Raw genomic sequence first — 72,089 nt, 5'->3', positions numbered from 1 at the left:
AATGTATCTTTCTACGCATTGCTTTACCCTGAAGCCATTGTTCTTGCTACTCAATCCCCTCATTTAGCCTGACACGTTGACTGAGTTCATATCTTCTCAAACAGTGAGAGTATTCTGAAATGACTTGACTAATGGAGCTCAAGCTTGGTTTTATTGACAACCCATAGGAAACCAGCAGACAGAATGGGGGGGGGGCACGAAAGTGGGTAAGATCTGTAGGGAGTTAAGGGAGAAAGATATGTTCAAAATATTTTTACCAAAAACAAAGTTTAATTAAAAACCACTGATGTAACTTCATAAGGTTAATTTATACAAATGCCAAGTTGGGGAGAACTGGCAAATTTATTCAAACATAAAATGAACTTTTCTGTTGTGATACCATATCTGTGGAGGGTTTACTAACCTGCTAATATAGCTGAGAAGGATAAAGAAATATTTATCAGGCATGAAGTTTGTTTTGTTTTGTTTGATTTTGAATTAAGGTGTTACTGTATAGTTTCAGTTCTCTTGAAACTTACTATGCAGTCCAATCTGGCTTTCACGTGTTCCTCTTGCCTCTGAATTCTCTGACTTTCCATGTTCCATGTTCTGATTTTCCAATGTCAATAAGTGTTATTGTCTGTTTTTGTAGGCATCACCATGGGTGAGAAATGGGATATTTTAATCTTTTTCATTCACATCTCTTTAATTATTAAGAGATCAAATATATATTTGTGTAGATAAGTAATATACAGATTTTCCTCTCAGAAATATTTGGTTAAATGTGAATTTTCCCTTGGGGAAATTTTTTTGATTGAAGACTCCTAACGTCTCTTTATAGATTATAAGTAAGACATGTAGTGCAGTTACAGTCTCTTGTACTGTAAATTATATTTGACTTTCTTTTACAGTATTCTGTATACCATGACAGTTTTAAATTTTGATGACTTACATTTTTTTTTTGCTTTGGTCATTTGTGGTTGGAATCATAACTATGAAAGCCCTATATAATTGAGGGACATGGAAATCCATGCCTATTTTTGTCTAAAAGTTCATAGTCTTGCTTTTCCATTGAACATCTTAAATGCCAATTTGAATTTACTTTTAAATATGACTGAAGGTAATGAAAATGAAAATGTCTGCATGTAGATACCTGCCTTAAGATAAACATCATATTTTAAAAAGAAAAATAGTACCTTTTACCTTTTGACAGAGCCACAATACCCCAATCAGACAATAATAGTAAATGTTCTGCTAAAATCCTTTGCTTGAGCAATAAAGCAAAAGCAAACTTAAAGAGATAAAGATGAAAAACAAACAAAATGTCAATATTCACAGAAGACAGTGTGGTATCACACATAGAAAACATAGACTGGAGGAGAACTTCAGGGTCAAGAGATATAGGAACCCCAATCCTTTTGTTTTTATTGGATTTTTAAAATTTACATTTTAAATGTTATCCCCTTTTCCAGTTCCTCTCCCCTGGAAATATCCTATCCCATCCCCTCTTCCCCTACTTCTATGAGGATGTTCCCCCTCTCACTCACTCACTCTTGCTTCCCTGTCCTGGCATTCCCCTACACTGGAGCATCAAGTCTTCACAGGACCAAGGGCCTCTTCTCCCATTGATGTGAGACAAGGCCATCCCCTGCTACATATGTGGCTGGAGCCAAAAGTCTGTCTATGTGTACTCTTTGCTTGGTTTAGTCCCCAGGAACTCTAGGGGTCTGGTTGGTTGATATTGTTGTTCTTTCTATGGGGTTGCAAATCCCTTCAGTTCCTTCAGTCCTCTCTCTAACGCCTCCATTGGGGAGCCTGTGCTCAGTTCACTGATTGGCTGCAAGCATCTGCCTCTGTATTTGTCAGGCCCTGGCAGAACCTCTCAGGAGATAGCTATATCAGGCTCCTGTCAGCATTCACTTTTTGGCATCCACAATAGTGTCTGTGTTTGCTGACTGTATATGGGATGGATTCCCAGGTGGGGCAGTCTCTGGGTGGACTTTCCTTCCGTCTCTGTTCCACATTTTGTCTCCATACTTCCTCCCATGAGTATTTTTTTTCCTTCTAAGAAGGACTGATGCAACCATATCTTAGTCTTCCTTTTTCTTGAGCTTCATGTGGTATGTGAATTATATATTGGGTACTCTGATCTTTGGGGCTAAAATCCAGGGAGTGCATACTATGTGTGTTCTTTTGTGGTTGGGTTAACTCACTCAAGATGATCTTTTCAAGTTCCATCCATTTGCCTAAGAATTTTATGAATTCATTGTTTTCACTAGCTGAGTAGCACTCCATTGTGTAAATGCACCAAATTTTCTGTATCCATTCCTTTGTTGAAAGACGTCAGGATTCTCTCCACCTACTGGATATTATAAATAAGGCTGCTGTGAACATAATGGAGCATGTGTCCTTTTTATATGTTGGAGAATGTTTTGGGCATATGCCCTGGAGTGGTATAGCTGCACCCTCAGGTGATACTATGTCCAATTTTCTGAGGAACTGGCAGACTGATTTCAAGAATGGTTGTACCAGCTTGCAATCTCACCAATAATGGAGGAGTGTTTCTCTTTCTCTACATCCTCGCCAGAATCTGCTGTCACGTGAATTTTTAATCTTAGTCATTTTGACTGGTATGGGGTGGAATCTCAGGATTGTTATGATTTGCATTTCCCTGATGACTAAGGATACTGAAAAAAAAATTAGGTGCTTTGTGGCCATTCAGTATTCCTCCATTGAGAATTCTTTGTTTAGCTCTGTACTCTACAGAACAGTAATGATAAAAACTGTATGGTATTGATACAGAAGCAGGCAGAAAAATCAAAGGAATAGAATTGAAGACCCAGAAATGAACCCACACACCTGTAGTCACTTCATCTTTGACAAAAGAGTGAAAACCATCCAGTTAAAAACAAAGAGCATTTTCAACAAAATTTCAAAAATTTCAAAATGCCAGCACTCAGAACTGAATCTTAGTAGTAATTTTTTGATGATAGGATAATTCTAAAATTTAAATGGAATTGTAAAGTTCCAAAGATAAATTGAAGGATATGCTTGAGACATTCTTGACAATATATGAAGATATCAAAATCCCAAATATTTGGAATTTTATACTTAAGAAAAAACATTGAAAAATGATGTAGCATTATTGAATGGGCCCCATTAGCACATATATTTGAATGCTTAGTCATCGGGAAATGCAACTCCTTGACAGGATTAGAAGGTGTGGCCTTGTTGGAGGAAGTGTGTCACTTGGGTGGGCTTTGAGGTTTCTTTTTTTAAAAAATTATTAGATATTTTCTTCATTTACATTTCAAATAATATTCCCTTTCCTAGTTTCTGCTCCAAAAGTCCCCATACCTTCCCCCTGCCCTGCTCCCCAACCCACCCACTCCTGCCTCCTGGCCCTGGCATTTCCCTGTACTGGGGGACACATGCTCCACTATGTTCATAGCAGCCTAATTTATAATAGCCAGAAGCTGGAAAGAGCCCAAATGTCCCTCATCAGAGGAATGGATACAGAAAATGTGGTTCATTTACACAATGGAATACTACTCAGCTATTAATAACAATGAATTTATGAAATACTTTGGCAAATGGATGTATCTGGAGGATATCATCCTGAGTGAGGTAATTCAAGCACAAATGCACTCACTGATAAGTAGATGTTACCCCAGAAACATAGATTACCCAAGATACAATTTGCAAACTCAAGAAGAGGGTAGACCAAAGTGTGGATACTTCATTCCTTCTTAGAATTGGGAACAAAATACCCATGGAAGGAGTTACAGAGACAATGTTTGGAGCTGAGGAGGAAGGAAGAACCATCCAGAGACTGCCCCACCAGCGGATCCATCCCATATACAACCACCAAACCCAGACACTGTTGCATATGCCAGCAAGATTTTGCTGACAGGACCCTGATATAGCTGTCTCCTGTGAGGCTATGCCAGTGCCTGACAAATACAGAAGTGGATGTTCAGTCATCTATTGGATGGAACACAGGGGCCCCAATGGAGGAGCTAGAGAAAGTACCCAAGGAGCTGAAGGGTTCTGCAATCCTATAGGAGGAACAAAAATATGAACTTACCAGTCTCCCCCCCACCCCCGACCTCCCGGCCACCCAGAGCTTGTGTCTCTAGTGGCTTTGAGGTTTCAAAAGCTTGTGTTATGTCTAATTCTTTCTTTTTGCTTGTTGATAAGGGTGTAGCTTTCATCTCCTTTTCCAGCAACAGTCCTGTCTACTGTCATGATCCTTGCCATGATGATAATGGACTAAGCCTCTTAAAGTGTAAATAAGTCCCATGTAAAATTCTTTCTCTATATCTGAGGAAATGCTAAACTGATTTCCAGAGTGGTTGTGCCAGCTTGCAATTCCACTAGCAATGGAGGAGTCTTCCTCTTTCTCCACGTCCTTGCCAGCATCTGCTGTCATCTGTGATTTTGATCTTAGCCATTCTGACTGGTGTGAGGTGGAATCTCAGGGTTGTGTTGATTTGCATTTCCATGATGACTAAGGATGTTGAACATTATTTTTCGGTGCTTCTTAGCCATTTGGTATTCCTCAGCTGAGAATTCTTTTTTTTAGCTCTCTACCACATTTTTTTTAAGTTAATGCTTTAAAAAAAATTTTTATTAGATACTTTCTTCATTTACATTACAAATGCTATCCCAATAGTCCCCTATACTTTCCCCACCCTCCTCCCCTACCTACTCACTCCCACTTTTTGACCCTGGCATTCCCCTGTACTGGGGCATATAAAGTTTGCTAGACCAAGGGGCCTCTCTTCCTAATAATGGCCAACTAGGCCATCTTTTGCTACATATGCAGCTAGAGACACAAGCTCCGGGAGTACTGGTTAGTTCATATTGTTGTTCCACCTATTGGGTTGCAGACCCTTTCATCTCTTCGGTACTTTCTCTAGCTCCTACATTGTGGGCCCTGTGTTCCATCCTATAGATGGCTGTGAACATCCACTTCTGTATTTGCCAGGCACTGGCATAGACTCACAGGAGACAGCTATATCAGGGTCCTTTCAACAAAATCTTACTGGCATATGCAATAGTGTCTGCATTTGGTGGCTGATTATGGGATGGATCCCTGGGTGGGGCAGTCTCTGTATGGTCCATCCTTTCGTTTTAGCTCCAAACTTTGTCTCTGCAACTCCTTCCATGGACACTTTATTTCCTATTCTAGGGAGGAATGAAGTATCCATGCGTTGGTCTACTTTCTTGATTTTCTTGTGCTTTGGAAGTTGTATCTTGGGTATTCTATATGTCTGGGGTAATAACCACTTATCAGTGAATGCATATCAAGTGATTTATTTTGTGGTTGGGTTACCTCACTCAGGATGATATTCTCCACACACATCCATTGGCCCAAGAATTTCATAAATTCATTGTTTTTAACATCTGAGTAGTACTCTATTGTGTAAATGTACCACATTTTTTGTATCCATTCCTCTGATGAGGGACATCTGGGTTCTTTCCAGCTTCTGGCTATTATAAATAAGGCTGCTATGAACATAGTGGAGCATGTGTCCTTATGACCAATTGGGACATCTTCTGGATATATGCCCAGGAGAGGTATTGCTGGATCTATTGGTAATACTATGCTCCGGTTGTGGTGGTGCATGACAGTAGGATTTGCTGAAGGAGGCAGAGACAAGAGGATCACAAGTTTGAGGCCAGCGTGGGCTACACAACCTACCCTATTTTTAATAGTTTATTTGATTCTCTGTGGTCTAACTTCTTGATTTCTTTGTATATAATGGATAACCATCTCTCTGATTTAGGATTGGTAAAGATCTTTTCCCAATCTGTTGGTTGCCTTTTTGTCTAATTGACAGTGTTCTTTGCTTTACAGAAGCTTTGCAATTTTATGAGATCCTATTTGTTGATTATTGATTTTTCCAGCACAAGCCATTGCTGTTCTGTTCAGGAATTTTTTCCCTGTGCTCATATCTTTGAGGCTTTTTCCTATTTCATCCTCTATAAGTTTTAATATCTCTGGTTTTATGTGGAGTTCCTTGATCTACTTAGACTTGAGTTTTGTACAAGGAGATAAGAATGGATCAATTCGCATTCTTCTACATGATAACCACCAGTTGAGCCAGCACCATTTATTGAAAATGCTGTCTATTTTCAACTGGATGGTTTTAGCTCCTTTGTCAAAGTTCAAGTGACCATAGGTGTGTGGGTTCATTTCTGTGTCTTCAATTCTATTCCATTAATCTACCTGTACGTTGTTGTACCAGTACTATGCAGTTTTTATCACAATTGTTCTGTAGTACAGCTTGAGGTCAGGCATGGTGATTCCACCAGAGGTTCTTTTATTGTTGAGAATATTTTTTGCTATCCTAGTTTTTTATTATTCCAGATGAATTTGCAAATTGCTGTACACTGGGTCATCCAGCACCCTCAGGCCTAAGGGCATCTCCTCTCACTGATGTTGAACAAGGCCATCTTCTGCCACACATGCAGTTGGATCCATGGGTACCTCCATGTGTACTCTGTGGTTGGTGGTCCAGTCCTTGGGATCTCTGGGGTATCTGGCCAGTTGATACTGTTGCTCCCTCCATGGGGCTGCAAACCCCCTTAGCTCCTTCAATTCCTTCTCCAACTCCTCCATCAGGGACCCTGCACTCAATCCAATTGTAGGCTGTGAGCATCTGCCTCCGTATTTGTCAGGATCTAGTAGAGTCTCCAGGAGACAGCCATATCAGGATTCCATCAATAAGCAGTTCCAGGCCTCTACAATAGCTTCAGTGGACACCCTCACATGGACTCCAGATAGACTATAGGTTTGCATACTAAAAGAAAATTAGAATATGCTGAAAAATCAGCAAAATGGGCTATATTTAAAATAAATCTGCTCATCATATAGTACCACCGTGGAAAGTAATTCACATGAGGAGAGAAGAGTTGACATATACAGAGAAGCATGGTTTTGTGATAAAGGATTCATCTCCATGTCTGTCTATTATTGTCTTAATTTCCATTTCATTTTTCCTTTCCTTTCCTTTCCTTTCCTTTCCTTTCCTTTCCTTTCCTTTCCTTTCCTTTCCTTTCCTTTCCTTTCCTTTCCTTTCCTTTCCTTTCCTTTCCTTCCCTCCCCTCCCCTCCCCTCTCCTCTCCTCTCCTCTCCTCTCCTCCCCTCCCCTTTCTTTTCCTTTCCTTTCCTTTCTCTTCCCTTCCCTTCCCTTCCCTTCCCTTCCCTTCCCTTCCCTTCCCTTCCCTTCCCTTCCCTTCCCTTCCCTTCCTTTCCTTTTCTCCCCTCCCCTCCCCTCCCCTCCCCTCCCCTTCCCCTTTCTCTTCTCTTCTCTTCTCTTCTCTTCTTTTCTTTTCTTTTTTGGATATTTTCATTATTTAAATTTCAAATGTTATCCCCTTTCCCGGTTTCCCCCTTCCTGGAAGCCCCCTATCCCATCCTCCCTCCACCTACTTCTATGAGGCTGTTCCTCCACTCACCCACCCACACCCACCTCCCTGCCCTTGATTCCCCTACACTGAGGCATCTATGGAGCCTTCATAGGAACAAGGACCTCTCGTTCCATTGATGCTTGACAAGGCCATTATCTGCCACATATGCAGCTGAAGCCACGAGTACTCCTTGGTTGATAGCTTAAATAGCCATACAAATGGTCAAAGAAAGAGCACAACCTTAAGTGCCGAAAGCACAGGAGGTAGATGAGTCTTTGATACATTTTGGTTTTGTAGGGGTGTAATTTTGACCTTCTTCAGAAAACTGGTAGTTGCCTCTAGCATTGAATATATACATTCTTGTGTCCCAGTGAAACATGTCTTAGAAAAACTTAATGGAAATTTATATACCTGGGTGTGATCTAGAGATCTGTGGAACCCTAGAGAGCAAGCCTAGATCAAAAATGGGGTCAAGGCTTGTCCAAACCCAAGGAAATCTCATTCTGAGATCAGTAGGAGTAACATCTCTTTCCCCTCTTTATTCTAGGCCTATGTGCCCCAGTTCTCATATTCCTGTGCCCCATGTTTACCCCAAAGCAGGAGGTCAAGTAACCCAGTAGCCAGGCTAAACTTCCTCTCCCTTATAACCATGTCTGACAGCACCTGAAAGTCCTCATTGTGCACTGAGGCAACACCAGCACCCTGGCCCCAGTTAATAATGTACACTCACCTAAAAGACCTACTCTTCCCCCAAATATTTAAGAACCCCTTGTTCATCTGATTAAACAAGCTGTCTCCCTGAACCTGCCTCCTGACAGTCTGCTTTCACTCAGCTCATCACTCTCTGTGGTCTCTTCTGCTCCTTGTCTTCCTGCCTTCCTTCTCCTCCCAGGATCCACCAGCTGTAGTTGTGGGCTGACTATGCTGCTACCAGCAAGGAAGTGGAGCCTCCTTGGCTCCTGTGTATAACCATCCCATCAAAAAATGCTCAGATCAGAATCATCTCCGGTGTTTTAACCCTAGCAAAGGGTGACTAGACCAGAGAGCAACTTACTCATTTATTCATTTGTTTATTTATTAATATGCCAAGGAGGAATTCATCTCTTGAAGACATCTATATACCAGAGTTTGATTCTTTTTTAACTGCAAAAATCATCAAAACAATATTTTTAGTATTTGCCAATGTTCAATATTAAAATAACGGTAATTTTCATTGAACAAATTGCTGTCTCTAGTATTAGTAATAAATTACTTGTGTTGCTTAGAGATATAGAGCTAAGTTCACAATGACCATGTTACACTAATTATTATTACAAGATAATATGTCAGTTGATACAATAACTTGTTGTAAAGATGTTGGTTCATACAATTGGTTATTCAAGGATATTCAAGGTTCTTTTAAAACAAAATAAAATACAAACAATATAAAGTACACGTGGCAAAAACAATAAACAAGATATTTTTATTCATTTGTAAAAAATAAATGTGCTGAATTGAGAAGAGGACCTGTTGTCAACCATCACTGGATGAATGTACACTGAGCACAGAGGTGCGTTAGTAAGATGTCTCAAGAGGAGAATATCTTCCCAAAATGGGTTCTGAACTAAGTGACTTTCATTATAAAGTATAATTTTATGTCTTCTCATGCTGTATAACATTGGGTGCTACCACATGATTTGACAGACTATGTCATCAGTCATTTTCATCTGTGAAGAAATCTTTTAAACTTTCATGGCAGTTCTACCTGAGGAGCATATATCTTCACTTTTAACATTTCAGCCAACTGCTACATTATTACATTCACAGGTGTTGTCTATACATATATATGACCAAGTTACTGAGTGTAAACAATAGATTATATCTGCACAATTTTCTTTTCAAAAATTCTCCTGTTTTTAAGAAAACACCTAAAAATAACTCAAAGATAGTTGACTTCCATTGGTGAAAGCTGATTTGCTACTGTAAAATTTAGAGTGATGCTAAATATATCTAGGCACTGTGGGAGAAAGAATATTTTGAAAAATGAAGCAAGTTCTATTTATTTCTCCCCCAAATATTCAGATTAGCTACATATAATTTATATATGTATTCAAATAAACACTATCATGTATTTTTAATATTTATATAGAAAAGAGATATCTTTTTACATAATACTTATACAGTTTGTGCTGAGTAGTATCTTTACCTGGTCCAAAGCAGACTACTCGCTACTTTTTTTTTTTAAAGTCTTAACTTATCAGATTAATTTCTTTTAATTACTAAGTGCTCCTTTGTAGCTAATCATAATAATAATCATCATGTGTAGATTTTGGTATTTCAGAATTATGAGATTAAAATTCTGTGCTTTGTAACAGAATAAAATATAGATACGCACAAATTTAACATATCATTGCAGATGATTTTGAACTCCTTAATTGTGGATCCATGGATCATGTTGATAATGTACTATAATACCAGGCTAGAAATTATCTGCTGGAAAACAAATATATTAAATATTTTAGATAATTAAATAATATTAGCAATACTTCTGGCTTTCAATACTATTAGGCTTGCTAACTTACATGATAATTTCAGTTCATTCATTCAAGTTTTGGAGTAGTCTCACATCTCATTACACTCAGAGAGCACAAAGTACTGCAAGCACTAATCATTGAAAGTTTTGGAGATCCTCGCAGTTACTGCTGAATGTTTTACCTTTATTAAGTAAGTCAAACAGCTCAATCCTTTGAAATATAAGCATAACTTAGTTCCTTACAATAGATTGAAAAAATGTAGTTTTTTTACATTTTGAATTATGTAAGCTGTCACAATAGTCTTGACTCTAGTTTATTTACTTCTGTATTAAGAAGCTTTATGATTTCAAGCCATTTTTAAGTCAAAGCAGTCAGTGAAAGTCACAATCTTCTAGCATTCATAGTGATGACAATAAAATGAAAATGAATAAAATAGAATACTACGGCATGATTATGAAGTAAGAGAGTTCTTTCCTTCTTTCACTATTCTTTAAACATAATAGGTCACCAGTATCCTAGACTGCTCTGTGTACTGCTTAAGATGTGTGGCTCAAAGCAAGAACCGATTTCTAGATGTCTGTTTTTTATTGTTTCATTTGTTTCCTAGTTTTTGAGACAAGGTTTCGCTGTGGCCAAGATTGGCCTTAAATTCAGTAGTCTCCTGCATTTACTTGATAGTATACTACAATACAAGGTTACAAATTGTCTGCCAGAATTACACCACCATGCCAAGAACATAGTTTTAGGACCCAATATATTTAAGGAGATAGAGACTTGTCACATATACTAGGCCTGTATACATTTAGTAGTAAAAAATTAATATACCATGCATGTATACATTTAGTATTAATTAATTAATAAAACTTTCATTAGGATCTTAACAGTGTTGATTTTCTATATTATAGAAGCGAAAAGTAAATGCTGCTATTAATAGAATTAAAAGAATTATTCATATATTTTTGCCCCCTCCCCCAACATATATATCAGCCAAACAATACCTCTACCTATTCAGGAAATAATCAATGTATCAATATGCATACTATGGGAACACCTATTGATACAACTGTTAAAAAACAACACAACAGTTTCTCTCTGGAAACTTTCCTAGAATAATGCCAGGAAAGTGCAGAATAGCAACAACAAAATTTTTGTGGTGTGTGTGTGTGTGTCTGTGTGTTTGAAATCATGTTTATTGAAGCTACCTAAAGGAACATGGACAACTCCAACACAGATGTTACACCAAAAGACCATCCAATATGGGAAACCACATACAAAAGCTAGAACCATGGAGCATACTGTATAGGGACCTAAGAAATGAGTGCCTCATTTCCTTAGCTGTCTTACTGCTCATATGAGCATAGAGTGAAGGGCCTTTTTGAATCATGTGTATTTCAGAGACTTCTGGAGACATGGGAGTTATTTACCTCCTAAGTCTTTAATTGAAAACATTTTTTCTCAATATATCCTGATTATGATTCCCCTTCCTCTGCTCATCTTTCTTACTTTCCACCTCTCATCCTATCTGGGTCAACTGCCTTTCTGTTTCTCATTAGAAAAAACAACAGGCTTCTAAGAGATAAAAATATAATATGATATAATGTAACATATTCCACATAAAACCAGAGACAGTGAAACTTATAGAGAAGAAAGTGGGGAAAAGCCTCGATATATGGGCACAGGGGAAAAATTCCTGAGTAGAACAGCAATGGCTTGTGCTGTAAGATCGGGAATTGACAAATGGGACCTCATAAAATTGCAGAGCTTCTGTAAGGCAAAAGACACCATCAATAAGACAAAAAGGCCACCATCAGACTGGGAAAGGATCTTTACCTATCCTAAATCAGATAGGGGACTAATATCTAATATATATAAAGAACTGAAGAAGGTAGACTCCAGAAAATCAGATAACCCCATTAAAAAATGGGGCTCAGAGCTAAACAAAATTCTCACCTGAGGAATACCAAATGGCTGAGAAGCACCTGAAAAAATGTTCAGCATTCTTAATCATCAGGGAAATGCAAATCAAAACAGCACTGAGATTCCATCTCACACCAGTCAGAATGGCTAAGATCAAAAATTCAGGTGACAGCAGATGCTGGCGAGGATGTGGAGAAAGATTAACAGCCATCCATTGTTGGTGGGATTGCAAGCTTGTACAATCACTCTGGAAATCAGTCTGGCAGTTGCTCAAAAAATTGGACATAGTACTACCGGAGGATTTCACAATACCTCTCCTGGGCATATATCCAAAAGATGTTCTAACTGGTAAGAATGACACATGCTCCACTATGTTCATACCAGCCTTATTTATAATAGCCAGAAGCTGGAAAGAACCCAGATGTCCCTCACCAGAGGAATGGATACAGAAAATGTGGTACATTTACACAATGGAATACTACTCAGCTATTAAAAAGAATGAATTTATGAAATTCCTAGGCAAATGGATTGACCTGAAGGGCATCATCCTGAGTGAGGTAACCCAATCACAAAAGAACTCACATGATATATACTCACTGATAAGTGGATATTAGCTCAGAAACTTAGAATACCCAAGATAGAAGATACAAAGCACATGAAACTCAAGAAGAACGAAGACCAAAGTGTGGACACTTTGCCCCTCCTTAGAATTGGGATCAAAACACCCATGGAAGGAGTTACAGAGACAAAATTTGGAGCTGAGACAAAAGGATGGACCATCTAGAGACTACCATATTCGGGGATCCATCCCATAATCAGCCGCCAAACGCAGACACCATTGCATACACTAGCAACATTTTGCTGAAAGGACCCTCATATAGCTGTCTCTTGTGAGACTATGCTGGGGCCTAGCAAACACAGAAGTGGATGCTCACAGTCAGCTATTGGATGGATCACAGGGCCCTTAATGAAGGAGCTAGAGAAAGTATCCAAGGAACTAAAGGGATCTGCAACCCTATAGGTGGAACAAGAATATGAACTAATCAGTACCCCCTGGAGCTCGTGTCTATAACCGGCCAGCCATCAGTGGAAAGAGAGGCCCATTGGTCGTGCAAACTTTATATGCCTCAGTACAGGGCAACGCCAGGGCCAAGAAGTGGGAGTGGGTGGATAGGGCAGTGGGGTGGAGGGTATGGGGGACTTTTGGGACAGCATTGGAAACGGAAATGAGGAAAATACCTAATAATTTTTTTTTAAAGCAAACACAATGAAATTAAAAAGCAGGAAAAAAGGCCAAGGGAAAGTACAAGATGCAGAGGCCTACTCCTTCACACATGCTCAGGAATCCATAAACACACTAAGCTGGAAGACATAATACATAAGCAAACACTTGGTGTAGTCCTGTGCAGGGTCAGTGTGTGCTGCCCCAGTACCTGTGAGCTGAGAGGTCATGAGTTCATATAAGCTTTAGATGATATTGATTAACAAGGCCTTGTTCTCCTCTCCTTCTGTCTGTCTGTCCGTGTGTCTCTCTCTCTTTGTGTGTGTGTGTGTGTGTGTGTGTGTGTGTGTGTGTTTGTGTTCTTCATCCACTCTGCCTCTTACATCCTTTCTTCCTTCTCTTCTTCAGGGTTTCCTGATCATGGAGACTCTTATCTGTGACTTTAACAGAATGTCATTAGGAGCCATTTTATATCTTTTCTTTTTTAGAATAATAGTATTTGTTTTAACCTTAAATTTCTTGACTATTTAGTTTCAGGTTCTTGGTCACCAAACATGGCAGGTATAAGTAAAATTTACACTAAAAAGAGAAAATGTGTATTAGGTTTTACTTTTTCCATATTTTTGGTAATCAATAATTCTAGACTGTATTATACAAAGAGTCTGCGCTTGTCATAGATTCTTAAGCCTTTCTGGTACTCTCACTTTGAGTGACAGTGTGAAATGAAAAATTAGCATCACTGTTTGCATTCTAAAACTGGATCCTACACAAATCAATAGTTAACCAAATTAATAAAATAAATAGAAAACATAAGTGTCAATATTCTACAGGACATGGAGTATCAACTTTTTGAAATGAGAACAAATAATTCTAATAAGCTATTTCAAACTCCTGCTTGAAATAACAGTCTAATTTTTACATGAAGATAGGAGAGTGTGGACAGGGTTCTTGAAGTCACTTTTACAATGCTTCTTTCAAAGTATACTAGTGACAGACACAAAGTAGTGAACACTCCATGGTGGGTAGCAGGTGTTAGGTGGTAGAGAACAACTCTTAGATTTTAGATCTCCTTTGTAAACTTACTGCAAACACAATGTCTGATCTAGACCAGGGAGTTAATATGTTTTATTAAAAAATAAATATTATCTTTCATGATAAATGGCTCACATTTGCACATACTTTCCTTTTTTTTTTTTTTGATTGTAAATATTTGGGCCCGTTTCAAACCACCGAAGTGATTCCAAAATCATATTATTCCTTGTAAATATAACTCTAAGCCCATGGCATATTTAATCCTAATATTTAGCTATACCTCTTAATATCCAATTACGTCATAAACATTTTATTGATCAAGGTCTAATTTGCTATATACATTATCAGTAATATCTATCTTTAGGTAGGTTTATTTTTCTTTTAGAGATAATGCGGAATTGCTGACAGCATAACAGGAGAATTTTGAGTTTCAGCTTTATTATACTCAATGTGAAATATTTAACCCAATACTCTCTTGCTTCATATCCTCGGAGCTCTAGATTCACATTCTTTTATTAAATGACTAATTGATTGTAATTCACACTGTGTAGTTCACATAAAATGAGGTCTTGATACCTGAGTATTACACTAGCTTTGGACATATGATTGAAAAGAAATGAGATGCTGCTTTTGGTGACAAAGCTCTTTTCTATAGCAAGATCATTCACTAATACTGCATCGTTCAAATATCCAAGGAGTGAATGCCATGTCTATAAACTTTCTACTTTCTGATGATTTCTATGTCCACAGTTTATTGGCAGATTGTTTACCAATAATTGGTGTTTTGGGGGAAAAATCTGTCTCTAAAACTTTGTTTGGAATAGTGTCCATTAAAATTGTTTGACAAGAGTAGATCTAAAGAGACTGTGATTCTTTTCAATTTAGTTTTAAATGTAATTCTGTCATTCACAAACAGAAGTTTCTATGATTGAGAAAGTATAGCCTGAAATATTGGATTCAAGTAGACCACATGGGTGGAAAGTTGAGAAACAATGTCATAAAGAAAAAGTATTTGGACACTCCAGAGATCATTCATCAAATGGGGAAAAAAGGGAAAGTTCACAAAAGTTAATTATTAAAAATAAATCAAATCTAGAACAAATGAATTTTAATGACAATCCTCAAAGCCTGGTTAATTTGCTAATCATGATTCTAAAGCAAGAGAGTGTATGTGTGTGGTAGAATGTGGAGTGCATGGGCTGAAATCAAGCACTTTGTTCAACTCTCAGCTCTGTTACTAAGTGGTGGGATACTTCATTGCCCTCAATCTGTTTTCCTATGTAAAAACGAAGCCTAAGTGATTGCGAAATGTACCTGAATTGCTAATATATATGTATATATTAGCAAAGTATTTTATAGGGACTGTACCGAAAAGAGCATACAGTACAAGAGCAATGTTGGTTCCAATTGTTTTCATGAGTGGAATACAAGTCTCTAACTCTAAGGTCAACAAATCAGATCATCATTTAATTAAATCAGGCCTGTGTGCTAAACTCCCTGGAGAAGATCTTCATCTTGAGAAATCTTTGTAGATCTGATAGTGCATCCAGGTTATAATATGAACATCTCTAACAGAGATTTTGATATGTGCATGATAAATATGTGTATGTTTTATTTCTGGTCTATTTCCCAGTTTCATTGTGCTTTCAATCTTTTCCACTTTGTCTGTGCCTCCAGGAAACAGAGACTCTGAAGGTAGCATTAGCCTCCATGCTTTCTTAGACATTAGAAAACCTTGCAGGATGCCTGATCAAAACCATAATGTATCCAGTATTATTTATGACTCTGTACTGCTCCTAGCAAGATTATTACAGTTAGCTTTGTTCCTTGAATGGGTCTCTATCCAATAAATACCTCATGGCACTTTCTGTTTTTAAGTTCTTGTGCTCATGTCCCTTTCTGTGCCTTAAGAAATGGGAATAGCTATTATGCAACTGATCTGAGTTTCGGTATACTAGCCATGTGACTTATCCTGATTTGCAGTTTATAAATAGAGCTTTATAAATAGTCTCTTGGGATTATCTTACTTGAGTGTGCCGCCTACATCCTATTTATTTCGCTCCTGGATGATCTTTTTTCTTTATGGGAAAAAAAAAGGTACTCTGAAATGTTTTGTTAATAGAAAGAGGGTAGGGGAATAAAAGTGTAAAGCTTAGCTTTCAAATAAATGCTCTCCTTATGCTAAAATTACTTTATCTGAGCAGCTGAGGGCCAGGATAACATGTTAAAGTTGAGCACTGTGGATGTTTGAAAATGGGATATTATTCTATTGTATAAAAATGAAGCAAAGATTTCTGAATTTTAACTAGATACAAATATCAAGTCATGAAGATGAGTATGGTAGGGTTTTGTGGGTTTGTTTTTTGTTTCTTTATAAGCCTCATAGGCATTTCAACTAAGGAGAGCTCATTCACAGAGGAACAGAGTTCAGGCAGGAGTAAGAGGAGCTAAAGGGAACTGCAACCCTATAGGTGGAACAACATTATGAACTAACCAGTACCCCGGAGCTCTTGACTCTAGCTGCATATGTATCAAAAGATGGCCTAGTCAGCCATCACTGGAAAGAGAGGCCCATTGGACTTGCAAACTTTATATGCCCCAGTACAGGGGAATGCCAGGGCTAAAAAGGGGGAGTGGGTGGGTAGGGGAGTGGGGGGTATGGTATGGGGGACTTTTGGGATAGCATTGGAAGTGTAAATGAGGAAAATACCTAATAAAATTTTTAAAAAAAGAAAAGAAAACATTTTTTTTTAAAAGAATGAAAGCACTGGAGGTTTGATAAGTAAGAAGAGATTAGAAAGATGAGGTCACTCTGTGTTAGCAAAGTGTTGGCCAAAGGGACATACCAGATTCCAGTTAGGTAAAACTTGTCAGCTCTAAATGGTAGTAGCTAACATAAATCGAGAGACTACTCTTTGTTGAAAATGGGCAGTCAAAGCAGAAGAATCCGCATCAAGTAAACAAGAGCATTTTCAAATGTGCATCTAATTTATAAAGCCAATTTTGTAGACTATAGACACAAACTGTATCACATGTGTCAATAAACAAATCTACTGATATTTTCCTCATATGACCTATATGGCACTTTATGTATCTTTAAAAATGCCTATCTTAAACCCTCCAGTTTGCAATTATTTCAATTTGCTGCTCTGAAATGATTCGTGTGGCACACATACCGTACATGTCCTAGCTATGTAAATGAGATCTAACCCAAATATTTTCATTTTCTCCTGTTCTATGTCCCATCTGTTTCCACCTTTGGAGGGGAAATTCTCATTCATGGAATTTATGTAATTCAAGGTGTACAATAACTTACAATATTTATGAAGATGTCATTTGAAAGACAGGGTGCCATTGCAGCTTCTGATATTGAAAAACAGTCACCTCTTTCACTGCATGTTTTATATTTTAATTGAGTTCAAATTACAGATATTTTAAAGGCATCATGCTCTTTGAGTTTATCATTGTGTTTACCATTTCAAAACCTATTTCAGTCTCCATGATGAGTACTACATCCACTAAAATGTCTTTAGAAGCTTTTCAGGAATTAGGCTCATATACCTGTGCACATCTGTTTTCCTTTCCTTTTTTCTACTCGGCTGTATAATATTTTTTTAATTACTGCAAGGATTCAATTTTAGTATGTAGCAGTATTTTCCCACTTTCTTCATGTGTAGAGACTTCAGAAAATAACCCATGAGGTGATGAACAAAAAGTGACATTTATTGTACACATTTTCCCATCATATTCCCAGGACAGATTTCCTGTTGGTGGATTTTTGTGCTAAGGCATATGAGTATTTACATCTCTTCACAATTTTCACTTTACTTAACATTCAGCACCTGTAGTTGACACCTTTGTACTCAAAGTTTGAGACGGTAAGTCTCAGAAACTGCTAGATATGGTTTTTAGCAAACTGTAGATCTCTGCTAGTCACAGATGCTCACACATTCTACCGTCCAAATTTCCTTGCTTCATGGATTGACTCTCCTCAAGTACATACATATTCATTATTTCCTTGCTTTTATTTCTTTTGTGTTTACATCAATTAGATAAAGCAGACTTTTTATCCTTAGTTTTAATATACTTGAATAACAAAAATAATGTTTGACGACTCTTCAGACCTGAGCTCATCAACACATGCAACTTTAAACATCAAAAGTGAAATCTGGAACATTGTGGCCAGAGTAGCTTTGATGCTATCATATAAAAGGCCTTGGAGGCAGGCTAGCATAGTTGACAAGCCATTTGGACCTATTTATAGAGCTGACTTCTTTTGCAATGTCAACTGTAACCTTACACTTATTTTAAGCCTCAGTATCTCAGATATCAGCCTCTACCAGCTGTACAGTTTACTCTTATTTGATAAATCAGAGAGACCAATGGAGCCCGCTGAAGAACCTGGTCAGATTAGCAAAGATAACTTTTTAGAAGTTCCTAATCTGTCTGATTCTGTGTGTGAGGATGAAGAAGTTAAGGCGACCTTCAAGCCTGGCTTCTCCCCTCAGCCAAGCAGACGCGGGTCAGGATCTTCGGAAGACATGTATCTGGACACTCCAACCTCAGCTTCCCGGAGAGTTTCCTTTGCTGACAGCCTGGGATTCAGCCTTGTGTCTGTTAAAGAATTTGATTGCTGGGAACTACCCAGTGTTTCAACTGATTTTGACTTAAGTGGGGATGTTTTCCACACAGATGAATATGTTTTATCTCCACTGTTTGACTTGCCTTCTTCAAAAGAAAAGCTTATGGAACAACTCCAAGTCCAGAAAGCCGTGCTGGAGTCCGCTGAACACCTTCCCGGGTCAAGCATGAAGGGCATTATTCGAGTCCTGAACATTTCTTTTGAGAAGTTAGTGTATGTGCGCATGTCTTTGGATGACTGGCAGACACATTATGACATTTTAGCAGAATATGTTCCTAACTCGTGCGACGGTGAGACTGACCAATTCTCTTTTAAGATTTCATTGGTTCCACCTTATCAAAAAGAGGGCGGTAAAGTGGAGTTTTGTATACGCTATGAAACTTCTGCTGGCACATTTTGGTCAAATAATAATGGCACAAATTATATATTGGTTTGTCAAAAGAAGAGGAAGGAGCCAGAGCCTGTAAAGCCATTGGAAGAAGCACCTAGCAGACAAATAAAAGGCTGCTTAAAGGTAAAATCACGGTGAGTCCACGTTTTGCATTCTCTAATGTTTATAAAATGTTAATTTGCATGTTACAAGAAATAATAAATCTAAAAATGTGTTTCTTGTACATAAAAACAACTGTGTGTCACATGTAGCAGGTCAATACTGCTTAGGCAATACCATTCTCATATTCTTAATTAAGGAAAATTCGTGTGTAATACAGTAGTGGGTGGTAGGCATACTATTTGCTTTCAAACCCTGAATTATAGATGCTTCACTTATGAAATTATTTTATTTAGAATACATTTATTTGTAATGTTTGTCAAATGCCCATGCTTCACCCTGAAACATACTTAATCTATATAAAATTGTACTTCAATGTGTACCTGGTGCTCAGAAGTTTGTAGATTTTTTATAACTGCAATGAACATTTTAATTGCTTAATGGGCTATATAAAGACATTTGGCGTAATCTATACCAGATTAAATCATAACAAAAACTAATTTATGAACTAACAAGAAGACAATTGTGAGTGAAGTATACATTGCACATAAAACTTCATAATTATATAATTGTAACATTATGGAACACAAATTAGTATAATTTATTAAAAGTAAGTGGAGCAGAATAATAAAAAATGACCCAGATAGTAAGAACGATATTCAGCTATACTGATGAGAGTTTTGGGACATGACCCCTCATTAGTAACCCGGCTTGTCTGTTAATGTCGAAATATAGAAGTAGCCTTCAGCTCACTCTGTAGTACAGAGCTGGCTAATTTCCATGACAGTAGGTCAGCAGATAGAACACCCAGGAACAGTTAGATCCCTGTCTGCTCTTCCCTGCATCCCAAAGGAACAGCCCCCCTTGCTCTTCTAGCCACTGGTAAACTTTGATTATTCTCTGAGTGATAGTCCTAAGTATCCCCAAACAATTTAATAACTTCACCAGAAACATTTTCATATGTTGAAGACGAAACTATATATGTATAAAGAAAAAACACTCAGAGTCCAAGTACTAAATAGAAACTTTCAGAAATTACTTTGAGAAGATATTAATAATTTTATGTTTTAATGGATAAAGAATTAAGTAGTAATTACCAGACTTGTTGATCCAGTGGATTCATGAACTAAGCTAATATAGGTTAAATCAATTAAAATATAAAAAATAGTACACTTTTAATTTTATATTGATGTCATTTGAAAGAAGCATAGTCTACTTTGTGAGCTATTCCAACTTTCTTATTTCAAACTAAACTTTCTTAAGCTGTAATTTATATTATTAAAAGAGAAAAGATAATCATAGCCTCTGTATATGCTAAAATAAAAATTAGATGCTGTGATAATACTCAGTAACATTATCTGCAAGGGAAAAACAATGATTCAATGAAATTCAAACTAACCTCTGCACAAAACACTATGTACTTTTAATACTTTATTAAATACTTTTAAACCATGCAGCCAAGCACTGTTAGAGCAAGCAGAATTTAAGAAATGTAAAAATGTCTGGCTAGAGAAGCAGTTTTTAACTCAATATGTGCTTCTATGAGTAAAAATTCCAGCTTCAAAATGTCAAGCAATACATTCTGAACTGAGTTCAGGAGATTTCTGAGGAATAGACTACCCTTCACTTGCTACCCAGAGTAAAGAGGCCTGGCTTAATCATACACACTAGCCATGGGTTCTATATGTGTGTGTGTGTGTGTGTGTGTGTGTGTGTATTCATATACATATACATAATATATATATATATATATATATATATATATATACACACAATGTTCATGTATACCTTTGTATTCAGAACAGAAATCATCAGCTCATAGCAGACACCACTCAGATTTTAATATTTCTTTGGAGGAAAAAAAGCTGAGAAAAACCGAACCACAAAATGGTCTGAAGGCCTGTAAAGTTTCCTAATGAGTTATGGAAATGGAAAAACCTCTTTCCTTCGAAACCACAAATACATTTTCTGTACTTCTATAACTTAAAAATGACCAACATAATTCAAACCACATTTTGAAGAAAGCATTTGCCTCTGGAGGAGGCTTTCTGTACTGAGTTTCAGTCCAACATGAATTTTTACATCTGATTTATATACCACTCAAGATGGAGTGTATAAAGGAAATCCTGACAGATCCTCAGAACAGCATGTGCCATAATAGAATATTTATACAGCTTTCCATGATATAATTTATATGCAATGGGCTTTCAAATATACCTAAAACTCACACAAGAGAGCATTATCAAATTTCTAAATGAATAGTGCAGTTAGATTTTATTGGGAAGAATTTGGTTAGGAAAATAGAAGGCTCCCTCATTAGTATTATTTAAAAAAATGCACTTATGGTTAAAATAAACTAATACTCATTTGAGAAAAGATTATAGCTTCAAAATATCCTTCCTATAGAAAAAAGACTTGTAAGAACTTAAAGGTCGTTTACAACAGTTCTATAACAAATTAGTTTAGTTTTACAACAAATCTATGCTATTTGATTTGGAGACATTTCTTTTCTGAGATAAAAATAAGCAGAAATATACATGAATTTGTGTTTCTTACCTACAAGTAGATTAAGAATGTGCAAAATAACTCAGAGTTAAAATGAAACTTAGAATGACCTAGTGCACAGAGTTACAACTAACTTCAGTTACTCTTAATACCAAAGTTAATTTGCCATCAGTGTCTGTGAGATTGTTTTCTGAAAGTGTCAATAATCCATCCCTTCTAATGAGTATAGAGCTAACTACATCCACATATTGGCTGAGGCAAGATTTCTCTTATGACAATCTGCCATAGAGGCTTGGTATTTTCATTGTGGAAATTTTTCTTAGGTTAGAGATTGTAAATGTCTTTTTTTTTTTTTTTTGATATGGTGTGTCTGTTTTCACTTGAGACTCATTACTCTATGTGATTTGAAATATCTACAGAGAAAGAAAGTCAGAGTTAGTTACTAACAGGCAACTGACCCAGAGTGTCTAATATCTGTGAAAGGCATGCATCTTGACGGATTTGTTAGGTGTCACCACACATGCGACAATTGTGTTTGTGTAAGCAAACAAATGTACAGGTCCATATAAATTAAAACTATAATGCAGATACAGGATGCTTGAGAAATTAAGCATGTTTGTGTTCCAGCTCCTCAATAGCTTCCAGTTCTTAGGAATTTACTAGTAAATTATTAGAAGTTTCAGTTAGAACTCACTCAGTTGAGGAATCTTTAAAACCTATACTAAGTCCCCATATTATAACCTTTTAATTTGAGGACTTGTAGACATTCAGGTGGAAAACATTCTTTTGTTTCTTGCAAGCTTTTGTTCAACAAGAAAATTTAAAGTTTCAGTTTTCTTGAGATATGCTTGACCTTATCATAGGAGTATCTAAAAATGGGAAGAGAACCTAGTAAAATTTCTGTATTTAATAGACAAAAACTGAAGTTCTATTTTCTTTTCAGAAATGTTTTAGGGTGGTGCTTGCTGTGTGTCACAGCACACATGAAAACATGAAAGGACAACTTATCGGAGTCAGTTCTCACCTTACTATATGTGGGTTCCTGGGATTAGATTGAGGTCATCAGATCTGAGCAAAATTTTAAAGCCCAACTTGTCATCTCTCCAGCCCCCAGACAATTCTTGAACAAGTAAGAGAGACATTATTTGGGTCATTGAACAAACTCACCTTTTTTTTGATATTTTCTTTATTTATATTTCAAATGCTATCCCAAAAGTTTGCAAGACCAAGGGGCCTCTCTTTCGAATGATGGCTGACTAGGCCAACTTCTGCTACATATGCAGCTAGAGACATGAGCTCTGGGGGTACTGGTTAGTTCTTATTGTTGTTCCACCTATAGGGTTGCAGACCCATTCAGCTCCTTGGGTAATTTCTCTAGCTCCTCCACTGAGGTCCCTGTGTTCCATCCTGTAGATGACAGTGAGCATCCACTTCTGTATTTGCCAGGCACTGGCATAGCCTCACTTGAGACAGCTATACCAGGGTCCCCTCAGCAAAATCTTGCTGGCATATGCAACAGTGTCTGGGTTTAGTGGCTGATTATTGGATGGATCCCCAGGTGGGGTAGTCTATGGATGGTCCATCCTTTTGTCTTAGCTCCAACCTTTTTCTCTGTAACTCCTTCCATGGGTGTTTTGTTCCCTATTCTAAGGAGGAATGAAGTATCCACAATTTGGTCTTCCTTCTTCTTGATTTTCTTTTCTTTTTTTTCCCATTTTTTATTAGGTATTTAGCTCATTTACATTTCCAATGCTATACCAAAAGTCCCCCATATCCACCCACCCCCACTCCCCTGCCCACCCACTCCCCCTTTTTGGCCCTGGTGTTCCCCTGTACTGGGGCATATAAAGTTTGCAAGTCCAATGGGCCTCTCTTTCCAGTGATGGCCGACTAGGCCATCTTTTGATATATATGCAGCTAGAGTCAAGAGCTCCGGGGTACTGGTTAGTTCATAATGTTGTTCCACCTATAGGGTTGCAGATCCCTTTAGCTCCTTGGCTACTTTCTCTAGCTCCTCCATTGGGAGCCCTGTGACCCATCCAATAGCTGACTGTGAGCATCCACTTCTGTGTTTGCTAGGCCCCGGCATAGTCTCACAAGAGACAGCTACATATGGGTCCTTTCAATAAAATCTTGCTAGTGTATGCAATGGTGTCAGCGTTTGGATGCTGATTATGGGGTGGATCCCTGGATATGGCAGTCTCTACATGGTCCATCCTTTCATCTCAGCTCCAAACTTTGTCTCTGTAACTCCTTCCATGGGTGTTTTGTTCCCAAATCTAAGGAGGGGCATAGTGTCCACACTTCAGTCTTCATTCTTCTTGAGTTTCATGTGTTTAGCAAATTATATCTTATATCTTGGGATTTTCTTGTGTTTTACAAATTGTATCTTGGGTATTCTAAGTTTCTGGGCTAATATACACTTATCAGTGAGTGCATTTGTGATTGGGTTACGTCACTCAGGATGATATCCTCTAGATAAATCTATTTTCCTAAGAATTTCATAAATTGATTGTTTTTAATAGCTGAGTAGTACTCCATTGTGTAAATGTACCACATTTTCTGTATCCATACCTCTGTTGAGGGATATCTGGGTTCTTTCTAGCTTCTGGCTATTATAAATTAGGCTGCTATGAACATAGTGGAGCATGTGTCCTTACTACTAGTTGGAACATCTTCTGGGTATATGCCCAGGAGAGGTATTGCTGGATCTTCCCGTAGTACTATGTCCAATTTTCAGAGGAACCACCAGACTGATTTCCAGAGTGGTTGTACAAGCTTGTAATCCCACCAGCAATGGAGGAGTGTTCCTCTTTCTCCACATCCTCACCAGCATCTGCTGTCACCTGAATTTTTGATCTTAGTCATTCTGAATGGAGTGAGGTGGAGTCTCAGGGTTGTTTTGATTTGCATTTCCCTGATGATTAAGGATGTTGAACATTTTTTCAGGTGCTTCTCAGCCCTTCAGTATTCCTCTCTTGAGAATTCTTTGTTTAGTTCTATACCCCATTTTTTAATGGGCTTATTTGAATTTCTGGTGTCCAGCTTCTTGAGCTCTTGGAATATATTGGATATTATAGTCCCCTATCAGATTTAGGATTGGTAAAATATCCTTTCCCAATCTGGTGGTTGCCTTTTTGTCTTATTGACAGTGTCTTTTGCCTTACAGAAGCTTTGCAATTTCATGAGGTTCCATTTGTCAATTCTTGATCTTATAGCATAAGCCATTGCTGTTCTGTTTTGGACTTTTCCCCCAATGCCCATATCATCAATGTTTTCCCCACATTCTCCTCTATAAATTTCAGTCTCTGGTTTTATGTAGATGTCTTTGATCCACTTAGACTTGAGCTTTGTACAAGGGGATAAGAATGGATCAATTTGCACTCTTCTAAGTGATAACCGCCAATTGTGAATCTGAGCAAAAACAAAAAATAAAGGTATATATGATAGATAGCTGTGTGGCATCTTCCTATTCTTAAGAGATCAGGTTACTTTCCTGCCTCATAAGAATATCAGGATGGCCAGTATGAAAATGAACTAATATTGCATCTTTAAAGATTCAAATGTTAGTATATGTGTTGCTGAAGCGAGCACTAATACATTTTTTTTTGTTTTTGTTTTTGGGTTTTGTTTTGTTTTGTTTTGTTTTTGTTTGTTTGGTTTTTTTGTTTTTTTTTTGTTTTTTTTTTTTTTTTGTTTGTTTTTTTGAGACAGGATTTCTCTGTATAGCCCTGGATGTCCTGGAACTCACTCTGTAGACCAGGCTGGCCTTGAACTCAGAAATCTGCCTGCCTCTGCCTCCCAGGTGCTGGGCTTAAAGGCGTGCACCATCATCTGAAGCCCTCAGAATTGTCACCTTCATTAACAATCTTCCGCAGATAACTCATTTCCTGACCCTTGGACAGCACTTGTTTTTTTTTTTTTTTTTTTTTCTCTCCTGACATCAAAGACTTTGTGTCTGGATCCCTAAAATATTCAGTTCTGTAAATTCAGGGACAATGTATCAGGCCCTATGTTACTAAACAGCACTAACAAATTGGTAAATGAGGCAAAAATCTTGGGCCTATGAAGATATCGAGAGAATCTAGAAGAACAGAGTTTATAGGAAAAAGGAAAGGAAGGAAAAGATCTAACAAAGCCAATCCCATAGGCTGTGCTATGTGGAAGCCACAGATTAACAAATAAATAATATATATTTGTGACTTGGGTTTTAGATTGCAGAATTGGAAAACTGGCTTTCTCAGACTTTTTTTCCATACCACTTGTGTAATGTGTGCTCTCCAGAATATGCAAGATGACTTCACCCGCTTTTTTTTAAATTTTATTTTATTAAGTGAAATCAATTTATTATTCTAACTAAAGAATCAGTATGTATAGGTGTTGAATGGTATTTACGACTTGGCCAGGTGAATGCAAATAAAAGTCCCAAACGGCCTTAATGCCAAGAAAAGAATGACTGGTCTTCACTTTTCTTCATATTTGACGTATGGAACCAGGCACATGAAGGAAAAGGAGAGAGAAATACTTTCTAAAGTGTGGTTTTAAGAATACAGAACGTTTATCTTTCAGAACAATAAAATCATGAAAATGGGGCCAAGAAAAGCACTAGAAAATGGGTATGAGCTAAAGCCATGGTGTACGTTCCAGTCACAGCCACTGGACTGTGAGACTTCCTTAATTTACACATCCCACATAGTCTGCAATCCTGGAAGTAGTCCAAAGCCATGTAAATAGCTCCACAAGGCCTTTGGGACCTAATGTGTTCCATACAGAGCTCATTTTGAATACATACTAATTGTGGAAGCTTGGCCTTTTTCAAGGAAGGGACCTCTGGCAAGGCCATATGGAAACATAAAACACAGCTGCACAGGCCCCTCAAGAGAGTGCCGAGAACTGCCAGCTGCTAGACAGTGAGAGGCCAACCTGCTGACTGTCCTTGGAGACCCACCAAGGCTCTATGGCTTCCTAATGTTGTGGAAGTCTGCACCCTTATAAGCCTAGACTACTGTTGCATTAGTGTGATGCTTTCTGCCAGAAGAAAGGAGTAGGGGGTTGTCCTGCAGTGTTACTTAATCTCTAGAAGGAGTCACAGTTGAAGCCATATCACAAGTGCCTGGGATGATCCCCCTGTGAGTCCATTTCTTCCTCTGAAGCCTATCTTCATCCTGTAAGGTTAGAGAGAACAGCAGAACTATTAGCCGGATCCCTTATTATCCACCAAGATATGGTGGTATAGAGCAAACTCCAGGTGGATTTGACTCTCCAGTGTCCTGTTGGACTTAAAAAACATGCTAAAGATATGCTGCATTTTGATACTTTGTTGTACTAGTGTTGCCACACACACACACATACACACACACACACACACACACACACACACACACTCACACATGCACACATATGCACACACACACAAACACACATGTACACATATTTACACACACATGCACACATGCATGCTCGCACACACACACACTCATACACACCTGTGTTCTCCCTTAAGTACAGACTCACGTTTCATAAGGGTTGTCATGTACTCATTGAGATCAGATACACAGTGACTTTTGAGTTTGAATAAGATAATGTAAATGAATTTTAAAGTCCAAACTACTGTGGTGAACAGGCATATTTACATGGATAGTTTTGACAAAGATTGGGTCTGGAATAGTTTTCTCTACTTGGGTTCTAACAAGAGCAAGGTAACAATAAAAAGCAAATTCTGTCTTTGACCTAGTCACCATTTTAACTTGGAGAAACTGTATCTTGCCTCGATTTTATTGATGTAAAATTGGAATAATAATTACTACTTGGCAAATCTGCAATAAGAAACATTAGCTTACACACATATGCACCAAACCAAGTCGCTGACATCTGGAGATATTCCAATGTAGTCTCGATGGCAGTGGTGATAAATTCCAGAGTTTACCATCTTGAATGTGGCTAGCCCTTGCTTAGGGTGAATTGGGAAATGCGTTGTCTCTCATTATCATTCCTTTTGCCACCGAGAAAGGTAATAAAAATAGTTTCTAAAATTAGTCACATTCAATAAGCTCTTGACACTAACCAGGAAACTACAAAATTGTGCTTCTGTGGAAAAGTGACTTCAAATCTCAGATACTGGTAGGTTAGTGTGTGTGTGTGTGTGTGTGTGTGTGTGTGTGTGTGTGTGTGTGTGTGTATACATTTGGGAATGATATACATATATATGAGGATATGGGCCTATTTGGAAATTAGAGTCTAAGTAATTTTTAAAATAATTATAACAGTTTTAAAGTCATAGTATATTTTAAAAGATGCTCTTTGGAACAAACAGCTCTAGCTAAGCAGACTTCACCATATCATCTATTTATATTCATGATCAGAGGATAAAATTTATAAAATATGTTATGTATCTTTGCATGTTTGTCACCTCTGTGTTTTAAGGAATGCTCGGTGTCCCACCAAGGGACGCAATTTTTTTTTCATTAAATATGTAAAATATATATAGAAAAAAATTGTGGCAAAATCTTATTGTGTTATACCAGAACATCTACACTGTTCTTGACAATGTTCCTAAATTACTGACATAAAATGGGTGCTGAATTGCCTAATATGTTGAACACAGTAAAATGGTTTTTAAAAAGCCGGGATGCAATTTTTTTCAGACACAGTTCAGATTTGTCCTGGTTCTCTTCTGATGCCTTAATTAATATGTACTTATCTATGATTTCTTTTGAAGGGTTACTTATACACCTTTGTGTCTAAAAACTGAATGAAAAAATCCAAATACATTAGTTATTTGAACTTCCGTATTGTTTGTAGAGAGATCTGTAAGAACTTGATTCTAATGCTCGGTTTTGATTCAGCTCCGAAATCGGGAATCTGTGTGTCCAGAGGCTGAAGATCCCAGTCCCCAATGGGTTTTTGATTGATAAATAAGGTGCCAAAGGCCAATGGCTGGGCAGTGAGAGAGACAGGACGTCTAGGTTCTCAGGAGAAGAAACCCATGCAAGAGAAAGGAGGGACCTTAGCAGAGGAAAAGAGTAAGATGGACCACCCCCAGAAGGAGAAGAAGCAGAAATGGACAAACTATAAATACAAGAAGTAAAGCAGTCCTCAGAAGGGCTGCTCAGAAGTGCATTGGGCAGCAAAGATAAGGGGCCTGCCCAGAAGGAGCAACAAGATAAAATATAGATTTAGAAGATTTAGTCAGGAATGCTGGAGGGGAGAATGTGCTGGCTGCTGGGAGGTTTAGAAGTGTGCAGCCATTGAGCTAGTCTAGACTTAACAAAATTACGTGGCCTATGTGTGTCTTTCATTTGTAAATCCAGAGAGCTTTTGGGCCGGTGCAGCAATCTCTGGTTCACTAATTCACCATCACAGAGATCAAAGGTGTATTCAGTAAGTCAATCTTCAAATTGTTTGATAGCATCTCCCTTAATATTCCTCTGCATGTTGGCTGGCTATGAGGCATATTCAGATTGCAACTACACAGAGAATTCTAACATTGTAGGAAAATATTGTACTGTTTTTGAGTTCTGAGCCTGACTTGATTTTGAAATTGATTTTGTAATTAAGATCAAAATGGTATATTCTTAACTTGATATTTGTAAATCTTGTTGAGTAGTGAAAGAACAAACACCTGCTTGTCTTTGGACAGCACCAGAGTACCCACACTACCGATAGAATTCTGACTTATTTTACATAACTCAGCCACGATGAAAACTTACATATTAACTATATTAGAGAAACAGCAAGGTCCCATTCTTAAAGATTTTAGTAAATGTCTTTGCCTAATTACAAATCACATAACACTGCTCAGGTAATGAAATGAAACTGACAAAGCATACTACTGACATCTGTTTTGAAGGTTAAGATTTATAGTTTTGTAAAATATTGACACAGATAAGTATTTAAAGTAATCAACAAAAAATCATATCTAGGCACAACAGAAAAAGGTGATATGTTCTTCAGCGCGGCCATATTATGACTGTTTAATAAAGTCACGATCATCTTTTCTAATACGAATACATCATTTGACTAAAAGATTTCATTTTACCCCTTTGTTTTGTCAGTACTAGGGGTTCAAACCTGGGGTCTTGTGCCTGTGCCTGATTGACTCATACTCTACTGCTGAACAGTTTCTTTAGTTTGTAGGATATAATTTCTGAATGATTTTCATTAAGTGAAATTATAGGAAAATTTGTCTAACTCTATGATTTCTGACAGAACAATGCTGAAAATTGCCAAGTCTTTATAGTTTCTTCCTAATTATTTTCTGGGAATATTATATTATTTGGTACCATGTTTGATAAGAAATTTCTGTGATTATGTCATTCATAAAACTTCATTTTTAGTCATTCAGTTACTCTGGATTTTAGATGAATTAAATATTGGAATCACTATGATTACACTTTAAGCAGATATAGTTTTTATCACTTATTTCTATTTTCTGTATTAATGTCTTCAATAATTATAGATATTTTCCTTGAGGTATGAGTTTGTAAACTTATTAACTGGTTTACAGTAGCTTAGTTTAGAGTCAGAGAAAAAGAACCCTTTAACCCATCAACTGGTTATGGTCTGAATGACACCACCATTTCAGGGAACTTGCAATGCCAGATCTGAAGATTTGGTGGCATTGCATGGGCCAGCTGTGGATGGCTAAGAAGGTTTCCCAAACCTGCAGTCAGTTGTTGACATATCAATGGTAGCGCTGCTATGATATTATGCCTGTACAGCACAAAGAAGACTTCAATTCACGACATTAGAAGCAACAGGTATCTCAGATGATCACTTAGTTTACAGTCTACACTAAAACAGCTATACAATAATAACTTAAAACTCTTAGAAAAATTGGGAATAGTTTAAAATGATAATTATGCTAGTTTATAGATACTGAATTTTAAAATAAAATTTCATTCAATGTAATTATACAACTAAGATATTGAAGATTGTTTTGAATAAATTGAAAACTCCAAAGTTCTGCAGTGTAGATGGAATTTAAAATGGCTTCATCATATCATTGACAAATAAGTCAATATTGTTTCTTCAAGCAGAAATCATTTGAATATATATAGATATATATACATATATATGTATATATAAATTTTTTCCTTAATCCCCCACTGTGTGTTTATGTGTGCATGTATATGTACATATTTTCACAATGCCCTCTCCAAATGGCTAACAATTTGGTTATAGTTTTATGTTTTTGTATTATGACATCCTGGTCAAGGTTAAAATTTATAAACCAGGTTGACCTGCAGACAATCATAATAATACAAAAATCAATGTATTATTTTAAATGGCTTATGGTGTTTCTACAAGAATCTTGGTGCTACTTTGGACTTGGTCACATTATAAGGCTTATTTTTACTTTTCATTACTATTCATGATTTCTTTACCCTAACAAGTATTGTACCCTGCTCACAGGGTACAACGAAAACAATTTTCCTAAACTAAAAGGTTTATATTCGGCATAATACATTTGATACAACTTATTTTTGGAAATAAACAACAGTAGCATGAACCTGCTTAGTTTATGACTTTTGTATCTGTCTGCAAAGTTCCTGCCAGAGTCAGTGCATTGACAATGGGGCATTTTAGACAGTCCTTATACAAATGATTTTACCCTTCAAAATTACTCATACATATTATGATTTCTAAATTTTACATTTTAATATATATTTTATCCCTCTGTATAAAATACAAAAGGACTTCATTGTCAAACATTTCATTAAATTCATTTTAAAAACCATCATTTACTGCTTCATTCAGGATTAGTGAAAAAAAATATCACAAGGCTATGTTTTCATGGCCATAAGTGGGAGGGTGGTGGTGAGGGAAATGTTTAGACAAATGTAGTTAAATTACAAAACTATACTCCTTTAAACCTGCAAGCAGCTTATTATAGATGTAGACAAAGAAATTGTAACTCAGGTTTCTCCATATAATCCTTCACAGAGCTAGGCTTACAGCCAGTCCTAATTATTTTCCCCTCCATGGTGACCACTGCCTCACTAAATATACTAAGAATATTAAATCTCAATTTTGTAATGGGTCATAAATGTTCTTGAATAATAAATATTTAGAAAGTTCCTCAAAGTTTATAAATACAAAGCAGTGACTTGACTATACTCAAACTGTTGTAGCAATGGGGATGTTACAGAGCATCGTGTCTTATCAGTGCATTAGGAGTTCAGGAATCCCTGTTAGAATATCACATTTCTCCTGAAAGCACAGACATCTTCCAACATGAAACCTCTAACTCTTTCACACTTCTTTACTGTTTCTATATCCCCCCTTAATTTAAAACTATTTTTGTTTTCTTTATGGCTTTCATCTTTCTACTTTAGTCAAGGACTTGATCAATTTTTTTTTTCCTACTCAAGGACTATAGTTATCAACCTTGAAAAATAGGTTGAAACACAGACACATACACAATCACACAATATTAATCTTGGGATCTCAGCCTATCATTTTTAGTGTCTCCATGAAAATTAATATGGTTGTTGCTCTAATAACTTGAATTTTGGGACGTTTGGGATTTTGGTTAACACAGAATAAGGAAATCAAATACCAGCAACAAAGCAGTGTCTTGGCTCCTTAGATGCACAGATAGAGAGCTTCAACAGACAATAATTACCAGAAGAAATTATTTGTAGGATCTTCATTCATTTGAGAACTGTTTTCTGAACACATTTTTCAAGTATTGTCTTTAACTTTGTAGATATGTCAGGGAAAGACACCAACTTTGTTCTCATGTTGCTCACATTTTACTAGATAAGAAACTGACTTGGATAATAAAAGATTGATACAAGATTTTAGTAGATGGAGGCAGCTTGTAATTAGAAAGGGTTCCATGCTCAAGGGAGCCACCCAGCACTAGCATATAGTCATGTGGTTATTGTGAGACTTAATTGACAATTAAGCCAAGAGAAGAGACTTGTTGAAGAGTTTTAAGGTTAAGAGTGATGGAAAAAGACCTGTTCTATGGATATCTGTGCCTGTTTTCTTCAGGGAAAAAATTTGATTCTTACCCAACAGTTTGTAAGCACAAATGGAAGGGAAACAGAAGGACAAGGATAGGCACAGGAATTGTTTTCTTACCTTGTCTGACACCAACTTCTCTTCAAATCCTATTGCTTGCATCTTGGGTTTTGCTAAATGACTTCCTTAGTAATTCTGTTAGAATGAAGTTGGAGTTGTTAGAGTTAGTGTGATCAAAGAAGAAATTCCACAACTGAGTTTTCTTTTTAAAAGTTCTAAATCACTCTACATCATTATTTGTTTTCATAATTCTTTGTCTTGTATACAGGCTATGGTTTCTGTACAGAGTAGACAAGTTTGTATAAATTGGCTTTTGTGAAAGGAAATGTTTTCTACAAATCAGTGTAATGTACATAGAAATCAAACTAACATTTGAAAAAAATGAATCTGAAGGAGAGCAAGTAAATATACTCATGTACTATATTGGGAAAATAAAGATCAAAATAAATGTGCTTACTCGTTTTTTTTTTTTTATGTGAAACACTCCTTTATTCATTATAAAAAGCACACAAATTAAACTATTTGCATCATCCCTGAACTTGCATTCAAGGCAATCTACTGCATGTTCTGAGTTTTTAAAAACCAGTCACCTCATCACCATTGATTTTAACTCTGGACTCTAAATGTTTCTTTTATGGGATCTAGTCCTATAGTGTCCTTGGTACTACGCTTTATGATGCTTGCATTTACAGCAATGGTTTGGCAGTTTGCCACTGAGTACAACAGCTAGAAAATATTTTGCTAGGCCAACTTCAAATCTTCATAAACATGGTCAATTTTATAATAAGCATTAACAGTCAACAAAAGTGATGATGAACTTTTACAACTATATTCTACAGAGAGGAATCATATGTAGAGTTTTCTATACAAAAATAAAAAAATGAAATATGAATTCACTGAGGTATGGGTGTGTAATTTCTATGATTACTTAAAATTAATGTTTAATAGATCTATTAAACATTCTTCAATAGATCTATTGTAGCAGAAATAGAATATACAGACAATTTGTATCAACACTAGTGCATTTGGTTATGTTTATTGCCCTCCTTAGTGCCTACCTCACAATAAATCTGAAGTAGCAAGAAAGTTTTGCTAGGGCTGAATTTTATCCTAGTCACACCTTCTTACAGTAAAAAATGAGTGCTGACTAGCGATAACCAATGTGTCTCCAACCTGGATACCCTGAGAAGAGAGGACAGTATCTATACTCAAGTTCTGCTAAGAAGACTGACATATATGGTCTGGGACAAGTTCTAGGTACACAAAGTTTTAATGCTTTCCAGACGACTCTGGTATATGAAAGCTTGAATAGAGAGTAAAGAAAGGATACAAATGTGATTGAATTGAAAATTTAAATATATCCTAAATCTGTTATTAGTTATAGTATCCCAAAGACATAATAAGACTGTTTAACCCATGGCAATTGGAAAAATATCACATGAACAGTTTCTTATGCTGCAGCATTAAGACTCATGGGGCAGAGATGCAGGGGATACACTTTGTATTTCTTACGGGAACAAAGGAGCACATTTAGCATGGTAAAGTAAATTTCTATTTATAAATAAAGGGAACTTCTAAAGAGTGTTTTCACTTTGAAGACACTGAAGAGTTAAAAGCAGACAGTAAAACATCTTGATAAGGGGGAGAACATGAACTACGTGGTTTTGTTTTGTCTTGTTGTTGTTGGGTTTTTTTGTTTGTTTGTTTTTTTAGAGAATAAAGATAGATGCCAGAGGACATCTGAGTGGTCAGAAACATGCGGTCACCAGTGTCAGTTAGGGAAGTTCTGATTAAGTTATGTCTTCTGTTGATAGTAATAGATATGGAACCCTGCCTTTCTGTGGAGGTAGATAACTCTACCTTCTTTGAAGAATTTTATATGAGACCCATGAGGGAAAGGGTTTACAGTAACAAGTCCTTTCTGAAGAACATGGTCATGGGACCTAGTCTATGCTGCAAAATATCAGGAAGCTCCATTGGCAGCCTTGGTCTTTTGCAGGTAAGGCTTTTAGGGAATATAGGATTGTCCCAATCTGTGCCATTGAGCAGTTATGCTACACATTATAGTGATAGTATTTGCCTTAACCTAGGAAGAGAAGAACAATAAAAATCTATCCCCCCCCCCCCATCTACTTCCTGGGCTTTCGATGCATGGCCTATGCCTGAGGGACTCATATTTGCACATTCACAGTAACCTTCGGATCTCAGATGAAGTGTTTCCTCCCCTTGTAAACCAATTGCCTGGCCACTGCACTTGACCATGTGTGAGGCAGTTTCTTTATTATTCCTGCATGTGCTCTAGGGGAGTCCATGCTACCTCAATCATGCAACATATACATGAAATTTAATTTGTTTAACACTTATTTTTGTGTTTGTGTGTGTGTGTGTGTGTGTGTGTGTGTGTGTGTGTGTATGTTCATGCATGCATCTATTCATTCTCCTTGTACATAGGACGTCTCTGTGTTGTATATCCTTGTTTGTACATGTGGAGTCTCAAGGAGGGCCTTATATGCATTAACCTAACACTCTCTCTGCCTTATTCCCTTGACACAGAGTCTTTCACTGAACCTAGAACTAAGGAGGCAGCCAAAAATCCCTGTAGTCCTGCTACCCTCTTTACAGTACCAGAATCACTATAGGTGTACAGACAAAACCAGAACCATTAGTAGTAGAGATTTTAATTTGGGTCCACATCCTGTCATAGTAAGCACTATGTCTTGAGGAAATTTCACCCAGCCCTGAAAGGGATTTTGAAAGTGCTAGCTTGTGTTTGTCTTTCATTGGATTTGAAACTTTATGGAGACATAGTCAGTTCGATGTCTGCCTTTTGGCTCAATTTCAAGACTACTGTCCAGCACTTGCTAAATTTTCTTGTAACAAATACATTTCAAAATTTATTTTGCATTATTATGAACATTCAATAGTCGTATTAAGTTCTTTTAAAAATTATCCACAGAATTAGTTTCAAGGATAACTGCAAATTCTGGACTGCACTACTCAAAGAATGTAGCTGAGGTCTTTATCGACACAACTCCCATCTCAGGGACACTTGGCCCTTTCACCTAAAATGAGCAATTCCACATGTGCTTCTGTAGCACTTCATTCTAACTTCCTACGCACTATTTGGCTATTTTGCTATTTTAAAGATTTCAAAACATATTCTGACTCAGCTTTCTTTACTTCACTTTCTTATGTTTTCTTAGCAGTGGAAACCACTCTATTTGAAGTGGAACCCAAAACTTTCAGCTGGTGATCTATCTTCACAGAATGAACTCCTTCTGATCCATTCTAAAGCCACCTGTGATACAGACAAGGCAATAGGGTCTGATTTGTGAGCTTCTTGAATTTCCTCCCTTAAATCTGACTTTCTATACTCCAGTCTGGGACCTAAGCAGGACAAGCAATGATTAGGTACTTTCTGGCACTTAACATTAAAATGAATGCCAGCCAGGTTATAAAGTATAATTTGCTGCAGTGATAATTATTCTATAAAAATTAGTTACGTTAAAATAAGATTTTCTGGTAAACAACTTGAATAAGATAAAACTGCTGTAAAAATCTATTCAAGGTAGTAAGAACCTAATTTAATGTTTGTATGACTGCTTTGGTATTACATTATATTTTATGATAGATTACTGAAGACTTCCACAGAAATGGCGTAAGAGGGTATAGCATACGAAGTTTACAAATTAAAATCTAATGATCTGTTTCCTGAAATTTCACAGAAAATAGCAGCAAAGTATATTGCTTCCCTTATACATATTAATAAATCCACATTAAGTTCTATTTTAAAGATTGTATTAAACTTTAAATTAGCAGAACGTGAATAAATGCAGCATATAAGGTCTCAGATGAGAAGCATGGGAAAGCTGCAAAGGCTAGCTCAGGACCTTTCCGCGGGTTCCAAGACAATGTTAATGCAGTGCTATGTCCTTGACGCCTGTTGTAAACATGTATTAGTTCAAAGACTGAACAACTTTCCTTCTATACCATTTTACATATTGTTGAAATATAGGTAGTAATTTTACTCTATTGGCATGTATTGCAAAATTCCAAAACAACAATACTATCCATGGATCACTTGCACCGGCAGGACACTGTGTGCTATGTATTCATTTACTCGTTCAGTTTAGCACATTCGTTTGGATACTTACTGTTGATTGAGCTTATTGTGCCTTCTTTCTTACATACTTCTTTGAGCTTTTGTCTGCTCTGATCTCTTGTTCTTCACTTAGTCAACTCTACTTGCCCCGCCCACTTCCACTACAAATTATACAATGGTTGGTTTCTTAGAAGCCCGTGGCTTTTTAAAAATGCATTCTTCAGTTTGCTCTGTTGTAAGTCAAAAACCAATTAGACACTGGAGAAAAATATAAAATCATATTTTATACTAAATTTTGACTGACTTAGTCAAAATGCTTCAAGTGGTTTGTACATTTAAACCTGGCTTAAATCAAAGAAGAGGGGGTGAAGGGGAGGAGGTCTTTGAATAGGAACGGGTAGATTTCACTTAAGCACAGGTTCTTTTGTGAAGAAATCTGACACAGAAGATTGAAGAGAAAAAAGTAGTTCACAGAAGGTGTGGGTGAGGGGATGGTAAAAAAAAATGTGTAACACAAAATGTGGACATTTGAGAAGTATGCCTCATTGCTTTGCATCGATGATTTGCATATTAAGAAGTCAGGAGCCTTCACATTAATGAATCCCTAACTAGTTTCTGACACAATAGACTGATATGTCCCTGGAGGAGTCATTATGGTCTATCATGTCAATGATCCGCATTAATGACTCTCTAACAGGCTCATCAACAGGTAGCCTAAATAGGTTCCCATTGAGTTCTTTTTCATTTGCTTTTTAAATGTACCTTCTCTTCCCTTCCTTTTGTAATACTATTGTGAAGAATTGACAAAAAGGCCCATTAAGATAATTTTAATGTGTGACTTAAGTTCACAAAAGCATTAAATTTAGAAATGGTGCCTTAAGACCTACCAGGAGTGCCTAAAAAAAGTTCCTAAATGCAGTTAAAAACAAAACTTGTTTGATAAGGGAGCTCTTATTTGGATTTTAATATGAACACTCTAGTCTAATTTACTTGGTTCCTGACTCTCTTGATGTATTAATTTCTGATGTGCAAGTAGTGCAAGTAGAAGGACTAGTTTGAAAGTATGATTATAAAATTAAATGTCTGGAATATGGAATTAGGTTCCAAAAGACCCCATAACGTACAGGCTGTGAAACATTTATTTAAACTAAAACAATAATTAATGGTAGAAATAATTTAAATATCTATAAAAATGCTAGACATAGCTGATTTAATAGTAGGCTGAATAGATCATGATCTGAAGGAATTATTTTATAACTTTAACATTCAATATTTAAATGTACCATGTTCTCTGTATCCATTCCTCTCTTGAGAGACATTTGGTTTTTTCCAGCTACTGGCTATTACAAATAAGGCTTGGCTGAACATAGTGGAACATGTGTCCTTATTGCATGTTGGAGCATCTTCTGGGTATATGCCCAGGAGTGGTATTGGTGGTCCTCAGGTACAATATACACTTTTCTGAGGAACCGCCAGACTGATTTCCAGAGTGGTTGTACCAGCTTGCAATCCCACCAACAATGGAGGAGTGTTCCTCTTTTTCCACGTCCTCGCCAGCATCTGCTGGCACCTGAGTTTTTCATCTTAGCCATTCTGACTGGTGTGAGGTGGATTCTCAGTGTTACTGTGATTTGATTTGCATTTCCCAGATGTCTAAGATGTTGAACATTACTTTAGGTGCTTCTCAGCCATTCAATAGTCCGCAGCTGAGAATTCTGGCCCATATACAATCACCACACCCAGATACTTTTGTGGATGCCAACAAATGCTTGTTGACAGAAGCCTATTATAGCTGTCTCCTGAGAGGCTTCACCAGTGCCTGAAAAATACAGAGGTGGATGCTTGCAGCCTTCCAATGGACTGAGCACAGAGTCCCCAATGAAGGAGTTAGAGAAAGGACCCAAGGAGCTGAAGGGTTTTGTAGCCCCATAGGAGGAACAACAATATGAACTAACCAGTATCTGCAAAGCTCTCAGGGACCAAGCCACCAACCAAAGGGTACACACTCTGCATATGTAGCAGACAATGGCCTAGTCTGTCATCAATGGGAGGAGAGGCCCTTGGTCCTGTGAAGGTTTTATGCCCCAGTATAGGTAACTGCCAGGGCCAAGAAGCTGAAGTGGGTGGGTTTGTGAGCAGGGGGAGGGGGAGGGGGACAGAATAGGTAGTTTTAACAGATCAAACCAGGAAAGGGGATAACATTTGAAATGTAAATAAAGAAAATATCTAATTAAAAAAACACTAAAAAATTAAATATTTAAATAAAAGTTAAACTGCAAGATTCCTAGTATCTTAAAATTTTTAAATAGCTTGGAACACTTTATCTAGTTAACTCTAACTATTATATTAAAGATATTAGTTTATTTTTTAAAATAAACATGGGGTCTATGATGTGTCATAAAAATACTGAAGAATTGGGGCTGGAGAGATGGATCAGAAGTTAAGAGCACCAGCTACTTTTCCAGTATCATCATTACAGCTATCGACAATCCACAATTTCAGGATCTGAAACCCTCTTCTAGCTTTGCTTCCAAAGGCACCAGGAAAAGAAGAAGAGAGGAGAAAGAGAGAGAGAGAGAGATGGGGAAAGGAAGGCAAGAAAGGAGGCAGAGAGGAGAGAGAAGAGAGGAGCAGGGAGAGAGAGGAGACATAGAGAGGAGAGAAGAAAGCATGTGTGTAATAGAGGGCACAGGTCAATAACCAGTATTTTTCTCAAATGGATTTGCACCTTATTTTTAGAGAGAGGGTCTCTTATAAATGCAAGTTATATATGCAAGCAAAATGTACATACATATTATAAATAAGTAAATAAAAACAATGAAGAATTGCTCTATTGATACTTTCATTACACCATGAACTAATTTGTTTGGCTTACTGTAGACAAGAGAGAAATATTAATACATCTTTGAAATTCTTTGTCAGAATCCAAAATTGGGAGAAAGAGTGGTAAATTTTAGCATTTTGTTCCTTATTATATAGACAAAAATAAACAACCATAAAAGAACAGACATCAGCATGTTGAGGCCTGAGGGGCCCTGGCTTCTCAGGGGGGTTGCACCAGGTCATTACTCTAACCACATCCCTGTACCCTCAGTATTCTTGGTTGCCAATTTGACTACATCTGGAATTAACTAAAACTAAAGTGGCTAGGCACACCTGTAGGAAATTTTTTTCTTTAATCATTTGAAGTGAGAAGACCCACTTTCAGTCCAGATCTTTGAATGTGAAAAGATCTGTCTTTCATGCTGATCTTTGGAAGTGAGAGGGTCCTCCTTTAATGAGAGCCACACCATCTGGTGGCAGCCTATCTAAAACAAATGGAAGACAGACAGACAGACGCTCTCTCTTTGCTTGCTAGCCCTCACCTTTGCAGGCAATCCCATTCCTTAATTAGCATTAAAACCCACTTATTCAGGATTCTAGCATATACTGAAGACCAGCTAAGACACCCAATCTAGTGGACTGAACAAATACTGGATCTTGGATGTTTCATTGGTAGATAGTCATTAATCTTAGTGGATCACAGCCTCTGAGCAATTCTGTGTGTGTGTGTGTGTGTGTGTGTGTGTGTGTGTGTGTGTGTATTGTATATATATATATATTCAATATATAGCATTATAAGAATAGAGGACAGAGTCAACATCAAGTGTCTTTTTTGAGTACCTCTCTGTACTGGCTAGTTTTGTGTCAACTTGACACAGCTGGAGTTATCACAGAGAAAGGAGCTTCACTTGAGGAAATGCCTCCATGAGATCCAACTGTAAGGCATTTTCTCAATTAGTGACCAAGGGGGAAAGGCCCCTTGTGGGTGGGACCATCTCTGGGCTGGTAGTCTTGGGTTCTATAAGAGAGCAGGCTGAGCAAGCCAGGGAAGCAAGCCACTAAAGAACATTCCTCCATGGCCTCTGCATCAGCTCCTGCTTTCTTAACTGATTGACTTCCAGTCCTGACTTCCTTTGGTGATGAACAGCAATGTGAAAATGTAAGCTGAATAAACCCTTTCCACCCCAACTTGCTTCTTGGTCATGATGTTTGTGCAGGAATAGAAACCCTGACTAAGATACTCTTCGTCTTACTTTTTGAGACAGGATCTCTCATTAGCCTGGATCTCACCAATTGGTTAGATAGACTAGCTAGCTAGTCCTGGAATCCTCATGTCTCTGCTTTATCAGAACTGGAATGTCGGGTGCCACTACACTGGATTTTATATATCAGTGTTAGGCACCTGAACTCACATGCCATAGTCAGTACTTTGCCCACTGAGCCAATTCTCAGTACCTAAACCGCTGTGTTCAGAAAACTAAGTAACTCAATGATAATTGTGAACACTACAGATTTTATTGGGGAAAACAGCATATTTACAAATGTTTTTTAATATGTGTCCTGACATTGCTAACTCAGTTTTAACTTTGCTAAAATCAGTTTTTATAGAACAAAAGTTGGGAAAATTTTGAAGAAATTGTTAGTTGGAATGTATTAATTTGGGGAAAACATACATATTAATATTCTAAAGTTTTCTGAAAGATGCAGAAAGGTAGCTCTTAGGAATCAGATTGTGGGAAATTTTGAAAAATGAGCAATCAAACTTTGGAGACAGCAGGGGTTACAGCCGGACAGTCACTAGTTTCCTGACATCTACCTGCTTCATGGGTGTAATTATGCCCTTTAAGAACTTAGTTACAGTAAGGACCTTAGGGCAGTAAGTTTTAGAGTTTTTTTTTTCCCCAGACAAGTTGCTGATATACATTCTTTAGTTGTTCAGGACCCATCACCTAAAGACATTTACATTTCTCTCCATAAAATATAATTGGCAGGTGGTAGCAGAGAAGTCCCTTAAGCCAGGTTTATCTATAGTCTTCTTCTACTTAAAATTCATGAATTCTGCTTGTAATTACATCACATTCCCAAGAAACCTACAATGTTTTTTTAGTCCACACCTCAACTTCCAAGATTCTACTTAATGATGTACTAGACCCTCCTCAGTCAGTGCCTTGAGAAGTGCACATCACTTCCGTCAGTATGTGTGATGCTTGAGTCAATGACAGAATAATAAAATGTAAGATGCCCTTTCTGCTGTGGAGAGGAGCTACACAAAACAGCACCCACCACACTGACATGACCAAATACATTCAGACTTGTAATTTCTCTTGCTAGAAAATAATGAAGAATCTTTGACAAGACAAACAACAAAAATCTACCAAGATTTTCTCCATGAACGTATGACTTTCAGTTGCTTCTTTCTCTGTTATTGAAACTATTCTTCACAAAAATATAAAGCATCATTGATTTTAAATTGAAGTATCAAGATGAAACACAATGTTCTAATATGTAAATTGAAACAAAATGTATTTTAGAATATAGTTTCAGGGTCTCAATGGAATTAAAAGTCATGAGAGATGGTTCAGCAGGTAGAGACTGGGTAGCAGCCTGCCACCCAGACTGACAACCCGAGTTCAATGATCTACAATTAACTCATTTAGATTGCCTCTGATCTCTTTACAGGTGCAATACACACACGCTCGCTTGAGTGCACACCCTCCACCCCACCCCCACCCCCACAGGCACACATGAACTTGCTCATGTACACAATTGAAATTTTTTGAAGAGATGAAAAACTGGAAGAAACTCCATGGCTTTTTAGCTGACTAGGCATTATTTACAACAGTGATTCTACTTTCTCTAAAACAGAAGACAGCGCAGGAAAGGTCTCCCAGAGCCTGTGCTTACTCTCTTCCATGCTTGAGCAGTTCACTTAATTCACTCAACCAGCTTGTGCTTTAGCATCCTTGGCTTTGGTTGTATTTTAAAGTTTTATGAATTTGGTTTTTGTGTTACGTTTTATCCAATACACTTATTTAACTGATGGTAAATATTAGCAAAGTTTTGATACTTGCAAAGTTTTACTTGAACATGTATGAAATAATAGGAAATAAGTGATTCCACAAAACATAGTAGAGAATAAAAAAAGAAACCCTGTAGTTTTGCTTGAATTGGTTTCACTACTATTTCAAGTCAACAACTACTCTTGTAATTTTATTTTAAATTTTTCACATATAATATATTTTGGTCATATTATTTTCCTTCCTTAAACTCCTCCCAGAACTTCTCTAATTTCTCTACCTACCCAACTTCATGCTCTCTGTCTCTGTCTCTCTCTCTGTGTCTGTCTCTGTCTTAAAACCAACAAGAGAAGAAAAAAAATCAAAACAAGCAACAAAAATCAAAAAGAGAAATAATAGGAAGAGCACATCATGTTGGGTGTTAATCTGAAGACTTAGTAGATAAAATAAAATAACCCAAACAACCACCAGCCCCAGCAGCAGCAGCAGCACCACCAACAGCAACACAGAGCCAGCTTTAACATTCTAATGTTCTCCTCCAAAGATTGTGACAGTTAGCCTGCACTAGCAATCCAAGCATTTTGGAGGTTGAGGCAAGAGGAGTAATAATTTTATGGTTATGTCCCTGGGCTATAAGAGGACATCATGTTTTAACGAAACAAAATGGAAAATAAAAACTTGTAGAAGATGTTCAGAGGGGACATAATGAGACCACAGCTTGAAACACAGACCATTATGTAAAGTATCTTAAGTACTGCTTTATAGCATAAAATGGGAGGTGATGAGCAAACATTTGAAGGCTGATCTTTTTATAGACAGTTGTGTGCACTTTGAAGGAGTGGGTGGGTTGGGGAGCAGGGCAGGGGGAAGGTATAGGGAACTTTGGGGAGAGCATTTGAAATGTGCTGGGAGCCGCCCTCACATTTGCCATTACAAGATGGCGCTGACAGCTGTGTTCTAAGTGGTAAACATAATCTACACACGTGCAGGGGCAGTTTTCCCGCCATGTGTTCTGCCTTTCTCGTGATGACAACTGGGCCGATGGGCTGCAGCCAATCAGGGAGTAATACGTCCTAGGCGGAGGAGAATTCTCCTTAAAAGGGACGGGGTTTTGCCACTCTTTTTCTCTCTCTTGCTTTCTTGTTCTTGTTCTCTCTCTTGTTTTCTTGCTTTCTTGCTCTCTCTTGCTTTCTTGTTCTTGTTCTTTTTCTTGCTTTCTTTCTCTCTCTTGCTTTTGCTCTTGCACTCTTGCGCTCTTGCGATCTTGCGCTCTGGCTCCTAAAGATGTAAGCAATAGAGCTCTTGCTCTGGCTCTTGCTTCTTGCTCCTGAAGATGTAAGCAATAAAGTTTTGCCGCAGAAGATTCTGGTTTGTTGCGTCTTTCCTGGCCGGTCGCGTGAACGCGTGTAAGAGAAATGTAAATGAAGAAAATACCTAATAAAAAAGGAGCATCAAATTTATCACCCATGACTTTTTAGGAAATGGTTCTTTGTTATAATCAACAATTTTAGCACTGTTAGAGTAGTTATGTTTTGCCCCTGATATCCTCATTCTGCCACTCAACCTGATGGGTTGATGACATCCATCATACCAGACTATGGTTTTATTGAACAAGTCTTTGAGAAGTTTCTCCAGTAAGTTACGGGGCATATATGAGATTTTAGCACCATGGTATTATAGGAGTTTAGGAAAATATATATTATTAACTATCCTAAAAGTGCTACATTTCAACAGTGATGGTAGGACAACAGCTCCCAAATGTCTACAATTATTAATTTGGTGACATTCTCACAGGAGATAAATCGTGTAGGAAGGTGGGAATGGGCACCCATGCAGGCCACCTTTGAGAGAATGTGTTTAACTAAAGATTGCTTGTTTAGATTGTCTGCTGAACTTTTTTGGAATGTGAGCTTTTGATAAAAGACTATTTGTAAAGTTGAGGAGTATATGAGCCACAGTCTGCAAGTTTTTGTCCTAAAAGTAGCTTGTGAATTAATGAGAACATGTGGTAGATATTAAAAACAGAAAAGTTAGTGTTAAATGGAGATGGGCATCAGCTGCTATTCTATAATATTTAATCTGTACAGTGCATATGGCGCATCATTATTAGTAACAGTATCGATGATAGCAAGTATTATAAGGTTCATGTGTTGGAAAGTATAAAAAAATTATCACTTTGTAAGGGACTAAGTGATGTTGTGGAGGAAAACAAAGTATTGAGGTGCTATCTATCTGGCTTGAAGTCACAGTGTTCGTAATAGCTAAGTACAAGTTTAGTAACAGGAAAAAATATATTTGAATGGAAAAATTAGTGTTCTTTCCAAGACTATTGATCTTCTCAGAAGAATCCTGGCTTAGGGACCAGGACAATAGGATATCGAACTTAACCACTAGTTACCTTTTTTGTAATTTTGCCAATGTTGTAGAACTGATTCTCCATCTGTCTCTTTGTCTCTGTCTCTGTCTCTGTCTCTCTATTTCTCTATCTTTCTGTCTCTCTAAAATGATAGGATTATATCTTTTTAGTATGCGGTCCCTTACAGATCTAAACACTATTTAAATTAAATCTTTTTTTCCCCAATTTTTTATTAGGCATTTACTTCATTTACATTTCGGTTAAATGAACTCATCATGTTTCTCTCATTTAATGTCCTTGCCAGATATTCATTAGCTAAAACAACGATAACAACAACAACAACAACAACAACAACAACCCAACCTGCCAAAAACACACAGTAACCCTTTCCACAGTCTGCCTTAAACTAACTCCAGTTTCATCCTTGATTTTCCTCTTGACAATTCAAACCTTCTGAGAGTCTTATTGCTCTCAGATGCATCCTGTTTCGTGTTTATATTTTATACTTGTCACTTGTAATTTTTTGATTATACTAAAATCAGAAACTTCTTACTTCTCAATTAGTGAATTCAGAATGAATCTGTGAAATGTTCCCAACTTTTCTGATTTTAATGTTCTTTCATCTCTAAGGCAATAGCTACCATATCTCATTATTTATTATAGCATTTATAGTTCACTGTAATTATTATGATTTCCTGATTTATCTATTTCTGTCATTATTTTATTGTTTGCTTGGAGTAAGTATCTAGATATTACTAATGTTTGTTTCTCAATATGTGTTATAGTTAGTAGTACATATTCAAACTATCTGTAGAAGAATGATTGGTCTCTCCAGATTCAATGATATGGGTGACTACTCTATGTACCTCTAAGTATATGGAATGAACTATTTCTCCAAAGAACCTAGATTATCATTCACCAACTTTAATAATTTGATCCCAGAATTCTAAACTTGGGATGTGATAACACTCTGAGCCTTAGAAAATACACAGACAATCATTTGCTGCTTTTCCTTGATGAAATTTTGTGTAGAGAAGAGATGGCATCATTAAAATGCTGGCAAGAGATGGAAAGAAAGGGGGGAGCTAGAAAGAAAGAGGGTTGTGCATTTATTCAACAGCATTTCTTTGCTATTAGACTGCATCAGGCAGTGTGTCAATCACCAGGAATACAAAAGAAAAAAAGAGGAAAAAAGTTCTCAGGACACAAAGGGGATCTGAGAGATAGTAAAAGATAGCTTTACTTATGTCATGGTCAGATGTACTGATGGAGGTGGGTCCTGCTGTCACTAACCAATAGTCCTTTTATATTTTTCCTATTTATTTATTTATTTTACATCCTTATTTATTTATTTATTTATTTTACATCCTGATCATCCTGATCATCCTGATCATGGCCTGCCCATTGCCCAGCCTGCCCCCCTCACACATTCCCCTCACCATCCACTTTGCCTTCTCCTCTGAGAGAGTGGAGACCCACATGGAGTATCCTTCCACCCTGGCATATCAAGTTTCTGCTGGGTTAGCCACACCCTCTCTCATTGAGGCAAGACAAGGCAGCTCCCAAGAGAACAGGATCTATAGGAAGGCAACAGTTTTAGTGACTGGCTCCCTCTGCCCCACCCCAACTTCCCTTGTTGGCACACCGGAATGAAGACTGAGCTGCAAGTCAGCTACATATTTGCAGAGATCTAGGTCCAGCCCTTGAATTCCCTTTGGTTGCTGGTTCAGTCTCTCAGACTCTCAAGGGTCCAGGTTAGTTGATTCTGTTGGTTTTCCTGTGGAATTCCTATACCTTTGGAGAACCTCAATTTGGGAGCTCAGTCCTTTCCCCATCTCTTCCATAAGATTCCCTGAGCTCCATCCAATGTTTGGCTATATGTCTCTGCATCTGTTTTAGTCAGCAGCTGTGTGGAGCCCCTCAGAGGACAGTTACACTAGGCTCCTGTCCACAAGCACAGCAGAGGATCATTCATAGTGTAAGGGATTGGTGCTTGCCCATGGGTTCATTTCTTTTTTCTAATTGTATACCTGTTTAATTAAACTCTATTGTAAACCTGTTCAGTTAAACACTTTAAATATAATTGGTCAAATAAGTGTTACTTCCAAGTTAAGAGTGATGTTTTGTTTACACATAGCCTATAATATATTGCAAAGAGCAAACTACATTGTCTCATAAATTATCTAAAACTAGGATTGAAAGGTTTATAAACTGTAAATGATGAAATAACTCTATGCAAAAAAAACCCAAAACAACAACAACAACAACAACAACAAAACCAGACTTTTGATGATCAGATATACTGATTTCTTCCTCTCAAATTGCCTTACCAATGGTAACTATAGTCCTGAAAAAAAAATCAAGATTTCTTTCAGGTACTGGTTCTTAATTGTGCTGTTTTTCTGTAATACAAGCATCTTATCCTCAAATTTAATCTTTTTTTAAAAATTTTACAATTTCTTTTAAAAAATTATTTTGTTTTATTATATGTGCATGAATATTTTGCCTGCATGTATGTCTATATTGTGGAAGCATGCCTTGTGCCTTCATATGTTAGAGGATGGTGTCAGATCTTCTGGGACAGGAGTTCTTGGTTGTTATAAGCCACAGTGTGGGTGCTAGGAATTACACCTGGGTCTTCTGAAAGAATTACAAGTGCTCTTAAGCACTAAGCCACTTTTTAGGTTACCTTTTCTAATGCCTTTCAATGAACAAAGAGGTCAAATTTTAGTAGTAGGGCTAGAAAGACGAATTAATGAATAGGAGCATTTCCTGCTCTTACAGTCCTGGGGGAGGGGTACCACATGGTAGCACACTATCACGTTTAACTCCAGTTCCTTTAGATCCAAGCTTCTCTTCTGTTTTTCATTGGTATGGTGTACAAGCAGTTCACAGACAATCATGCTCTAAAACATGACAGTAAAAAGCAATGTCTTTTAAATATTTAAATTTTTAAAAGAGACAAACTAAAGTTTTTATTTTATGATGACTTTTTTATGATTTAATAGATACTTCTTGCTTGGTTTAATCATATATTTTCTAGGACTTTTCTTGGTATGGTAATAATTTAGTTCACCTAGAGCTGAGTTTTGCCTATCTTCTACTGTCATTTTCACTAAGTATAGTCATGTCCCTCTCTTTCATTTCTGAATATCCTCTTATCTTCCTGCTTTTTGACATGTTAGGTTTGACCATGAATCTTTTCACTATTCTTTGAGTCCTACTTCTAAGCTGCTTTGTAGCTTTTCTGATAAATTGTCTTTAAAGTTCAATCTGCTTAAGAACTCTTAAAATAATATAGACATCATTATCCCTCTGTTCTTCTCCTTAGAAGAACATATCCAAACTCTATGAAACACAGCTTTATAATTTTGACTACAATTCATTGAATCTAAGCATCACCCTTCACACTATTTCATTACTATCTATGAACATGGTATGTGTAACTTTTTAAATATATATGCTTATATAGTTTTATCATAAAAAATTCAGCTTTTTAAAGATTTTTCCTACATATGTTCTATATAATATTTCTGCTTCAGGGGCATCAAGCTTCCATCCCTACATGTATCCTTAAATATAAAGTTTTCCTTTATATTCCTGAATGTCCATGTTTTGAGGACACTCAGTCATAAGTTGTTTCATCACCAATTACTTGTCTTAGGGTGAAGTTTTACAAATGAAGCTCTTGTCCTTTCAAAACAATCATTTATAATGAAGCAATTCAAATTGATTAGAAAATTCAGTGATGGGCCTTCGTAAATGTAAAAGTCTTTTAGTAGCAAATAATTTCTCTCTACAGATAAATTTTAGTCGTGTTTTAGGAACAAATAAGAATTGGGAATAACTAAATGTTTCTTTAATAGTATATATGTTCTCTTAAAAATATTTTATCCATCCTTTGAGAATATAATGTGCTTTGATCATACCTAATGCTTTTTCCAATTTCTCCCAGATCCTGTCCTACCTCTCTACCCACTCATTTTTATTTTTTTAATCCTTGAATTCAATTTTATTTTAGTATTACTTATTCACATTACCTCCTACTCACTGACCTCCTCCTGGTCATGCTCTCCCACAATCCTTTCCCCATTCTATCTCCCCTCTGCCTCTGAGTCATTGGGGCCCCCTGGATATCTCCTTACCCTGGCACTTCAAGTTTCTGCAAGGCTAGGCTCTTCCTCTCCCAGTGAGGCCATACAAGGCAGCCCAGCTTCTACCCATCTTCTCTCTCTCTCTCTCTCTCTCTCTCTCTCTCTCTCTCTCTCCTTTATAAAACATACACAGTCCAATGTGCCAATGTGTAGTGTTGATTGAAGATTGACTTCTCTTGGGTACAGGGCCTTCCCTGACTGTGGTTGATTTACCAAAGAAAATATCACAAAATGAATCTACAAAAATGACTCTTCTTTTCCCAGCATCTCTCAAATGCCAGTAAATTTCCTGCTGGAGGTGGGACTCCATGTGAACCTCCTATCTTTATGCTAGGATTTTGTCTGGCTAGAGATCTCACAGGTGTTGTGCATGGGATCATGATCCCTGAGACTTCATACATATGACTGTCTTGCTATGCCCATAGAACAGTTCTCTCAATATCTCTAACCACTGATCATGTATTGCTAATGCATTAGATCATGGTGTATCTCAAATCTCATCAGTGAAGCTTCTTGGGGAGGCAGAAGTATTATATGTATTGTATTATATGGCAATTAATACAGAGAGCTACAACTGATCAAAGTACTGAACAAGATACTGCAGGATTTTCAGTCCTAAACAGGCTGTCTATATCACATAGCTTTTCCCAAGACTCAGGGTTCTTTGCTCAAGAGGAAGCTAGTTTGTAAGAGCCAGAGGAGGTAGGTGCATTTCAGGCTTGCATGTTCTTCAAAGAGATACCATTGTTTGTAAAACTATTGTTGTGTAGGTGAATTTCATAAAAGCAAATCATTGCATAGTTATAGGTCTTGGATATAGATTAATTCAACTTCCATACTTCAAACTCTATAGTCTAAGAAGTTTTATATACATAGAATGCTAGTTTTATTGTAATGCCTAGAAATGTTTTCAGTAAGGTTAAAATGAAACAACAACAATATATATATATATATATATATATATATATATATATATATATATATACAAAAGTAAGTTACCTTCTTACATAATCAGGAAAGGAGAGTTTACAAATTACACATGGTTTGTGAAAGTAGAATTAGCCTTGCTGGAATTTTCAGTTGAAAAAAGCCTACATTCAATTATACAAGTTTATCAGCAAATGCCACTTTCTAGACTTCTTTTCTTTCATGTTGTTTTATTTTGTTTGTTTGTCTTGTTGTTGCAGAAACTCACTGGAAAAAAATCAGTATAAGAAAAATAGATTAAGGGTGGATCATGATGGTGCATGTCTTTAATCCTTGCACTTGGGGGGCAGAGGCAGATGGATATCTGTGAGTTCAAGTTTTAGGACAGCATGCTATATAGAGAAACCCTGGAGAGGTGGTTGTGGGTAGGAAAAAAGACTGGCAAGAAGACAGAGAGGACACCGTGGGTGAAGTCAATGGTGGGCAAGACCTGCGATCTGAGATCAATCCACAGAACCCATGAAAAGATGGAAGGATATAATCGCCTACAAAGAGTTGTCCTCTGTCGTCACATTTGTGCCATTACACACATGAACCCATCCACACACATCAGGTGTACCTGGTAATAATAGTAAAAAAAGAAATGAATTTTAAAAGAAAACCAAGATATAAATTAGAGTAATTGTACATAAACTGAAATTTTCACTAATTATATTTTTATATTGAGTATCAGAGACTAATAGTTATAATGACCTCATTAACATGCCTTCTGACACTTAAAAGAGAAAAGTATCTATCATTTCTAACAAGAATTCAAAATTTACTACAAAAGCAAAGCAATCTCAGGACTTGTGAAGAAAAGTGGTACGTACTGACATATGAGCTCTCTGAAGTCTCCATTTTAAAACTGGCCAGTGGCAACTCACACATGAGATTTTTGAGCATAAATCTAGCTGCTTTTCAGGTTTTAGTGATCTGGTTTTCTTTTATTTCTCTTGACTATAGAGAGATTTTTTTCCCTTTTATAACAATGTAGTTGAAAGATAAACAGACTATAAAACATAACTATCTAAATGTTAGAAACCAATTTTATAGCAACAATGGATAATCAATTGAATAAATTCATGCCACAGCAAAAATCCTCTCAATTTGGAAGATTAAATAAAATATAATGAAAACTACATATTTGCTTATAGCTTTATTCTGGTTATGTTTTAATAAGCACAACATAATCTCATTTAGAAATACGTCAATGTATAGATTATTTTAAGTTTTCATAAAATCAGAATTTTTTACTGTGTCACCACTGAAGACTTATGTACATACAGTAATACAAAATTACGAAAGAGTATGCAAACTATTTGTCTTATTGATAATTTTCCACCTTATAAAGATATTTTTAAAGATGTAATTTCAAAACAAATGTATGTTTTTCTAAATTTTAGCAGTAAAGAAGAACCATTGCTAGCACCAGAAGAAAATAAATTTGAGACTTTAAAGTTCACAGGTAATATTCATTTAAAATTAAACAGAATCTATTTTTTGTTAATATCTGCAATAAAAACAGTCTTACAATTAAAAACCAATCCTATTAACTTTTCAGAGTCCTACATCCCAACAATCATTTGTTCTCACGAGGACAAGGATGACTTGGGAGCCAATCATCCAAATGTAGACGATATCAACAAGAAGCATGACGAACACAATGGAAAGGAGCTAGACTTGATGGTAAGTGTTCTGGTTGCCACAGTATTAGAGAAGATGAATCTATTTATGCTTCAAGGATGCTGCAATGCCTGCCTCTCAATGGCTTCAGCTAATATAATTTGCAAATGTGCAAGCATGGCTTACTCTGTCCCAGCATCTCCATCTAGCTTGAGCCACAAGGCACTTTGGTTTCAGTTTGTTGCTTCTGCTCTCCACAGTGGTAAATTAATAGCATTAATTTCTTATCTCGCTATCAGTGGCTCTGAGTAATAGTTTGTAGGAATTAGAAGCAAGGGGCACCATCTTGATGAACAGTTCTAATCTTTGTGACAGGTGTGCATTTAACATAACCTCATCTGTAATGTAAGAGGGCTGGAAGAGTGAGGTCATATTTAACCTAAGAAGCCTGCAATGCTGATGTTTAGCCCTGTTTTGCTTTACTATTTCTGTCCAGGTAGGAATTCCAAAGTTTCTTAGCATTGTAAAATAGTAAATTACCAAGGAAGAAGAAAATAGCCAGAGCTACATAATTTTAAAATGAAACAAATTCAATACTGCACATTTTATCCTAAACTTTGTTACTACAAATTTCACACTTGGTGAACATCAAATCTGTTCTGAAATTTGGAGAAGATGGTTCAGTTCGCACTTTTAGCTCACAGTGAGAGGCAGAAGCAAATGAGTCACATAATGTAATTTACTCTTCATTGTATTTGGTTGGAGCTCCTAGCATGGCGATACATGGATTCATAATCATCTAAGATTAAAATGACATTTGTCTCTTCAAGTGTCAATGCTGAAACTGAAAAGAACTAGAACTCATCTTCCCCCACCCACATTTCACTTCTGCAATAGTGATATGGCAACTGCACCACTAAAGTATGCAATTTACTGTGCTCCAACGTTAAGGCACTACAAAGTTGTCACCCATTGTGAGACTCCTCACCAGCCGAAACTTAACATCACCCTTTTTTTTTTTTTCAAACCAGAGAATATAATGAAAGGACTCTGAAAAATCACATACATCACCAATACACCTCATTACCATGAGCAGCCTCAAATATAAAAGTTTGTTTAGAAGTTACTGAGATTGTACACCCAATAAATGAACAGGGAGCTGTAATTTAGATGCTAATTTGCTCCGTGCTGACGTGACTGCATAAAACAATGAAGCTCCATAATAGATGGAAATACAACCAAATCTGTGGAACCCACAGGCATTGGCTTACAAGACAGCTGTGCCGTTGACAAGTAACATGAGCCTTATGTGAGAAGAAGGGGAAGACGTACGATTTGCATATAATTATTGAGATCATGCAAATGTCAGTTATGAGGAGGAAAAAAAAACACAGGCATCTCACTGTTAAATCCTGACAGTTGGCATCACTGAAGAGCTCAAATACATTTGAGTACCAGTTGGCAGAGGGTCATTAAAACAGAATTTGCAGAGACATTAACTCCCTCACTTTTCTTTGAGTGACGTTTTGCTATTAATAGTTTGCAGAGGCTTTGCAGAAAACATATTAATAAGAGAAACTGTAATGGGGGCACCTACAGCACATATAAATGTGGCAAGGGGCATCCAGGAAGCTGCTCCCTAATTGATTAGCATGGAGCTATCAATGTGTATATCCCAAGTGAGGAAAAAGTGCAATGACAAGCAAGAATGGTTGAATAATACAATGTGATATTTGGAAGCAGAGATGGAGTGTGATTAATTTGGCCCCCTTTTCTTACTGATCTCATTCCTAAGTCATACCTTACAAAAAGATCTTGCCCCAAACATCCAACTTCTAGAGTTTGTGTGAAATCCATAAATGAAATGAGTCAGGGGAAATCTACCAGATAATTACTTGAGCTAATGAAAGCTAATTCACTTCTCGTGTATTTTAAAAGATCATATTGTCATAATTTTGTTGTTTTTTTCCATAAGATAAACCAACGGTTAATAACTTCCCAGGATGAAAAGAATACATTTGCAACAGATACAGTCAATTTTACAAATAAAGCTGAAGGGTCAGAGAAGAAGCAAGCTTACCATGAAATCAACACTGACTTGTTCATGGGGCCTTTGTCTCCAAGTTTATCAGCAGAAAGTTCCTTAAAGCGAGATTTCTATCATAGCAGAAGTTCTTCCCCAGGAAATGAATATGGTCATCCACATTCAGAAGAAATTATTTCAGATATGGGAGAAAAAGGTCCATCACTGGGAGACACTAGTTCTGATGAGTTAATGCAATTGGAACTCTGCAGCAAGGAAGACCTGGATGATAATGCCAACCCAGCCAATGGGAGTGGCAGAGTGTGCTCTTCCTTCGATCAAAGAATGGCATGTGGTCTCAAGAATAATGAAGCAGGAATCAAGAAAACTGGAATACAAGATTACAAATATTCACATGGAGATTCCACAAAATTGGAAGAGTCAAATGCATCTTCCAGAGATGATTATGCCAAAGTCGATAATAAAAAGGAGAAGCAAACATGCTTAGGTGTTAATGAAAACCCAAGCAAGAATTTTCAATCAGTATTCCAGACCCAAGAGGGACACATGGGGTACCCAAAAATAAGCACTGAAGGGGATAAAGCTAATAACCAAGACTTGACAAGTCTACTGAGCAAAGATATTACAGCTAACACCTGGGCGGTGACAGTGGATCCCTGTCCTTCCACAAATGCAAAAAGGAGTTGGAGAGAAGTTGGAAGTGGTAGCAATTTAGAACCAGGAACTAGTGATCTTAGTTCTCCAAGGAATTTCAGCCCTCTGACTGATGATCATCTTTTTCAAGCTGACAGGGAAAACTCAGACTCTAGCAATCCTGAAAATCAGAATATGAACACACGACATAGAAAAAAATGGAACGTTCTGGAAACCCAGTCAGAAACAAGTGAGACTGAATCAGATATAGCCAAGCATACCAAAGAACAAGCAGAGTATAAAGACATGTGGGAAAAAACAGATAACAGTAGGAATCTGAAAGCTACTCCTACAGAACACTTGTTTACCTGCCGAGAGACAGAATGCTACGGACTGTCTTCTCTTGCTGATCATGGTATTACTGAGAAAGCACAAGCAGTTACAGCTTATATAATTAAGACAACATTAGAAAGTACTCCAGAAAGCGCGTCTGCTAGAGGAAAAGCAATAATTGCTAAGCTACCTCAAGAGACAGCAGGAAATGACAGGCCCATCGAGGTAAAAGAAACAGCGTTTGATCCACATGAAGGGAGGAAAGATGATTCACATTATTCCCTTTGTCATGGAGATACAGCAGGTGTAATCCATGACAATGATTTTGAAAGGGAGTCACATTTAGATATTTGTAATTTACGTGTGGATGAAATGAAGAAGGAGAAAACCACATCTACGTGCTTTCCTCAGAAGACATATGACAAGGAGAAACATGGAATTGGAAGTGTAACATCTATAGACGAACCTTCACAGGTCATTACAGGCAATCAAAAAGCTACGTCAAAACTGGATTTACATTTGGGAGTGTTACCAACAGACAGAGCAATATTCCAAGCAAATGCAGATCTTGAGCTGCTTCAAGAATTATCAAGGAGAACAGACTTCAACGCCGTTCCCTCTGCATTTAACTCAGACACTGCCAGCGCTTCTCGGGACAGCTCTCAAGTTTACAGACACTGCTCTAAAAAATCAGTACCTTCTTACGGTGAAGAGAAAGCAGTTACTAACACAACCCTCCAGTCTATTCCTACCAAATCAGAATATAATTGGCACCCAGAAAGTGAGGTCTTGGGCCATGCCATGTCTAAACCTGAAGATGTTTTCAAAAGTTCAGAAATAATGAAATCAGGTAGTGGAGGAGAACGAGGCGGGGGTCCGATTCTCCAACAAAAAGAAGGTAGCTTGGAAAACTCCCAGGGCCCGATGTTTTTTACCAATGAGCCTCTTGAGAATCTGGATGAAGCAAGTTCTGAAAATGAAGGGTTAATGCATTCTGGACAGTCACAGTGTTATCTGGGTGACAAAGGATTAGTGAGCTCTGCTTCTGCTACTGTCTCTACGCAGGAACTCGAAGCTCAAGGCAGGGAGTCTCTGCTTTCAATATCCACCAACTCTAAAATACCATATTTCCTTTTGTTTCTGATATTTCTTGCAACTGTCTACTACTATGACTTAATGATAGGCTTGGCGTTCTACCTTTTTTCATTATACTGGTTGTACTGGGAAGGGGGGAGGCAAAGAGAGTCTGTTAAGAAAAAGTGAGCTTGGCACAGTTGCTATTCTCTCTTGAAAGATAAGCTATTTAGTCCCAAACATTTGGAATGGCAGGAGAGACTATTCATTGTTCAAAGAATCAGTGCAGTTTTTCTCTTGAAGGATCATTTAAAAAGGAATGCGTATGAAGTTTGCTCCTTCATATAAGTAATTATTCTATATAGGACCATTATGCTTGGATCATTAAATACCTATATGAATATGAGATGTGAAGCACGTCAAGTTGGAATTAGGTACAGCTGTTGCTCCTTAGCAGGCTGTGAAGTTGAAATGCTTCATGTCTCTTCACTATTTAAAGTGCGATTTCCTGCAATCATTTCTTTCACAGTAAAGCTTTGGATATTTTTTTTCCCTGAGAGCACTTTCCTCCTAGGTTTTTAAAAAAATAGATAAAACATGGAGAGATATTTTTTCTTTTAGTCCCTAGAATTTGCCATGAAAATTTCATTTAGCACTGTGTACTCTATCAGCACATATTGATAGATCAAATATTAAAATTTCTGTTTATGCCTTTAAGAAAATACCCATGTACTTTGCAATATGAAAACGTAAATTGGAAATATGTTTTATGCACACTCACATTATACTTTATGTGCATACCATTGTATCTCTTTGTACCCATGATGTCAGGGTTTTCATACACCAATTTTAACTTTGTTTGTTTATTTTTATTTAGTTGAATGTGTAGACTGTAACACAAATGGACAATTTTAATGTTAAGTGTTGTCCAGACATGAAAATTCTAACATTCTATCATCATTGTTTCAAGGTGATTTTGCACCTACCTTGTAGTTCTTAACCTGTGGGTTACAACCCCTTTGGAGGCTGCATATCAGATATTTATGTTATCATTCACAACAGTGAGCAGAATTACAGTTATGAAGTATAAACAAAACAAACTTATGGCTGGGGTCACCACAACATGTGGCACTCTATTAAAGGGTCACAACATTAAAAAGGTTGAGAACCACTGCTATAGAACATAAGGCCTTAAGTAATAATATAATAGATGCTAAAATGGTTTGTTCTTCCTGGTAGTTCCTTTGTTTTCGATTAGTTGTTAATATTTTCTTATAGTAGGGAGATGAATTTTATCCTAAGTAAATTTACAGAACAAACTCCTTGTCTGGTAATATCCATTTTGTCATCTTTGGGTTATGAGACAATCACTCAAAACTTTAAGCAGGCAAAATATGTATAGTTGAAAGCATACTGAAAACGAAGTGAACATAGACTATAGCAGTGATTTGGCTACTGTAATTATAGGTAAAGGTATAAAATAATGGAGCATTTTTTAGTTAAATGGAAATACTGTCAAGATTTATACAAAATTTATTTCAGCAATTTTATTGAATAATTGTAATATACAAAGCCCTGTGCTATTCTATGGGGGTCCTTAGATAAACTGAGTATATCGATCCCTGTATATAGCAAAATAATGTATTTTTAACTGGGTTGGAGTATGAAAAATGTCAGAGAAGGATTCTATTGAATGTTTATCTTTCATGGAAAGTTCTTTCAGGGAAAGTTAAACAGAAAATAGTATGATATTTTTATTTACTTATAACTATAAAATTACATGCCATCTCATATATCTCACAACTATAAAATTATAAGAAAATAAAAATCTTTAAAATGACTTATCATGTGATACTTAGTGGTTTGCTAAAGTTTCTTTACGTGCACAACTATTTCTCAAACTGGTAATTGCATGCTTTTCTCAAGGCTCCTTAAAAATGAGTCATTGGCTTTAGCTTTTTAGTTGACCAAATGCAAACATCCTGAAGTAGAATGCAGGTCAAATATTTGCTTTTTGAGAAGCATACTTCTATCAAATGCAAGTGGAATTCCTTTAAGCAGTCCTTAGAAATTATCTCTAAAATTGTTGCCCTCATATTTTTTTGTCAGGACTAAGTTAAGTTGGAGTTAAAGTTAGCATTCCACCAGCTCTTTATAGCTTAGAGGTTTTTCTTAATTCTATGTTTTAAGAGTTTTAGTCAACATAGCTTATCTCTGTAATGTAAAGGACACTATTTTATGAGCACCGGTGCCCCAAACAGAATTCTTCCCTTAAATGATCAGCGTAACTCCCTTTCCCTCCTCTATTTGATTTCTGGTAACATTAACTCACCAAAGGTTCTCATGCATTTGTAATAAAACAGGAACAAGCTTCAAAGGATTTTAAACACTATTTAGTTGTGTGTTTCTTTGATGCAAAGAAGAAATACTGGATTGAACTGACTTTTCAAACATTACTTATAGAACTTTAAATAAAGGTACAAGGACACTTGAAAGGACTGCTCTATGAGGAGGTTGAGTTTGTCAGTCTCTTTTGGTCACATCTCTATGATGAATAAAAATGAGTGTTAGGATGAACTTGTAGCCTCTGCCGACAAGGACTTGGCTATGGACCATCTTGGTAAAGGCCATTTTTTTTTTTTTTATCCATAGATGCCAGTTTCACATCTCACCACACTTTGACTATGGGTATAATGAGGGCATAGCAGAGTAATTACCAATGAGGATCTTTACATATGCCATTCTTATTTTAAATAAGAAATATGATTTAATCATTGCTATCCTTATCTTTCTGGGGTTCTCAGTCTTAGACACGGACCTCTAAAAACTAACTGAGAAGTTTAGCAATGCTATGTAATACAAAACAACAGTCTTTTTAAGAACTCTGACATCTAGAAGCTATCAACATCACAATAAAATTCTCAACCAGAATAAAATGACTGAGTGGTTTATATCCACTCTTCAACATTTAGGAATGTTGGGTCAGTAGAACTATATTTTCTTGAGGAGCTCTAATACGTGGATAATAAATTTTTCAAGGCCTATCTATAGTCAAATATTTGTCACTATTTTGTCAAAACAGGACGTTCTTTTACCTCATCTTACACCAGTACTCTGGTTAAGTGAAAACATTGTAAATGGCCAGACCAAATATGGGGAAATAAGTAAGATATTTTTTCTCTATCCAGTGGTAGTTATAGAGCTTTGAAAATATTTTTGTTTTACATTGATGGATGTTAATCCCTTTTATATATTAATAAAGTAAAAAGCTAAACAAACAGAGCTAGGGAAAATATCGGAGTTGACTCTACTTATCTCCTTTAAGATAGCAGGCTTTTCTTTTACATGTCCATTGACTCTGGAAACTGGACTTCACAGTAAGGACCACCTTTTTGGTGTTAACCCTGTCTTAAGTAGTTTCTTGCCAGGCACCGCCTCAGTTGTGAATCTCTGGAGAGATTAGTTAAAAGGGTTACTGTTATTCAATTGATTAACCATGGTTGCTTTTGTATTTTGGGGGGGGGGTTATAATAAAAATCTTGTCAGCACAACTTAATTTCCATCATTTGAAACATGTGTGATAAATATTCTACTGTTTATACCACAGGACTCAAACTTTAAAAATTACAAATTGGATTTTAAAGAAGCTACCAGCCTAGCTTGGAATGTGCACGTATTTTGAAATAAATTGTTCTATTGTTGTTGCTAAAACCTTATTAAACAAATATTTAAAATATTAATCAATTTTAAAAGTCCAATATTTTTATTTTATATTATTTTAATATGTGGAAAATTATACACAGAACATTGACTTTTCAAAAATTAAACAGTACATTGTGCAAAACCTTAATAAAAATTTCCCTATGTCGTTTTTACTACATCCAATGTTTGTAAATTGCCAGAAAATAAAGTAAGATGTCAATTACAGTAAAGGATTCTGGAATCATTTTGACTTAACTAAAGACCTCACAGTAGCCTGTGATATATAAATAAATCATTTCTCTGGTTTGATATTGGTGCATGTTTCTTTTTATCTCAGTATAAATCATTCTGTCTTCCACATTGTCTCCTTCAAACATTTCTCTGGTAAATTAAGATTCTCTTAATTAGTTCTCTTAGCCCTACACATACACATCCCACTGCATAGATTATATGATCATTCCACATCCTCTTCCTGTCTAGTGATGCACAATTTCGACATGTGATTCAAGTCCCATCCTTTCATAGTCTCCTATTATGGTCCATAAGATCTTTCTGTTTTCATTTCTCTGCCAATATTATCCTTTTTTTTCATTTTTTATTTATTAGGCATTTTCTTCATTTACATTTCCAATGCTATCCCAAAAGTCCCCCATACCCTCCCCCCCACTCCCCTATCCACCCACTCCCACTTCTTGGCCCTGGCGTTCCCCTGTACTGAGGCATATAAAGTTTGCAAGACCAATGGGCCTCTCTTTCCAATGATGGCTGACTAGGCCATCTTCTGATAGATATGCAGCTAGAGACACGAGCTCCAGGGGATACTGGTTACAGAGACAAAGTTTGGAACTGTGATGAAAGGATGGGCCGTCTAGAGACTGCCATAACCGGGGATCCATCCCATAATCATCCTCCAAACACTGATACCATTGCATACACTAGCAAGATTTTGCTGAAAGGACCCAGATATAGCTGTCTCTTGTGAGGCTATGCCGGGGCCTAGCAAACACAGAAGTGGATGCTCACAGTCAGCTATTGGATGGATCACAGGGCCCCCAATGGAGGAGCTAGAGAAAGTACCCAAGGAGCTAAAGGGGTCTGCAACCCTATAGGTGGAACAATAATATGAACTAACCAGTAACCCCTACCCCCACCCCCCCACAGAGCTCGAGTCTCTAGCTGCATATGTATCAATGTTATCCTTCTTATTGCTTGCACTGGACACTTGGTTATCCAAATAGATCAAGAAAGGAATACAAATTTAAAAATGTTTTTTTCTTCTGGTCATCCTACATGGTATAGTTTGCGGGGATGCTGAGCTAGTTTTTGTCACAATAATTACTCTTTTTTTGTCTTTTTAGATATAATTAAAACTGAATAAATATTTTAAAATACAGCTGGGATGATAAATAAGTTCCTGAAGATAAAGCTAGAATCGCAAAGAGAATTTGGAGAAGACATTCAAGTGATGGGTTGGATTTGGCATATAAGAAGAGGAAAATGGTGTTTTCTTCTCTTTTTCCTTAACAATTATTCTATAAAACACTTATTTTTCATGTTACAGCTTTCTTCCTCCTACACAAATATTTCTGTCATTTTATCTCATGGAAAATAAGTAAATTATTCTGAGTTCATGGGAAAAATACTGTAGCCTTTCATTCACTGGCTAGGGAGGAAATTAATGGGACACAGCATGTTGTCAAAGTAGCTCAGTGGTTTAACATCAACAAACATCACAAGGTATAAAGTGCAAGAAACCGAATCTTCTCAGCTGCTACCATGCCCTTTGAAAATGGCTGATCTCTCCAAGCCACACCTGCTCTGCTTGTCAACCCTCAGGGTAAGTAAACAGAACTTGGAAAAAAAAAAACAGCCCGTGTATTTTTAAAGAGGAAAGCACTTGTCTGACTAACATATAAAAGAGACTCTGAAAGCTCACAGCTATATAAAATACATTAAGGAGCAACTTACAGAAATTTGGAATTGTAATATATGCAAAATCTAAAAATTTATTTTTTGACTAATTAAGATAAAATGGTTTTACAAAAAAATAGTATACTTATTTTAGGTGTTTAGGCTAAAGAAAGAAGTATGCAGGCAGGGAATGCAATAGATGATTATGTGCCATTTCAGGTCCATCAGCAATTGGTCACTTAAGAGCAAAGAAAAAGCCAGATGTACCTCCACTATGTTTTAGAATTCATTAGCAGCATGTATTGGTTGACCTGGTTCTGAATGGAAACATATCTAATATTCAAAAGACACAACCTATAAAAGACAATATCAACCAGCAAAGAGATGACACAACAGAATATTAAGAGGCTGCTAGCTCTCCCTGGAAATACTTAAATAAAGCATAATATACTTTCAGCAATTTATGAAGGAAGTATCCATGATAGCATTTATATTTTGGCAATGTGTAAATGTAAAATATTACACACTTGAATCAGTTTCTTTACCTCCACATGATACCTTTATTGATTCTCTGAAAGTTTCACATCCTGTATCCTTGTAACAGTCTCTACCAGTCTTTCCATATCTGTGTCGCCCAACCATTGTGATCTCCCCTTCTCTTTCTCTCTGTCTCTCTCTGTCTCTGTCTCTGTCTCTCTCTCTCTCTCTCTCTCTCTCTCTCTCTCTCTCTCTCTCACACACACACACACATACACACACAGAGACAGACACACACACATACCATGTCCAATTTTTGTTATCTATATCCTCACTATAGTGTGGCCAAACAAACTGTGCCCTGCCCTTTAACTAGAACTTAGTCCATCTCCTTCCATTCCTCCACCAGAAGCCATGAATTTTGGAGAACTTACTTTAGCATCTAGGTCACACTTTTTAAAAGTTCTCTTTATCTCTGTATCTTCTCCCATGGGTATTTTGATCCCCCTTCTAAAAGGACTGAAGTATCCACACTTTGATCTTCCTTTTTTTTTTTTTTTTTTTGAGCTTCATGTGGTCTGTGAATTATATCTTGGGTATTATGAACTTCTGGGCTAATCATGTGTATTCTTTTGTGATTGGGTTACCTCACTCAGGATGTTATCCTCCAGAACCATCCATTTGTCTAAGAATTTCATGAATTCATTGTTGTTGTTGTTGTTTTGTTTTGTTTATAAGAAAGGCTTTTCTTTATATTGTCTGTACAAGGAATCCAGACATATCAGCAAGAGAAAAAAAACCTCACAGTAAATTGTGTCAAAATAATTCAAGGAAGCATCTGTTTGTTACTCAAAAACCTTAAACAGTCTGTACATCACTGAATTCATTGTTTTTAATAGCTGAGTAGTACTCTGCTGTGTAAATGTACCACAATTTCTGTATCCATTCCTCTGTTCAGGGACATCTAGGTTCTTTCCAGCATCTGGTTATTATAAATAAGGCTGCTATGAACACAGTGGAGCATGTGGCCTCATTACATGCTGGAGCATCTTCTGGGTGTATGCCCAGGAGTGGTATAGCTGGGTTCTCAGTTAGTACTATGTCCAATTTTCTGAAGAACCACCAAACTGATTTCTAGAATGACTGTATGTGTGGGCAGTCCCACCAGCAATGAAGGAGTGTTCCTATTTCTTCACATCCTCACCAGTATCTGTTGTCACCTGAGTTTTTGATCTTAGCCATTCTGACTGGTGTGAGGTGGAATCTCAGGGTTGTTTTGATTTGCATTTCCCTGATAACTAAGGATATTGCACATTTCTTTAGGTACTTCTCAGCCATTTGCTTTCCTCAGTTGAGAATTCTTTGTTTAGCTCTGTAGCCCATTTTTAATAGGGTTATTTGTTATTCTGGAGTCTAACTTCTTGAGTTCGTTGTATATATTAGATATTAGTCCTCTATTGGATGTAGGGTTGGTAATAATCTTCCCAATCTGATGGTTGCTGTTTTGTCCTATTGACAGTGTCTTTTGCTTTACAGAAACTTTGCAATTTTATGAGGCCCCATTTGTCAAAACTTAATCTTAGAGCATAAGCTATTGGTGTTCTGTAAAATTCATGAAATTTCCTTGATCCACTTAGACTTGAGATTTGTACAAGGAGATAAAAGTGGATTGATTTGCATTCGTCTATATGCTAATGGACAGTTGAACCATCTCTATTAGTTGAAGTGCTGTCTTTTTTCTACTGGATGGTTTTAGCCCCTTTGTCAAGGATCAAATGACCGTAGGTGTGTGGTTCCATTTCTGGTTCTTCAATTCTATTCCATTGATATATTTGCCTGGCAGTGTACCAATACCATGCAGTTTTTATCACAATTGTTCTGTAGTACAGCTTGAGGTCAGGGATGGTGATTCCCCTAGAAGTTCTTTTATTGTTGAGAATAGTTTTCGATATCCTGGGATTTCTGTTATTCCAGATGAATTTGGAAATTGCTCTTTCTAACTCTGTGAAGAATTGCATTAGAATTTTGATGGGGATTGAATTGAAACTGTAGATTGCTTTTGACAAAATGGCCATTTTTACTATAATCCTACCAATCAATGAGCATGGGAGATCTTTCCATCGTCTGATATCTTCTTAGATTTTTTTTCTTCAGAGACTTGGAGTTCTTATCATACAAATCTTTCACTTGCTTAGTTAGAGTCACACCAAGGTATTTTATATTATTAGTGACTATTGTGAAAGTTTTTGTTTCCCTAATTTCTTTCATAGCCTGTTTATCTTTTGAGTAGGGGAAGGCCTCTGATTTGTTTGAGTTAATATTATATCTAGCCACTTTGCTGAAATTGTTTATGAGGTTTAGGAGTTCTCTGGTGGAATTTTTTTGGTCACTTAAGTATACTATCATATCATCTGCAAATAGCGATATTTTGATTTCTTCCTTTCCAATTTGTATCTGTTTGACCTCCTTTTGTTGTCTAATTACTCTGACTAGGACTGAGCACAGGGTCCCCAATGTAGGAGTTAGAGAAAGGACCCAAGGAGCTGAAGGTGTTTGTAGCCAATAGGAGGAGCAATATGAACTAACCCAGGAACTAAACCACCAATTAAAGAGTACATATGGAGGGACTCATGGTGCCAGCTACATATGTAGCAGAGGATAGCCTTGTGGGATATCAATGACAGGACAGGCCCTTAGTCCTGTGAAGGCTTGATGCTCCAGTGTAGGGGAATGCCACTACAGGGAAGTGGGAGTGGGTAGGTTAATGAGCAGGGCGAGGGGAGATGGCATAGGGGGATGTTTGGTGGGGAAATGAGGAAAGGGGATAGATAACATTTGAAATAAAAATAAAGAAAATATCTAATTTTAAAAAGAGGGTTCTCTTTGGTAGTTTCCAGTATAGGCTGTTACATTTATTTATTTATTTATTTATTTATTTATTTATTTATTGTTTTGGGGTTTTTCCGTTTGGGAGTGCTGTGGTGGTGGTAGATGTTGTCACAGGAGCCTTCAATATTCCTCCCTCTCAAGTGTGTGTCTGCAGATATGGCTATCACAACTAAAGCAACCTCCTTGCTCTTCACCGTCAGTGGCAACAGGAATCAGGGGCCACCACCCTGTACACAAACAATGCCCTTTAGGCTTCTCAGACCATAGATATCAATATGTTCTTAGGTGGTATCAGAAACTACCCACATCAGCATGGCCTCCAGTGGCAGCAGAGTCCATGGTCGTTCATGTGGGTTCAGGTTGTAGCTTCTCAGACCATAAATATCTTCATGGCCTCTGATGGTAACACAGACCATGGACATTAACACGGACCCCAGATCCAGTAGAACCATGGACCCAGACATGGTCTTTGGCATCAGCACTGTTCTACACCATGGCCTTGGGTGGCACCACAGGACACTCATGTCAGTAGACATGGTCTTGAGTCACTTTATACACTATAAGAGTTTGCACTGCCTTTATATATGGTAGACAAATTGCCAATTAATAAACTAATTCTTGGGAAATCCATCATATCTTTTCATAGTGAATAAAAATTTTCACAATTTATTGAGTGAAATTATTCTGAGTTCTACCTAAAGAAGAAGAAGAAGAAGAAGAAGAAGAAGAAGAAGAAGAAGAAGAAGAAGAAGAAGAAGAAGAAGAAGAAGAAGAAGAAGAAGAAGAAGAAAGAAAGGAACCAAAATTAAGGTAATTTATTTCCTGTTCTCACAGACATAAGTGGAAATATTTCAAATAAATTCATAAACTTTGAAAGTTGTGAAGGAAAATCAAGTGTAACAGTAAAAGTAACACACACACACAAACAAAAAACAAAACAAAACAAAACTAAACCCTGTTCAGTCTCTTTCATCCGTGCAAGAGATGGAAGAACATTTTTCAAAACCTGTCTTCTCTTTGTTGTTTTCAAAACAGCATTGGCTTCAACTGCAGGTACTCTAAAGGTGTTCTGCTGTTGAAGACACAAATCCTATGGTATTCTATAAATTGGGCACCAATAATTTTTAAATAATTTTTAATTTTATGTTTATGGGTGTTTTGCCAACATGTTTATCTCTGCACTAACATGTGCCCGGTATCCATGGATGATGGAAGAAGTATCGGAGTCTTTGGAAGTTACAGACAGTTATGAACTGTCATGCTGGAAACAGAACCCGGGTGTTCTGGAAGAGCAGCCAGTACTCTTAGTCTCCGAGCCATCTCTCAAGCCACTTTGGTTTTGTTTATTTATTTGTTTGTTTTATAATTATTTATGTTAAAATAATCTGACAATAAGTCTACTCAATAATGATTGCTCAAAGACAATTTTGTTTATCCATCATATGTAATTCTGTCCAAGGACTTGTTACACATTTACTTTTAGATTTATTCTTAGTTGTGCTATAGATTTTATTGTTATTTGAATGACTAAGATTTTTTTCTATATTGTTTATATGCTTAATTGAATTTGTGGCTATTTATTCAATTTGATTTTACTCTTGAGTCTCTCTTTTTTCTTTGTAAGTTCAAATAGCACTGTTGTAGGGAGGGAGTTGTTTCTGCATACATTTCTTAACCTTTGGAAGTCTGCAGATGCTTTCATGGGTGATCTTTCATTTTATGTATGGCACACAAAGATACTGCTTCATATACTGGCATCTAAGCAGGTAATCTGTGTGATCCCATGGATACATTTGTAACCTTTTCTCTTTTTTGGGAACCACATGGTAGAGTCAAGATGATCACTAAGTTTTCTTCTTCCTGGCATTCTATAAAAACTGAGATTACAGAATAAAATGATGTAAATAACTATAGTGGGAAAATATTTGGGATGTTATTTTAGCAAACTTTTCTATGTTCTAGCACAAGCTAAGTCATAATTGACATCAAAGCCCAAATAAGGTTAAAATGTGCAAGCACTAGAACACACACACAAGAAATCCATTGACATCACCTAATACTATGAATTAGCATTAGGACAATAACTGTTTCTGAGAAGACTAAGACATTTATTTACAGCTGGAGAAATAAGAAACAGGTACAGGGTCTTAATGTAGGATACATTGATAGTCCTGGTTGGAATTGCCTCTGACACAGCCAGTCAACTCTGCTCTTCAATCCTTGAAAGACTATAGTTTTATTTTCTGTGTAATCTGATAAAAAAAAGAGTCTTTGGGGATATTAAAATTTTGAGTGTCATTGGAGACTTATCATTGCAACTGTGAGAAATAACAACCACCACAGCCCTGTCCCTCTCTCTGCAAGCTTACCTTGCATATGGCAAGTTGGTCGCTTATATACTTTTAAGTGGTAATAGAAAGCTACAGTTATTTGAAGAACTTCTTTGAAATAAAGGCAGAAACATAAAGATACATCTGAACCAAATGGACCATTCCCAAGAGACTCGGTTAGGAACCTGAAGTAAATCCCAAGCAATTTAAACTGTTGCCCTTCAGTAGCTGAGAATAGGCACTAAAAAGGGGAGCCTCCCATAAGGAAGACATGGTATGAAAAACAAATAATGGTGAGATGATTTTTTAAAAATGAAGGTTGAGAAAAAATGAGGAAACGCCACATATGCAGAATCCAGTGACATGAGACTAAGGATATAGGAATAGAATAATCTGAGAATCGACACCAGTTCAGAAGGCAGAATACCCAATGAAAACAAAGCAAATGAAACTGTGTTGATGTGAGAGACTCTCTAAGCAGGGGAGGTGCTCAGGCAGTGAAGAACGCAACTGATTGACAAGTGTGTGTGCTTACAGTGTAGAGGACCTGAGGATGACACCAGCCGCTTGCACCTGCTTCAGAAAATCAGACGCCCTCTTCAGGCGCCCACACGCAAGCACACAAACTTTAAATAAAACAAACAAACAAACAAACAAACAAACAAAAAACAGTTTAAAAAGTGAATATTTAGTAAAACACAGCAAAAATGTACCCAAATAGGCAAGGTATGAAAAGAAAACTGTCATCAGCCGTTGAAAATATATAAAAAAATGTATAAACAGACTGTAAAGAATGTTCTACTTGTCAAATTGATGCGTGATAAAAACGGAAAGGGCCGGGCATTGGCCAGGCGGTGGTGGTACACGCCTTTAATCCCAGCACTCGGGAGGCAGAAGCAGGCAGATTTCTGAGTTCGAGGCCAGCCTGGTCTACAGAGTGAGTTCCAGGACAGCCAGGGCTACAAAGAGAAACCCTGTTTCGAAAAATCAAAATCAAAAACAAAAACAAAAACAAAACAAAAAACGGAAAGATATTTCACTACAATGCAATAAAAAAAATAAGTAAGTAAATAAATAAATAAATGAAAATATTACTGACAATCCTTACAAAGAATTAAGACTTAATACAGATGAAAACACAATTTCATAAAATTTCAGGACTCTAGAAGTAAGGACATTATCCACAGGAATTTTCAGAGAAAAGGTTTTACCTGTGAGAACATCTTCTTAGAAGCCAAGGTGCATGTTTCAGTTAAGAATATATGTTTTGCTCCAAATTATTAGTAATTCTTATGGATAAATCTAAAACATTAAACATTCCGTATATCTTTTCTGTCTTCAAGAATTCCTATCGAGTTATTCTGATGTATTTCTGCCTCCTTAATATTTCTAAGTTAACGGTTTGGGTTTTTTGTTTGTTTGTTTTTTGTTTGGCTGGTTTTGTGTGTGTGTGTGTGTGTGTGTGTGTGTCTGTGTGTGTGTTTTCTTTTTTTCTTTTTTTGCTTTCTATTTTTATTGGATCGTTTTTCTTTTTAAAATCTTTCTTTCTTCCTTCCTTCCTTCCTTCCTTCCTCCCTCCCTCCTTTCTCTTTCTTTCTTTCTTTCTTTCTTTCTTTCTTTCTTATTTTCTTTCTCTCTTTCTTTCTTTCTTTCTTCCTTTCTTTCTTTCTTTCTTTCTTCCTTCGTTCCTTCCTTCCTTCCTTCTTTCTTTCTTTCTTTCTTTCTTTCTTTCTTTCTTTCTTTCTTATTTTCTTTCTTTCTTATTTTCTTTCTTTCTTTCTTTCTTTCTTTCTTTCTTTCTTATTTTCTTTCTTTCTTTCTCTCTTTCTTCCTTCTTTCTTTCTTTCTTTCTTCTTTCTTATTTTCTTTCTTTCTTTCTTTCTTTCTTTCTTTCTTTCTTATTTTCTTTCTCTCTTTCTTTCTTTCTTTCTTTCTTTCTTTCTTTCTTTCTTTCTTTCTTCCTTCCTTCCTTCCTTCCTTCTTTCTTTCTTTCTTATTTTCTTTCTTTCTTATTTTCTTTCTTTCTTATTTTCTTTCTTTCTTTCTTCCTTCCTTCCTTCCTTCCTTCCTTCTTTCTTTCTTTCTTTCTTTCTTTCTTATTTTCTTTCTTTCTTATTTTCTTTCTTTCTTTCTTTCTTCCTTCCTTCCTTCCTTCCTTTCTTTCTTTCTTTCTTTCTTATTTTCTTTCTTTCTTATTTTCTTTCTTTCTTCCTTCCTTCCTTTCTTTCTTTCTTTCTTTCTTTCTTTCTTTCTTTCTTTCTTTCTTTCTTTCTTTCTTCCTCTCCAGATTTTATTCCTCTCCCAGGCCACCCTCCAACAATTCCACATCCCATACCTCCTTGCCAACCCCATCTCCATGAGGATGTCCCCACCTCCCATCCCCTACCCCACCAGACCTCTAAACTCCCTGGGGCCACCAGTCCCTTGAGGGTTAGATACATCTTTGTTGGACCCAGACCCAGCAGTCTTCTGCTGTACATGAGTTTAGGGCCTCATACCACCTGTTCTATGCTATCTGGTTGGTGGTCCAGTGTCTGACCTCAGGGTCCAGGTTAATTGAGACTCTTGGTCTTCCTACAGGATCGCCCTCCTCCTCAGCTTCTTCCAGCTTTTCCCTAATACAACCACAGGGGTCAGCTTTTCAACTATTTTCTAAGCTTACTGTTGTTCTTTTATGTCTAGTACTTATTCTTCTTTCAAAAATTAATAAATATAAATTACATTTTAAAATATTGAATTTTCTTTTTTGTGTTATACCATATGTCTTTCCTTAAATAAGCTTTTTTGTTGCTCTGTGCCTTCAACCCAGCATACTCAGGAGGCTGATACATGAGGATTGTGAGTTTAAGGATAGCACAGAATACATAAATTAAAAAAAAAAAGACAAGCCTGGGATACACAATACACAATTTCCTAAGTCAGAAATGAAATTCATAATAACACAATAAATACCTCTTTATTTCTTCAAAAATAAAATATTGATAAAATGTTACAAAATGTTGATTTCAGATCAAATATATAAGTTCTTCATCAGAATGCTTCATGAAAAATAATCCAGTGTAGAGTAGCTTTCGGTTCTAGTTCTGGACTTAATTTGCATATACTTGTTTGGCACTTGGGTTCATCGAGTCTTTTTAGAACTTCCTCTGGTGTTGTTTGTTTTCATTTTCTCCCTATTTTAAAAGATTTTCATGGTAGACTTTTTGGTACTTCAATGTAAAATTAGATAAAGCTATTGTTTCTAGGCCACGTGAGCTACAAGGTTGGAATAAAAACTAATGCCATAGGTTCTCAAAGGTAAAGTGTGTTTGCTGTTTTGAGTGAGTGTACACTACCTTACACCTGCAAGATGGTAGATTTTTTGTTTTTTTATTCCTGAGTTTAACTATAAGCTTCTTTCCTTGGCCTCAAGTTGTGCACAAATATGCCCCGAGTCACATTATCACATGCTCCTTTCAGTCCTTCCTTTGTTGTCTCTGTCTTTTCTAGAATATGTCTGAGAGGGGGCTGAGAGGCACCACACTAGCTAAAGCAGATGCAAAAGGGACATTGGAAACATTAGGTTGTCCACTTGGTTTGCATCTGTCTTAACAGGTCTATCTGAGATTATCTATGGACAGAGTACTGTGGAGAGAGATCTTATTTAGAAGCCCCAATTTATCAATGCCAATTTCAACAAAAGCAATTGATGTTCGTTATGCTGCTTTTTTTTTAATTTTTGATGAGTATTGGTTATCTTAAAATTAATTAGAATTTGCAGTTTAGAGAAGAAATGCTTTCTGAGTTTAATTTCTCAAATGGATCTGAAGTTCTAAAAGATTATATTATCATAGATCCTGTGAGATTTTTAAAATACATAGAATATTATATGTCTAAAATATATGCTGTGTGTTTGAGAAGGAAATAGCTTATCAGGAGAGGTTCTGAGACATTCAATAAAGCAGCCTGTTATTTAACAACCAAGGATTTACAGGGCTTGGTTAGCTCTGTTTATGGGAATGGTGAAAACAGAGCCAGGTGTTGGTAGTGCACACGTTTAATCCCAACACTTGGAAGACAGAGAAAGGAAGTTCTCTGAGTTCAGCCTGGTCTGAAGATGAGTTCCAGGACAGACATGGCTACACAGAGAAGCTCTGTCTTGAAAACAAACCAAGACAAAACAAAAACAACAAAATTTGCTATAAAATCCACACACATGTATTTTAAATTAACATTAGTTTTTCACATTCCTCTCACAAAAGCAAGGAAAAAAGAAAGGCAGGCTGCACAAAATTGTGGAATTGCACTAAGAAGCCTGAGAGCGAATCCAGGTATGTATCCTTCTCCATTCCTCCTGCCTTCAGCTCATTTTCATTTTATATCCCACTCTGTCTTTTTGTTCTAATCATTGGCACTAAGAATATTTTACTGTTGCCTTGAGATGGTTTTAGGCTCTAAAAAAAGGAAAGTATCTCACAAAATTTTAGGACAAGGGTAAAATCCATTAGTGCTTACTATTGCCCCACTAAATTGTGAAATCACTAAAGAATAAAACAATATCTAATGTGATATAGATCATTTGCACCAAAAAGGTTGAAAAATTATTTCCATTTTAAAAATAATTTAACTAATAATTGGCTTATGTTAATGTTATGCTTTGGTTTCAAAAGACCAGACTAAAAAATGCAGTAGTACTAATATAGCTCATTGGTGTCTTTTCTCTTTCATTTATATCACCTCCCTGAATCATATTGTAGAGTGCGATTGACATATTGGCAAGCTACCATGCCCAGGCTATTTTTTTTTAATCCTGTTGCTCTCATTTATGAAAAAAATCCTGTAACATTTTTTTTTTTCATTATAGGAAAATAAAGCATTATAGATTATCTGTTTAGAAGCAAGCCTTAATACAGCTTAGAAAAC

At 36.8% G+C, this 72,089-nt stretch overlaps 1 protein-coding gene across 1 annotated transcript; it reads left to right on the top strand.

Moving 5' to 3' along the window:
* Window positions 1–18,436: 18,436 nt before the first annotated feature.
* Ppp1r3a (protein phosphatase 1, regulatory subunit 3A) lies at window positions 18,437–59,889 on the top strand. The gene is made up of 4 exons (NM_080464.2): window positions 18,437–19,249; window positions 51,575–51,636; window positions 51,733–51,857; window positions 53,770–59,889. The coding sequence occupies exons 1-4, from the start codon at window positions 18,465–18,467 to the stop codon at window positions 56,065–56,067; spliced, it is 3,270 nt and encodes a 1,089-aa protein (NP_536712.2). The 5' UTR covers window positions 18,437–18,464; the 3' UTR covers window positions 56,068–59,889.
* The last annotated feature ends 12,200 nt before the right edge of the window (window positions 59,890–72,089 follow it).

This window comes from Mus musculus, chromosome 6, assembly GCF_000001635.26.
Source record: "Mus musculus strain C57BL/6J chromosome 6, GRCm38.p6 C57BL/6J".
Taxonomy (NCBI): Eukaryota; Metazoa; Chordata; class Mammalia; order Rodentia; family Muridae; genus Mus; species Mus musculus.
Note: the sequence above shows the minus strand (reverse complement) of the source record. Positions and strands in the feature narration are given on the sequence as shown.

Coding starts and splice junctions, on each gene's coding strand:
- Ppp1r3a (NM_080464.2), top strand. CDS start 18,465: ATGGAGCCCGCTGAAGAACCTGGTCAGATTAGCAAAGATAACTTTTTA. Junction 51,637..51,732: donor TGAGACTTTAAAGTTCACAG/GTAATATTCATT, acceptor TTAACTTTTCAG/AGTCCTACATCCCAACAATC. Junction 51,858..53,769: donor GAAAGGAGCTAGACTTGATG/GTAAGTGTTCTG, acceptor TTTTTCCATAAG/ATAAACCAACGGTTAATAAC.